Source organism: Carassius carassius, chromosome 21 (assembly GCF_963082965.1).
Source record: "Carassius carassius chromosome 21, fCarCar2.1, whole genome shotgun sequence".
NCBI classification, from domain to species: domain Eukaryota; kingdom Metazoa; phylum Chordata; class Actinopteri; order Cypriniformes; family Cyprinidae; genus Carassius; species Carassius carassius.
The window spans coordinates 11,634,895-11,706,983 of record NC_081775.1 but is presented as its reverse complement, the minus strand read 5'-3'; the positions used below and the strand labels follow the sequence as shown (position 1 = coordinate 11,706,983).

Genomic DNA, 72,089 nt, shown 5'->3' with positions numbered 1-72,089 from the left:
GTACTTTGGATCAAATAAATGCAGGCTTGGTGAGCAGGAGATACTTTTTCGAAAAGCATTTACAATCTTACTGTTCAAAAACTTTTGACTGGTTGTGTATATATTTTTGTAATGGATACTTTTTCCACAAGGGTCCATACTGCAACATATTATATTTAAGAAGTCTAAATAACCATTTTCTTATCATTCTTATTCATCCAGACTGACAAGACTGGCTGTGGGTCTCAGGTGATACTTGTGAAAGAATTTGACATTAGTTCCAGTGGGCATTTTACGGTGAATTGTAATGTGGAAGAGACCGGAACAGGTGAGAGTATAAAACAAACAGCTGTTGTCCATTTTTATTCTCTAAAATAGAGTAATGAAAGATGGTCTTTTGTTCCCCCAGGGATAACTGTGCAGGATTCTGCCTCAGCTGAGTTTACCAGGAGTTATGTCAGTGTTAAATTTGAGGACACACCAGATACATACAGGCCTGGCATGCTCTTTAACGGAAAGGTAACAGCTAGCTTGAAGTCATAAGCTTTGTGATTATTAAGTGAATGCTCCAAAAGTAACTCTACAGACCACGTGTGCTTTTATAACCATCTTCATGAAAAGTTAAAAACTGTACCATAACTGCTATTTTTATCTGACTTTGTAAAAAGCAACATTAATAAACAACCTATTAGCAGTGAAAGCATTTAGCTGTCAGTATAGCCATATTGTGTACAGGAAGTGTTTGTGAGCTTTTTTTTTTATTGTTTGTTTGTTTTAATAACAGTGTGTGGTCACTGATTCATATTCCAAGCCAATGAAAAATGAGTCAGTTGTTGTATATGCATATTACGGTGATAAACGTGTCAGTGTGGCCCTGAAGACAGACATCATTGGTACTGCCCACTTCTCCTTCAACACTCATGATTGGTCAAAAAAATCTGTGCAATTAGAGGTAAGTAGGTTTTTGTTTTTCTAACATGATGTTTATATATGTAATTCGGGTATAGATATTCAACCTTTTTCTTTATTAGGTCCAGCATATTGGAGAACAGACTTATTTTCGGGATAATGCACATTTCCCAACAGCATATTTCTACGTAAAACCCTTTTACTCCAAAAGCAAAAGTTTCCTGATGTTGACGAAGGCTCAGGGGAAGCTCAGCTGTAACAGTGATGCTACAGTGACGGCCAGTTACATCATTCAGGGCAATGCATTGAAAACAGGCCAGAAAACCTTGGACTTCTTCTACATTGTATGTTTAACACTCACTCTTTGTCATTTATTTGTTTGTTTTTTCATACTGTATTTTTCATACTGTAACTTTTTTTTTTTTTTTTTTAGATTATTTTGGTTAATAGTCCAGACTTTTAATATTGACCATTTATTGCTTCCATAATATGAAACTGATAGCAGAATCGGACAGAACTGTAATATTTGTGGTTTTCTTGAAGGTTTCCTAAATCTTGTAGCCATTATCACAAAGGAGAAAAGATGATGAAAAATTTTTAATAAAACCCACAATGCTAGGGAAGCTGTTTATGCATTACATAAATAATCACACAGTAATCATCTATCTGCTCTCCAGGTCTTGTCCAGAGGCAGCATGGCTCAAAAAGGTCGTCTTTCTGTGAGTGTGAATGCTAAGAAAGGTACACAGCTCTTTTACATTAGCAATCACTTTGTTGTGGATTTACTAAGTGGATTTTTATGGACTGTATTGTGCTCCAGCATGCGCCTTTTTGTTTCCAAACAAAAACACATTTTGTTTTCATTAAAGAAAACAAAGGAGAACTGACTTTCACATTGAAGAAGACGGCAGTTCTGACTCCATACGCTCAGGTGGTGGTTTACACAGTTCTTCCCAATGGAGAAGCTGTAGCAGACAGAATGGATTTCCCCATTGAAGAATGTTTGCCAAACAAGGTAAAAAATCCCACACAAAATCTTATTTTAGAACTCAGTGTGCCCTTTAAGCTTTTATGTGTGTGTGTGTATGTGTGTGTGTTTTATCATTAATGTGTGATGAGAGCATTACTGTGCTTTTACAGGTGTCCTTAAAGTTCTCGTCTCCCACTGAACTACCCGGAGAGAAGACATCTCTTAACCTGGAAGCTAGCCCTGGCTCCTTGTGCTCTGTGCGGGCTATTGATCAGAGTGTGCTGCTGATGAAACCAGAGGCCGAGCTGGATGCAGCCACTGTATGTTAAACCATAATGTACATTACAACTATAACTAGTAGATAATCTTTATTAATAAGAGATGGGTCAGGGATGTAGCACTATATAAGCATCAATTTTGAATAATTAGCAAAAAAAATAACAAGTTGCATGCGCTTCTTTCATAATAAGCACGTTTTTAATTTCGCAATGAAAATTCATTCTGAGTAATAAAATAAGTTAAAATGTATATATATATATATATATATATATATATATACAGTAGAGACCAAAAGTTTGGAAACATTACTATTTTTAATGTTTTTGAAAGAAGTACAAAATACAGAAAAAAAATTAATATTGTGATATATTATTACAATTTAAAATATATTTTTTTAAATTTATTATACTTTAAATGATCATTTATTTCTGTGATGCAAAGCTGAATTTTTAGGATCATTATCACATGATCCTTTAGAAATCATTCTAATATAATGATTCATTATCAAAGTTGGAAACAGTTCTGCTGCTTAATATTTTTTCAGAACATGTGATACTTTTGTAGGATACTTTGATGAATAAAAAGTAAAAAATAAAAAATAAAAAAAGATTTTTTTTTAAATATAAAATATTATATTTTTAAAATATAAATATTTTGTAATAAGAATATACACTACTGGTCAGTTAATTGGGGTCAGTATTTTTTTTTTTTTTTTAAATAAAATCAATACTTTTATTCAGCAAGGATGTGTTAAATTGATAAAAAGTGATAGTAAAGAAAATATATTATTAGAATATATATTATTAGAATTTTTTTTTCATTTTTAATAAATGCAGTTCTTTTGAACCTTTTATTCATCAAATATATTAGACAGCAGAACTGTTTCCAACACTCATAATAAATCAGAATATTAGAATGATTTCTAAATGATCATGTGATAGACTGGATGTTAAATGTGACACTGAAGGCTGGAGTAATGATGCTGAAAATTCAGCTTTGCATCACAGGAATAAATATTTTTTTTGAAGTATATTCAAATAGAAAACTATTATTTTAAGTTGTAATAATATTTCACAATATCACTGTTTTTCTGTATTTTTGATCAAATAAATGCAGGCTTGATGAACAGAAGAAACTTTTTTCAAAAACATTAAAAATAGTAATGTTTCCAAACTTTTGGTTTGTACTGTGTATATAAAAATCCAGATTAAAATAATATTTTTTTTACAAGAAACTTTCACGAAGTACAGTAGATTAACACATTCTTTTATATCATTTAATATTTTGACAATATTTAAAAAAATTATTTAAACAAAATTGATCCACAGTTTGTTAATTTAAAATACTTAAAATACTAAATATTTCTAATTTTTTTAGAAATACTATAAATAATAATAGAAATAAATAATAAAACATCTCATTATTTGGAAAAGACAATTGAACATAATTCACTGCTTATTCATATTTTTAAAATTAAACTCATATGGGGTCAGGGATATATATACATATATATATATATATATACATATATATACATATATATACATATATATATATATATATATATATTTTTTTTTTATTTTATTTTTTTTTTTACTTGGTGAGCACACCATATGACATTAAGAAATACTTTTATTTCAGTATTTTTATTCAATTATTGATTTCAATATTCAATATTTTTATATTAAAAAACAATATTGCTTTACTGCTTATTGGTATTTTGAAAAACAAAATTCATATGGTGTAACAAAAATATGTTATTAATTCTTACTTGGTGGATACACTGTATGACAATTTTATAATCATTAAATTGTAATCTTGCCAAAACAAGGCAAATGAGGAACAGGTGAGAGCAATTAGACCAACAAGGAATCCACAAGGGGGCTAACAAGAGGGTCTGGTAAAGAGAAAACGAGGAGGAGGGGCTAGAGAAGCATATGGCTGACAAAAACAACAAAGCCATGTGCTATCACAAGACAAGTATAAGTAATACAAGTATTAAAGACAAGTATAGACACATGATACAAAGATGAAACAAACGGGGTGTGAGGGCATAACCTTGACAAATAAAAAAAAATTATTAGGAAATTGCCATGTCACTGCAACTGCCGAATAACTGTTATTATTCTACAGGTCCTTGGATTGTTACCAGTTCAGATTTTGTCAGGTTACCCATACAATATTGAGGAGTGGGAGCCTAACCCCTGCCCATATCCCAGGTGGATAATCCCGTTAGGTGAAGGTGCAAGGCGCAAACGCTCTTACTTCTATTACTCTCAATACTTCAACAACTTCGACAACAATGACGTCTATAATATTTTCAAAGTAAGATACACACCGTGTCCCATTTCTCATGAGGTCCTCCAGTGTCTCACTGTACACTATTCATCTTACACACAGTAACAAAATGCTACTTTTGCTTTTTCCTAGGGAGTTGGAATCAAAATCGCTACCAATTCTGATGTGAAAGCACCTGTTGTTTGTCCTCATTATGAGCCAATGTTTATGAAGGGGTTGGGGAACAGTTTTGGGAGTGCGATGTATTTGAGTGAACGTAAGTATTTTGTAATTTTTTTTTTAGGATTTGGAAATGCCTTTTTTATCTGAATGTATGTACAAACTATCAATTCAAACAGCTACTATGGAAGAAAGTGGGCCTGTGAATTTGGTCAAGCCAGAAATGGGGCCAGAGATAGTGCTTGGTCCAAATGTGGAAAAACTTACTCCAAGGATACGCAAATTCTTTCCAGAAACCTGGATATGGGATCTTATACCTGTGGGGTATGTATCTGGCACCATGGCATTATTGTACTGTTTAGCCTACATTACAGTCCTTTTTAATTATGCAGGCAAAAATTTAACAACTGCTTCAGAGCTTTTTAATGTTTTACAAACTTTTTTTGAATACAAAATTCATAGTTTTTTCATTGACCAGTAAATCAGGATATGTGGACCTTACAAAGACTGTCCCGGACACTATCACTAAATGGGCAGCAGGGGCTTTCTGCACATCCCGTGTCGGGTTTGGAGTGGCCCCCAAGACTGATCTCACTGCTTTCAAGCCTTTCTTTGTGAGCCTCACCCTCCCTTACTCTGTTATTCGTGGGGAGACATTCACTCTCAAAGCTACTGTGTTCAACTACCTCCCCAAATGTATCATGGTAAGCCCCCATATTGCATTTACATGTTTGTCCCAGGGCGGTTTTGCATGCATTTATTGCAAAGGCATTTCCTGTACAAATCTGTACAAATCTCTGTCTTTTAATAAAGGTGAAGGTCACGTTGGCAGACTCGCCACAGTTCACCGCTCAGCCATGCAGAGGCTGCTCTTACACACAGTGTGTTTGTTCTGAAGAGAGCAAAACCTTCCAGTGGACTATCGCACCCTCTGAACTGGGTAAGCCGGATGCTTTGACTTCTGTATGAGCAAAGAGTCATTGTGTCACAGATATGTTTACTATTGTAGGCCCCAGGTGTACTTTGTTTCAGTATATTAAATTAGAACTGTCACTGCCCTAGTGAAAAAAAGAAATGAAATACATTTATTTTGTGCTTAGTATACTACAAATACATTTACATATTTATCTGCGTAATAAAATACCCTGCAGTTGTACTTTTGCTTCACTAAACTGGTATAAACGTCTGCTAAATTGGAACAGCTAATTTCTAAATGCACTTTAATTGTGCGGAAGTCCACCTAAAGATATACTGAAGTATATTTGATTGTGCTAAAGTGGAACTATTGCAAGTTAAATATCTTGCATTTAACGACTGTGTGTGTGTGTGTGTGTGTGTGTGTGTGTGTGTGTTTTACAGAAAAGGTGAATATTACAGTGCGCGCTGGGGCGGTGCAGAGCCAAGTACTGTGTGACAATGAAGTGGTGACGTTGCCAGACAAAGGCAGAACTGATACTGTGATGCAGAGCGTTCTGGTGGAGGTACGTGACTGTATGTAACTGTATGTGAGCTTTCAGAAACCATGTGACTCACTCTTCAACATCAATAAGCCAACAAGTCAACAGGAAATTAAAAACCTACTGTAATTACTTTCTTAATACATATTTCTAGTCATAACTGTTGAAAAAAAAAACACTTAGATTATAGATATTATATAGCTAACATAGACATTTAATAGACATTTGGGTATTGTTTTGAGTCTTAAAATCTGTCTTTCTATCTTTAAATTTGCTTTTAGTTTTGCTTTGCTTTATAGATACAATTGACACTGTTATTACTCACATTTCTCAGGCAGAGGGAACCAAACAGTCAGTCACTCAGAATGAACTCGTCTGCTTAACAGGTTTGTGGCTTTACAGTGTGTTGTGTTGTCTATTAAAAGAGGAATACATAGAAAAATTCAATTATTCCAGCTTTAACAGAATCTAACATGTTATTTACCACATATCACAGACAATAATTTTGACATTCAGTGTGTAAAAGTAAGCAAGAATCCTGTTTACAGTAATGCATTTACACTGGAAGTCTATGATGTTAGATATTGCACTGGATATATTTAGAAATTTACTCAACATTTCAAAAAGGATTGAACAAAAAAGCTTTCAATTCCAGATTTTAAACCCAGAAAATATCCATTGTAAAGTATGTTATGATTTTTACCTGACTTTTTTGTTTTCTCTCTCTCTCTCTCTTTGTTCTATTAGAGCAGCCACAGGAGAGAGCCGTCTCTCTCTCTCTGCCCACAGTCTTTGTCAAGGATTCTGCCAAAAGCTTTGTCACTGTTCTAGGTAAGCCTAAAAATAAGCTGATAAAAGTTCTCCGAAATATCAGTATAAATATTTGAAACTCTGTAATCAACAGATTTGCTCTCATGGAGTAGTTTTCCGTTTTTAATCATCTGATGGTTATATTGCTTTTTTGACCACAGGTGATCTGATGGGTCGTGCTCTGAAGAACATCGGTGATCTGTTGGCTATGCCGTATGGCTGTGGAGAGCAGAACATGCTGCATTTTGCCCCCAATATCTACATCCTTCAGTACCTGGAGAGCAGCGGGCAGCTCACTCCTGAGATTACAAACCAAGCCATAACCTTCCTGGAGAGCGGTGAGGAAAACTGCTAGGAAATGATGATTATTGTGTATCTTACCGTACAGTAAATATTAGAAATGCAAACGTTTGAATATTTTATTCCTGGCAAAAATGACTTAGAAAATTACTGTTTGCAGTGTTTAGTTTTAATTTTATTTTAGTTAAACTCGTAAAAGAACAATACACCAACATACAGACGATTATTTTAAGGTTTTTTTTTTTCAGAAGAACTCACCACAGAGCTGATGGCTGATTGATAGATTCATAAATTTCAAAGTTATAAATTGTCATTAAATGAGAGAAATACTGAACCCTGATAAATAACTTAAATGATATTAACTTGCATTTTTATATCAAAAAACAAAAGGTTCAGGTGTCCCACTTTTCAGCAGCCCAGTATATCAGGTTTTATTTATTTATTTTATTTTTTTGAAGGCTACCAGAGAGAGCTGACATACAAGCATGATGATGGATCTTACAGCGCTTTTGGGAGGACTGATCCTTCTGGGAACACCTGGTGAGTGTGGCACTGAAAAAATGAAATCATTCTGTTGCTTAATTTATCCTAGTCCACATGGAATTACTGAAAAGTATTAAGGCAGATTTACTGAATTGTATGAAATTATGGTTATTTGACAGTAATTTCTATTGCTTGTGTGTCCAGGTTAACCGCATTTGTGATGAAGTCTTTCAGTGGGGCAAAGAAGTATATATTTATAGATCAGACCAACATCGACCAGGCGAAGGATTGGCTCGGTCGTCAACAGCAGAGCAACGGCTGCTTCGCCTCTGTGGGGAAACTCTTCAACAACATGTTGAAGGTGAGGTCCCTGTATGTGGTTTTATCTGGTCTCCCGACTTGTCAGGCTAAAAGACCAGCTAAAGACTAGCTTGGTCAAGCTGGAAGACCAGATGAAAGCACTTTAGGCTGGATTAGTAGTTGTTGTTGTTTTAGCAGGGATATTCTGGACAGTCAATCAAACACGTTTTGTTTGACAGATGTTGACAGTCCACATGGACTGAACATTGGTATCTGCAGGGCTATTTTTCTTTTGCGTTCGGTTTGCAGGAGGAGCTACATTTTGTGATTAGCCTAGCATGTATTACAAAATGGTGTTTGTGTGTGTTTGTAGATGTGTGAGAGAGAGCTGGTTCAGATTTTACTGGTTCAGACAGGCTACCGTACTTAATTCTTGAGGACTGTTGGGAGCTGAGGTCCCTTTTGCTTTAATATTATACTGTGTGTGTGTGTGTGTGTGTGTGTGACCCTGGACCAGTTTTATTATTATTACTGAGATAAATAAATGAGCTTTCCATTGACGTATGGTTTGTTAGGATAGGTCAGTATTTGGCCGAGATAAAACTATTAGAAAATCTGGAATCTGAGGGTGCAAAAAAATTTTTTTTTATATATATATATATATATATATATATATATATATAAAATATAAGTATGAAAGTATACATTAAATTGAATGAAATTGACAGTAAATACATAAAATGTCACAAATAGATTACAAATAATGAGCTGTTCTTTTGACATTTCTGTTACTTTAAAGAATCCTGGAGAAGAAAAAAGTTTCACAGTTTCCACCAAAATATTAAGCAGCAACTGTTTAAACCATTATTATTAATAATACATGTGTTTTGAGCAGCATCTCTAAAATCTTAGGAAAGAACGAAATAAGTAATGCTCAGAGCTTCATATAGATTAAATAAATGGCAAAAGGGGGTCCAAGGCATTAAACAGTGCAGGGCACCTAGACATCCTAGTCACTCCACTGGAAAAACTGAGATGAGAAGAGCACCTATATGAGAAGCTGTCATAGTGTTGAGTGGGATGAGATCAGGAGATGACTAATGGAGCGGAGTCATCTATGGATTGAAAACTGCTCCTTAGTCTGGTGCTTTTGGATTTCAGACTTTGTCATCTAACAGACATTTCCAATAAAGTGGGGAGATTGAAATTCTGAGGATTGTAATGATCTGTGATGATGCACTTGTGCATGTCTAAATGTGTTTCTGCCTTGCTGCTGCTTTCCCAGGGTGGTATCAATGACGAAGTCACTCTCTCTGCATACATCACTGTAGCGCTGCTGGAGTTAGGCATTCAGGAAACTGTAAGTAAAACCCTCTTTATGGGTCCTAAGAGATGGACTCTATAGTCACAGATAAATTAAAATCAGTCAAGTCAATAGAGATAATGTGGTGAATAAAGGAAGAAAAAATTAATCTTGTCTTTCTTGTGCTTTGTAAGGATCCCATGGTGGCAAAAAGCCTTGCATGTCTGAAGGAATCTTCCAGTAACATTAACAACACCTATGTGACCGCCTTGCTGTCCTACACATTCACTCTTGCTGGAGATGAACAGATGAGACAGAACCTCCTCTCCAATCTGGACAAGCAGGCCAAGAGAGAAGGTACCATTTAGATTAAATAAGACAAATAACCATATACTAAAATACTTCTCTTTAAGGATGTGCAAAATGTATATTTTCCATAAAAAAAAAAATTATTATATATATATATATATATATATATATATATATATATATATATATACACACACACACACACACTCACACACGTTTGTTTTTGTGAAAAGTGGGGACATCTCATAGGTGTAATGGTTTTTATACTGTAAACTGTATATTATATCACCCTACACCAACCCTACACCTTACCCTCACAGGAAACTTTGTACATTTTTACTTTCTCAAAAAAAACTAATTTTGTATGATTTATAAGCGTTTTGAAAAATGGGGACATGGGTTATGTCCTCATAAATCACCCTCTCCTTGTAATACCTGTGTCATACCCATGTCTTATACAGAGTTGTGTCCTGATATGTCACAAAAACAAGAGCACACATACACACCCACACACACACACACGCACACACACACACACACACACACACACACACACACACACACACACACACACACACACACACACACGTATATAGAAATTTACTTGCTATATACACTGAATACTGTTTATTCTATTAGAATTTACTCCCTGTTAGTTGCACATTCCACCCTGTTAGGTTTATAGACCTAGCAGGGTGGAATCTAACAGGGTGGAAATTTTTGAGCTAAATTAGCCAAAGCTCATTGAGTGATCAACATTTAGCTAGCTAACATTCTACAGATTAACAGAACTTTTATAACTATGTCAGATTTGTTTTTACATTTTTTGGATAGGACAAACATTCTCCATAATATAGCATAACAGGGTGGAACTTTAAGGGTGGGTCAAGCAGGATAACATTTCAAAAACTAAAAAAAAAGTTAGGTGTGATAGTTGAAGCTTACCTCAATTTTGACAGATGAATTCCAGTGGGAAAAAGAAATTGTCACTTCTATAAAATGGTCTCAATGAAATTGCAGTCGGTTTTGGAAGGCGAAAAAATATGTACTAACAGGGTGAAAAATGACTTCAAGGACACGGTAATTGAAGAACATAAAAAAATAATAACTATATTTTCACATTATTTATATGTATGATTAGAGGCAGTTTTGTGTACCCCACAAAAATTCTCTGGGCCCCAGTTTGAAACCCCCTGATCTAGATCATCTTGCTGCTTTTAATAAAAACCACAATCGCCATCCTTCAATGTTCCAGTTTTCTTGCCCTGGTTATTTCAGGTGTGGGACGATATTGGACTCTGGCTAATAATGCACAACCGATGGGATCTGTGGAGGTAGAGATGAGTGCCTACGTGTTGCTGGCACTGCTCTCTGGACCCTCACTGCCTGGATTTGGACTGAACTACTCTGCTGGCATCGTGCACTGGCTAAGCAAGCAGCAGAATGCGTATGGAGGCTTCTCCTCTACACAGGTAATGTTATTTATCTCATGCAGCTTTTTTTTTAAACCCTCCAAGTCTTTATAATGTGTTTTGTTATTATTGACTCTAAGTGATGTTGCTCCCTCTCTTTCTGTGAAAAGGATACTGTAGTAGCACTCCAGGCACTTGCTAAGTACAGTGCTGCCACCTACAATTCAGAGGGATTCGTTAGCGTAACCGTGACCTCCCCCTCAGGTCAGAGAAACCAGTTCACCGTGAACCAGGACAACAGGCTGCTTTACCAGGAGAAACAGCTGCAGGAAACTACTGGCACATACAAGCTCAGGGCAGAAGGCAAAGGATGTGTGTTTGTGCAGGTCTGTGCACTGCCTCTTTTGATGCACATATTGAGTCCAAGGAATAGTTCATCAACGTTTTCATCATATACTCACCCTCATGTCAGTTCAAACTTGTGTGATTCTCATTCTTCAGTGGATCAGAGGAGGAAATCACAAGGATTTGGAATTACATAAGAATGAGTGATGTGTATAAAAGTGATACAAATGACCTCGTTTTTGACATTATTGTGTGTTTTTTGTGTCTCAGTTTGCCTTGCACTACAATATCCCGCCTCCTCCAGACTCTTTGGCCTTCAAAATCAAAGCAAATACTGGGGCTTGCAGCAACACACAGAACCCAGCTTTTACATTAACCACTACTGTAAGGTGAGCCACACCTCTGTTTAAAAAAAAACTATTACAATTACCATCTTCATTCATGGAAACAGCCATTATATACCGTATACAATACTTTCAACACATTTTTTTTTTGCACAAATGTAATTTCATTTATATCATTATTTATCATTTATTTAAATACTAACTACTGTATGCATGCTGCCATTATTTAAAGGGACATTATCATGTCTTTGCAAACATGTATAACTTTGTTTCCCCTCTGAAAAAAAAAGGAAACAAAGAAAAGAAAATTGTGACCAAACATTAGCTTAAAGTCATTTAAATACCACAAACTAGCAAAAAGTATCATACATTTTAAATTGAATGTTAAAAAAAAACAAAACAAAAAAACATCATACTAAATATTAAATATACACTAAAAGATTTGGGGTCAGTAAGATTTTTTTATTTATTTATTTTATTTTTTTAAGAAAGTGTAAAGACATTATAAATGTTACAAATATTAATATTTCAAATAAACACTGTTCTTTCAGACTTTCTATTCACCAAGGAATCCTGAAAAAAAGCATTACACAACAAAAATATTACAAGAAATGTTCAAATCAGAACATCATGTGATAAGTAATGATGCTGAAAATTCAGCTTTATCATTACAGGAATAAATTACATTAAAACATTTTCATTTAAATTGTAATAATCATTACTGATTTTGCTGTATTTAACAAATTCTTGGTGAGAAAAAGAAGCTTCTTAAAAAACAACAACCCCCCCAAACTTTGACCCTATATACCCATTATATACATTAATTTATGTATAGAGAAGACAACCATATAGCTAAAACATATTCATATATGTGTGTGTGTGTCTGTCAATTCAAAAATGCATTTAATACAATTATAAAAGTGAATTTTTCCTTTGAAAACATTTTTTTACCAATAATTATTACTCCTTTTTCCTTCTTTCTCTTCCATTTCTTTTTTTCTCTTTTGAGGGAATACCCACCACCAACACATTAAAAAATAAATAAATATAAATAAATGATACAAATAATTACTTAAACACTTTTCCATATGAAAAATATGTAAATACATAAATAAATTAAATACAGAACGCAGTCACATATTCATATCAACACTTATGACATTTAATTTCTAGTAAGTAATTCAAATAATACTTTTAAACCTCAATTGATAATAATATTAAACAAAATAGTCAATTAATAAATTAAGAAAGGGGGAGGGAGGATTATGTAAAAGGGTAAGTAATATATTTAGTTTTATAGTTCATACTTTGATTTCAGGGGTGCCCATATCGTTTCAAAATGTATACTTTTACTTTTGATTTCATACTTTATCATTTCCATATAGTGTACCTTACAAACTAAATCTAACCAATCACTTATAGCTGGGGATTATTGCCTGGTTTTTGCTTTAAAAGCTGTAATTCTCAGTATTGTAAATGAGTATAACTATCCTTTAATAAGTAGCATTTGTCTTATACCCAAAACTATATTTTGCATCTTTATTATATTAGATTTCTTAAAAATGTATTCTATTACATGTATTACGTCTTTTTTTAATGTACTAATTGCATCAAATGACCCAGTTTCCATATCTATGTAACATATCCATTTGACTCTACAAGGAAAGAATGAAGAAAGACTTAGCCTACTTTATGGCCTAATAGACTCTTTGCTGTCTGTCAGACTACTTAGAGAGCAATATGTAATTGCGGACCCTGATTGTGATTGTTGGAACGGTTGTATGACAGGTATAGCGGCACACGAGAGGAGACCAACATGGTGATCATTAACGTCAGGGTCCTGTCTGGGTTTAAGCCGGATGAGACCTCTCTGCAGACTGTGAGTGACATTTGAAGGGCTCTGGTCCTCTTTTGATCAAGTTGTGCAGCCAGCATTTGATTCGTTCTCATTCACTCCTCTGTCTCCACAGCTGAGGGAAGACCCCACCATCAAACGTGTGGATCTGAAAGAGGATCGTGTCTTTTTCTATTTGGATAGTGTAAGTGTTTTAATCAAATACCTTGAGGAGTTCAAAACCTTTTTGGGATTGCAGATATTTTGACAATATAAGGGATAAGCTGACCCTGATTACTTAAAGGAATAGTTCAGTCCAATCAAGATATTGATGAGTTTGTTTCAGAACAGAGTTGGAGAAATGTAGCACTGCATCACTTGCTCTGCAGTGAATGGGTGCCGCCAGAATGAGAGTCCAAACAGCTGATGAAAACGCTCCAGTCCACCATTTAACATCTTGAGCTGTGAAAAACTGCAATGTTTGTAATAAATCCATCATTAATCTGGAGTTGTGTTAATGACTTGTGGATTATTGGGATGTTTTCTTCAGCTTTTTGGACTCGAGATCCATTTGTGAGCAAGTGATGTCATGCAAATTTTTTTCTAAAACTGTTCCTATGAAGAAACCAGTCCATCCCCAATAGAAAACAAATCTCTATGTAATAATAATGTAATGACTTTCTCTTCCATTCCAGTTGAAAAAGAATGAGGAGAAGTCCATCAGCCTGAAGCTTGTGCAGGAAGTCCTGGTGCAGAACTTGAAACCAGCTGTAGTGACAGTCTATGACTACTACAAGACCAGTATGTGTTTGTTCATCACTGTGCACTCTGAAAAGTCTCAAAGAAAATACAATATTCGGTTTTTATTATATATAAATCCAGCTAAATATAATAATACAAAAAAAACTGAACTGGGAAAACCTATTTCCATTTTAATGTTTAAGACTTTCATGTTTTATAAGTCTTAGGGATATCATGATATGTATGTATTTAATTTTAACCATAATGCATTTTTAAAGCTCAATAATGTAGTGCACAAAAAAACTAGGTTGTGTTTCTGTTCCTCCAGATGAACTGTCTATGACTGACTACGCATCCCCATGTGTGTAAAAACCACTGTAAGTAGTCTTTTTTTAAGTTTTAAACAAACTCTTATTAGATCCAAAACTCTATTAGTAATATTTTTCTTGAGCACCGAATCATCATATTAGGATGACGTTTAAAGGACAGCTATGAGTATGTGATGCTGATTGACTTATTGTTTTTCAGGGGATGATCAGAAGTTCTAAAGGCTGAAGAACTGTAAACTGGAATATATGGAAAGATGGATTTAATAAAGACTGTTTCTGTTCTTCTAAAATCGTATTGTTTTCTTAAATACATTTTCTGTAATATGCAGTTCAGTTGCTATTAAACAGTTTGACAGTTTCTTCATTTGAAATATTTGTGTCCGGTGATTATTTGTTATCTAGATTTATTATTACTGTACATATGCAAATATCGGGATCTTATAAGAATAAGATATGCCTTATATTAGTGCATATTAGTCAAATATTAATATTAATATTAAATATTAAATATTGCATTTCAATGCTCTCAGTATTTGTTGTAGAACTGAAACGTTGGTGTGGAACAGTTCAATTCTTCTACTGGTTTAGTCACTGAAGTTTTAATATGGTTTTATCACCAACACATGAAAGCTACCTTCAATTGTTTTGCTATACCTACATGTTGCCTAGAGTTTCATGTGTGTTATAAATTCATGAGGAATATCTTTAGATATTAATAATGGATTATAGAGAGTTTTTAATAAGGAGAATCTGCTCTAAATGATGCGGTCCATTGGTCTACAATCTAAGTGTCACAATATGTTGTAAAATAAGAGCACAAAGAAGATAAATGAAGGCAAACCGTCTTCTAATAAATCCACAGAAGGCAGGCACATGTAACCCACAATAGACCACTACAATACCGGAGAAGGGAACACAGGACAGACTAGAACTTAAATAGGGAGGCACATGAAGATTAATGAGACACAGGTGAATCAAATGATGAAATCAAAGGGGAGACAGAAACTAGGTCACACACTGAACACATGAGGGATGAAAACACAACAAAACAGTCCAAAGGTGTGACATTAAGCAAGTTGCAAGCAATAAAATCACATAAATGCTGCATCCATATTTTATTTTCATATGGGCCCGGGAGTGACTTCTTGTACAAAAACTTGGTCACTATCATTAAGATCACAAATAAAATATGTAATATCATTGTGTAAAAAAGGACTTAAAGTTGTTGGTACTTTAACAAGTGTTAAGTCCAGTTGGAAGTTAATACTTATTTGTAGCATACATAACTAAGAGAGTTATCCTGTTAGAACTGGAAATTCAATTCAATTCAAGTTTATTTGTATAGCGCTTTTTACAATACAAATCATTACAAAGCAACTTTACAGAAAATTATGTTTCTACAATATTTAGTAGTAGCTAGTAATTTGTGCACGTTTGACAGGATTTTAGAAAAAAAAAAAATAATAATAATAATACAAGACGTAGTCAGCTAGACGATGAACTATCAATATTATGAATTAATAGTTATTATATGATGCAGTCACACATGTAGCAATAATTGTTAGTTCTGTTTGTTGATTCAAGGTTAGCATCATCTGGGGTCCTCTGAGGGTCAGCATCATCTCTTCTCAGGTGTTCTCAATCCAGACGAGACATCATTAGCATAGCTGCTGATCCAACAAAGTAAAATTAGTTTAACCCAAGCTAATGAATAAAAATGCACATTTGATCAGATGCAACTACACTCACAATTTAAAAGATACATTATTCGTATGCTTGGCGAAAGAGATGTGTTTTTAATCTAGATTTAAACAGAGAGAGTGTGTCTGAACCCCGAACATTATCAGGAAGGCTATTCCAGAGTTTGGGAGCCAAATGTGAGAAAGCTCTACCTCCTTTAGTGGACTTTGCTATCCTAGGAACTACCAAAAGTCCAGCGTTTTGTGACCTTAGGGTGCGTGATGGGTTGTAGCGTGGTAGAAGGCTAGTTAGGTATGCAGGAGCTAAACCATTTAGCGCCTTATAGGTAAGTAATGATAATTTGTAACTGATACAGAACTTAATAGGTAGCCAGTGCAGAGACTGTAAAATTGGGGTAATATGATCATATTTTCTTGACCTCGTAAGGACTCTAGCTGCTGCATTTTGGACTACCTGTAGCTTGTTTATTGGCGAAGCAGGACAACCACCTAGAAGTGCATTGCAATAGTCCAGTCTAGAGGTCATGAATGCATGAACTAGCTTTTCTGCATCAGAAACAGGTAACATGTTTCGTAGCTTGGCAATGTTTCTAAGATGGAAGAATGCAGTTTTTGTAACATTGGAAATATGATTTTCAAAAGACAAATTGCTGTCTAATATAACACCCAGATTTCTGACAGTAGAGGAAGTAACAGTACATCCATCTAGTTGCAGATTGTAATCTACAAGATTCTGTGTAGTGTTTTTGGTCCAATAATTAATATCTCTGTCTTATCCGAATTTAATTGGAGAAAATTATTTGTCATCCAATCTTTTACATTTTTTAACACACTCTGTTAGCTTAGATAATTGGGAAGTTTCATTTGGTATTAGCGATTCATTAGCGATAAATATTATGCAATAGCGTTTTATTGCACCCAATACTGCAAAATTATTATTGCATCAATTTTAGCTTTTTCACACATAAGATTCAATCACTAAAGACTAATTTCCTGTGCAAGGTCAGAGTGCGTGTACAATATTCGACAAAAACACTAATCATTTGTTTCCTGTTCAGGCCCTTTTCCTGTCCAGACCCAGCATGAGGAAACAACCCAGTAACCTGAACCCATAACATGCACTTACATTTATTATTCTAACTAATGCCTTTAAGAGTCACTCAGAAAAAGGCCTGATGACATCACCCAATGCCCCAGGTGATGCTGATATAAGCCACAAAAGGCGGAGGCCTTCAAGTAAATAAAACCCTTCATCTGGTCCACTGTGTTTTCAAATGACACACATGGGCAACTATTTTCTTATAGCTTTTATTTATTTGCATGTGTGTGATCCATTGCTCAGTTGAATTTTGTGGGTGGGCATTCTTATTTTTATACACGCTAGCTGTCATTTGTTACTCTAGTGAATATTTCTTTAGGAAGGTGTATTTGTGAAAGTTTTTACACATAGCTTAAAGTGTTAACTATTGAATAATTCCACCAATATTGCCCAGGAAAAAAAGATACAGTTCTATGAGTAGTCTGAGGCTTTTCATTAAAATTCGAACAGTAAACAATTTATGAAACATGAAAAAGGTCAGTATGATTAATACTGTTTTTGAAATATGTCTTTTACACTCATATAGGCTGCATTTATTTGATAAAAAATAAATAAATAGTGATACTTTAAAATATAATTTGAATGTAATTTTGTGATGCGAAGCTGAATTTTCAGCATCATTACTTCAGTCTTAAGGGTCACAAGATGCTGCTCAAGAAACATTTCTTATTATTATCAATGTTGAAAACAGTTGTGCTGCTTCTTATTTTTTGGAATATATATATATATATATTTTTTTTTTCTTCTCCATAAATTTGAAAATTCTAATGAACAGCCTGTATTTGAAACAGAACATTACAGAACTATTATTTAGAATATTATAAATATCTTTACTGCCACTTTTGATCATTTAATATATCCTTGCTGAATAAAAGTCCTAATAAAAGCCAATTACTTTTTTAAAAAATGTATAACATTTAAAGCATCTGATAGCTTGACCCGTTTTTGAATATATGCTAGTATGATTTAATTGCATATACTGAGATTTTTTAACAGTTTACAACTTCCTTGCAATAACTCCCTGTGTGATAACCAATTTCCCCAACGTTTTATCAAATATACAATCTGATCCGCTGGTCAAAAATGCTTAGAAAATCAAATACACATTTATTTAATAAATTAACCTCCCTCCATAAACTCGGTCAAAAATAGGGTGTAATATTACATTTCTCTCTCTGACATGCTGAGATATGCTGTGAGTGATATAACAGGATTTGGTGCATTATGGATTCAAGAGAAGATTCAGTCAGGCATCTGAAAAATCCTGTTTAATGTGAGAATGATGAATTGGCCACAGATGTTTGAGTGGGATACGCTGGGATGAGCGATATACTTGAGAACAGGTGATGCCATATGTTGTGAAATCAGATCTCCCCGCATCTCTGATGCTTGTGGCTCATATTGTAACTGATTGTTATGCCTCGCTCTGCAACTGACTTTGAAGCTGATGAGATTCAGATGCCAATAATGCAAACAAGGGGTGAGAAGGAAACTGTGCTATCACCCGGAACTGAGTCTGGGAAGGCTGATGTTTGTGAGCGTTAGAGTCTGGAGAGAGTTGATAAGGAAAGAATAGCCAAAAATGAATGCCGTTTACTCACACTCTCTTTTCAGTTCTACTGTATATGACTTTCTTCTTTCTGGAAAGTACAAAAGGAGAAATTTTGAAAACTGTACCGGTTGCTCTTTGGCGTGAGATTTTAATGTGCACACACTAGAAATGTGCATATTAAAATTAAAAACATAAAAATACATGAATTAAAGAATATATTTGTTTTAAAGTAGATTTTATCTTTAAATATATGTACATAGTATTTTGCATTATTTTTTAAAGTAGATACATTAAATAAAAAGACTGTTTTCAATTAAATGAGAAAAACTGATTTTCTTTAAATGCATTCAAATAAAAATATAATAATAAAAACTACACTATATAATGTGTTATATTGAGAGGTAGAGGTTTATATTCATTATTATTTAAGCTTCAAAAGAACACACCATAAGTATCATGCATATCAAGTTTTTTTGCACTTTTGCACTGAAAATATTCAACTGATATGCAGACTGATAACTTCATGAAATCAGACATTGCTCTTTCCCTCAGAAACTCATGAATGCAACAAAAATAACTTCTTTTATTTATTTATTTATTTATTTATTTTGTCCAAGACTTACATATTTGATCTGTTTCTTCCACAAAGCTATATTGTGTGATTTTGAAAGACTTGGAATACATCACACAAGTCATATGAATGATTTTTATGACAGTTTATTGAAGGTGGATGGATTATTCCTTTAACAATCATATAAAAGGCCAAAATGATATAAAAACAATACAATTGATACAGCTTGTCCAACTCCTTTGCAAACATATAAAGCTCTGAAATTGTCTATTTGGCTCACACCTCTCCTCCAGCAGCCGAGGCGGACGCAGAATCTGGGTTAGGGTTAGTTACCGTTGACCCTCTAGAGTCAGGGCTAGTTCCTGTTGACCATCCAGAGTCGAGTCATGTTCCAGTTGTTCCTCTTGAATCAAATCAGATTCCTGTTGACCTTCCCGAGTCGATTCAGGTGCCCGTCGACTTTCCAGAGTTGAGTCAGTTCCCGGTTGACCCTCCTGAGTCGAGTCAGGTGTTCATGGACCCTCCAGAGTCAGGGTTAGTCACCGTCGACCATCCAGAGTCAGGGTTAGTTACCGTTGACCCTCCAGAGTCAGGGCTAGTTCCAGTTGATCCTCCAGAGTCAGGGCTAGTTCCAGTTGACCCTCCAGAGTTGAGTCAGGTTCCAGTTGACCCTCCAGAGTCGAGTCAGGTTCCAGTGAACTCTCCAGAGTCGAGTCAGGTTCCAGTGAACTCTCCAGAGTCGAGTCAGGTTCCAGTGAACTCTCCAGAGTCGAGTCAGGTTCCAGTGAACTCTCCAGAGTCGAGTCAGGTTCCAGTGAACTCTCCAGAGTCGAGTCAGGTTCCAGTGAACTCTTCAGAGTCGAGTCAGGTGTTCGTGGACCCTTCAGAGTCAGGGCTAGTCACCGATGATCTTCCGGAGTCAGGGCTAGTCACCGATGACCTTCCGGAGTCAGGGCTAGTCACCGAAGACCTTCCGGAATCAGGGCTAGTCACCGATGACCTTCCGGAGTCAGGGCTAGTCACCGATGACCTTCCGGAGTCAGGGCTAGTCACCGAGGACCTTCCGGAGTCATGGCTAGTCACCGAGGACCTTCCGGAGTCAGGGCTAGTCACCGAGGACCTTCCAGAGTCAGGGCTAGTCACCGAGGACCTTCCAGAGTCAGGGCTAGTCACCGAGGACCTTCCAGAGTCAGGGCTAATCACGAGGACCTTCCAGAGTCAGGGTTAGTTACCGTTGACCCTCTAGAGTCAGGGCTAGTTCCTGTTGACCATCCAGAGTCGAGTCATGTTCCAGTTGTTCCTCTTGAATCAAATCAGATTCCTGTTGACCTTCCCGAGTCGATTCAGGTGCCCGTCGACTTTCCAGAGTTGAGTCAGTTCCCGGTTGACCCTCCTGAGTCGAGTCAGGTGTTCATGGACCCTCCAGAGTCAGGGTTAGTCACCGTCGACCATCCAGAGTCAGGGCTAGTTCCAGTTGACCCTCCAGAGTCGAGTCAGGTTCCAGTTGACCCTCCAGAGTCGAGTCAGGTTCCAGTGAACTCTCCAGAGTCGAGTCAGGTTCCAGTGAACTCTCCAGAGTCGAGTCAGGTTCCAGTGAACTCTCCAGAGTCGAGTCAGGTTCCAGGTTCCGGAGTCAGGGCTAGTCACCAAGGACCTTCCGGAGTCAGGGCTAGTCACCGAGGACCTTCCGGAGTCAGGGCTAGTCACAGAGGACCTTCCAGAGTCAGGGCTAGTCACCGAGGACCTTCCAGAGTCAGGGCTAGTCACCGAGGACCTTCCAGATTCAGGGCTAGTCACCGAGGACCTTCCAGAGTCAGGGCTAGTCACCGAGGACCTTCCAGAGTCAGGGCTAGTCACCGGTGATCTTCAAGGACTGAGTCAAGTCACCGGTGATCTTCAAGGACTGAGTCAAGTCACCGGTGATCTTCAAGGACTGAGTCAAGTCACCGGTGATCTTCAAGGACTGAGTCAAGTCACCGGTGATCTTCATGAAAAAGTGCCAGTCACCAATGATCTTCGCGAGCAGAGTCAGGCCAACACCGATCTTCTGGAGTCCAGTAAAGACACCAGGGGATTACCAGAGCTTCGTCGTCCCGTTGGTCTGGCCGCACGGTGGTCTGCTCTGCCCTGGGGGGCTCTCGCCCTGACTACACGGTTGTGGTGGTCTTCCGCTCCGCCCTGGAGGACTCTGGCGTCGACCACAAGGATGTGGTGGTCTTCTGCTCCGCCCTGGGGGGCTTCATGTTGTTGTTTTTGCTTTTTGTTTTTGTGTTCACTCCTGTCCCTGTTCCTTTCTGTTAGTCTGGCCCTCCGTCCCTCCCCATGAGCCTCCACCTGTCCGCCTCCCTCCTGGTCTCTGTTTTGTGTCTGTCGTGGAGCATCTGGGAGCCGCTCCGTAGAGGGGGGGTACTGTCACAGTGTCTGGGTTGTGTTCCCGGGGTTTCCACTAGGTGTCCTCCTTTCCCACGGTGTCTGTCACCTTATCACTTCCTGGTCCCTTATTTGGTCACCTTCCTCCTTGTTTAAGTTAATTGATTGTTCCCCACCTGTCTCCAGTTCCCTCATCATCCTTCTGTGTATTTATACCCGGTCTGTCTGAGTCTGTGTCACGGAGTCCTTGTCTAGTGTTTGATACTATCCGTAGTCTTGCCCTTGCCGTGTGTTCTGTTCTGTTTTCTTGTTTGTTTGGATATTCTGGTTTTGACCCTGCCTGGACTGTTTACCCCTTTGGATTTGCCCTCAAATAAACATCATAGCTGCAATTGGATCTCTCCTTGTTTTCCTGTATCACCAAACGTGACAGAAGTTTTACGCTCGCATGAGGTGGTTTTTTTAGGCAATTCGAAAAACAAATTAAACCAAGGTTTTATAAATTTTTTTTGCACTTACAGGTCACTTGGTGTACACAAAAGTAATATGACTTTGTAGATGCATAACATTGGTTACTAGAAATGCTTTCATTTCACAATCGACATTTATAAAATATTGCAAAATGTTTTGCGCAACCCTGTCATGGAGTATCTCTTTAAAGACTTAAATTTCCAGTTAAGTCAACGTTCGAAATGTTTTCAGTATAGGCCTATTCTTGACTCTATTTATAAGAACTTGAAAAATTGTGACATCTGCTAAAAATAAAGTTATGACATTATATAAGAAACTGACAAAGACTACAAAGATTATAAAGACCATGGATGTACAATTGGGAAATATGAAATCAATTTTCAAATTTTGTTTTATTATTATAATTTTTTTTCAATGGCATGAACCAAATATTCACTAATAATATAATTTGCTAAAATATTCTGATTAATTCAGGTCCGGTGGTCCGGGACGGTTTGCAGCCGAGTGTGAATCGGCTGGGATGAGAATCAGCACCTCCAAGTCCGAGGCCATGGTTCTCAGTCGGAAAAGGGTGGATTGCCCACTTCAGGTTGGTGGAGAGTTCCTGCCTCAAGTGGAGGAGTTCAGGTATCTTGGGGTCTTGTTCACGAGTGAGGGAAGGATGGAACGTGAGATTGACAGACGGATCGGTGCAGCTTCTGCAGTAATGCGGTCGCTGTACCGGTCTGTCGTGGTGAAGAAGGAGCTGAGCTGTAAGGCAAAGCTCTCGATTTACCGGTCAATCTACGTTCCTACTCTCACCTATGGTCATGAGCTGTGGGTCATGACCGAAAGGACAAGATCCCGGATACAGGCGGCCGAAATGAGCTTTCTCCGTCAGGTGGCTGGGCGCTCCCTTAGAGATAGGGTGAGAAGCTCGGTCACTTGGGAGGAGCTCAGAGTAGAGCCGTTGCTCCTCCACATGGCTCGGGCATCTATTTCGGATGCCTCCTGGACGCCTTCCCAGGGAGGTGTTCCAGGGACGTCTCACCGGGAGGAGGCCCCGGGAAAGACCTAGGACACGCTGGAGGGACTATGTCTCCCAGCTGGCCTGGGAACGCCTCGGGGTCCCCCCGGAAGAGCTGGAAGAAGTGGCTAGGGAGAGGGAAGTCTGGGCGTCTCTGCTTAGACTGTTGCCCCCGCGACCCGGCCCCGGATAAGCGGAAGATGATGGATGGATGGATGGATCGATATTCTGAATAACTATCCAACTAATTTCAGTAAAGCAGTTTCAACAAAATTTGGTGATTTTATCATTAAATTACAGCTGTAAATTTATTAGACTGCATGAATTTAAAATTATTGTTGGCCTGGTATGACCCATTCAAATATCTTTACTCCAATAACAAGTATGTTTTAAAGTTTTTAGTTGAGTGTTCAATTTAGAGCAGAAATAAGAAACACTCTTATATTGCTAAAGAGCTCCTTTCTGAGCCTGATAGATATTGGATGTTAAATCTATTCAAGGAGGTCAGTAAATATAGCTAATGTGTTTTAGACCTCTGAGTCTAAAACACATTACTGAGTGTTGAAAAATGAAATGGACATTCATAAGCCATCTATATCTTAACCCCCAGGCTTTAATAAGCGCTGCTTGAATTTCTACAGCACCAAACCATTTTTTTTGAGATGATATTGAAGTCAATAAAGTGAGTATTCATTGCATTCCTTACCCTGAGACTTCCCTTGGAGAATCCGTTCTGCTAATACACAGGATAGCACGTTTATATAGCAGCAAGCTTGGCTCCACATATGAAAATCAACAGAAGAATGGAGAAAAGAAAGAGCTTTTGGATGTAAAGCAATAACGGGACCCCCACCTGTCGAAGGATAAAGTGTAAATCCATAATATGCAGAGACATTCACTTTGTAATGTTAATGTTATAGTTGGCTAATGTTGGGAATGTTCTCATTATACAAAGAGCACAATGAGACAAACGTTTGAGAGAAAAATTTACAATATTTCTCTTTCATTTAGGTTGTATTTACATATATCAGTCATTATTCAAAGCAAGATCTGCTTTCCCCGCTGAAACAAGCAAGATATCAAGAAGGGTTAACGCATCCATGTAACAACTGGCCATTTCACCCTTTATTCAACTCTGAATGTCACGAAAACGAAGCTAAGTTTCTTATTTCATTCTCACTGACTAATGCAAAGTTGGAAAATATGCTATTGTCAAATTTTGCACATTGTTTAAGGCTAGTTGTTCAGTAACATGTTTGCTAAACTGCAAAAAAAATGCTTTCCTTACTTTTTTTTGTCTTGTTTCCAGCCCAGATATCTAAAAAAATATAAAGTGTAATAAAGTGTACAATGATTAAAACACATTTGGCTCATTGTAAAACCCATCAGACAGATTGATTTTATTATGCTTGCTAGTTGAAAAGCCAAAATTTTAAATCATATTCCAGTTCAACTATTTAAACTTGTTTAGCAAGTGTACTCTCAATGGACATTACATCACCTGTACTGCAAGGTAATGTACGTTTGTAGAACTGACACAAGTCAGCGGCACCAAAGGATCATGTTTTTTGACAGAGAACAGGGCACATTTGGCAAGTAAATAAGACTAGATTTGAGTCCCATATTGAGACTTATGATAACATTCAAATCAAAACTTTGACTATCAGGGCACTTATTCATAATTTTAATAGATGGACAAAGCATTATTGTTATTTGAAACAAAGGTACATGGTGACTGGTTATAAATCTAAAACATGCTTTTCTTTAGCTAGCAGCCATCATCATGCCCTGACAGTTTAACAATGGGCGGGAGGCTGGGGAGGGGAACGGGAATGAGAACGAGAATGTTAATCCATCTGTGATGTGTTTCACAATCTTTAGATGGTGTTTTTGCAACTCACAACAGCTTTTGAATGACACAATAAGCAGAATGTGGATTACAGATGCATGGATCAATCACGCTACACATGTGAACACATTTGTCTGGAACAAAATCAGAAAAGAAATCATGGAAACGCTGAGAAGTCTTACTTGAAACGGTGCCCTGGTTTAACACTGAAACACATAATTACATAGAGCTCATGCAAGGTTTTGTTGTTGTATCCATTGACTACATAATAGGCTTGCTAATAGGCTCATCTTGCTCATTCACCTTTGCCCCTAAACAAACCACAAAGCAAAGTTGCAAGTTCCCTAGGAAACTCCAAAGGTGGTCAAACCTTCAACAAAGAAACATTTACACTTTCAAACTGGAGTTTAAAACACTTAGTAAAAGCAGAAGAATCAACCTGGACCTGGAATTTACAGGCAGGTAAGAGAGCAACCTTCTTAAACAACAGATTAATGTCCATGAGGAAATCTTCCTACACATTTCTCAGTTTCTCAAAGGAACCGGAGGGGTTTTTTATGAACAATCCCTTTTTAGGGTTGGGCCACATGAGAGAGAATGTATGTATCTCTCTGGTTGGTGGATCACTTAAGGATTTACAGATGTTGTGTATTTGTGTATTTGTATATTTTGTGTTTAATGAGTGCCCTTCTCTATGTATTTCCTCCCATTCTGAACATCACAGACTACATACATTGTCAAATCTAGCTTCTAGTTGCTTGTGTAAACAATATATGTCAGGAGATAGTTTCAAATACACCATTTTGAATAAGAAGCATGCTTAAGTGTACTGAATGTCTACTTGTGCATTTGAAATCTAAGTACTAATTAACTAAGAACTAACTAATTGCATTCAACATGGATTTAAACTATAATAACAAAAATAACATTTTTTAATTGCAAATAACATGCAATAAAATGTCCAAAAACATTACATTCAATCTACACTTAAGTACATTCTTTTAACCAGTTTTCAGTTACACTTTATTTTGAGGTTTCCTTGTTACAGTGTTATTATACATTTAAGTACTGAGTAATATGAATTAAAATGTACTGACTGGTTAGGGTTACTTGCATGTAATTATGCATAATTCATTGTTATTATAATAGTAAGCATATGTCACGTGTGTAACAAGGACACCTTAAAATAAAGTGTTACCCAATTTTCTTTACATTTTTAAATGCATGCCTTCAAGCCTTCTTAAGTGTCCTTATTTTTCATAAGATAATGTTAGTGCAAGGCAAACATTCAGGCTGTATATATTGATGAGCATATGGATGCATGCAAAACATAAAAAAGCAGCTCACAATCTGGGAAAGCAGTTGTGTAATATACAGTATAACTGCTGTTTATCATGTTAAGCATATAAGGAATAGAACTATAGTTAAGTGCTTAAAGCTTGTCTGAAGGTCTTGCTGCAACATGGGGCACAGAGAGAAAATTAAAACAACACAACTTCGCACGATGAGCTAATTATAGACTAATGATGATGCCCTTATTGGTGTACTGTTGACCTCACATTCCATATGCCATCCAGAAGCCTTTTCATCATGGGATTATAGCCTAACTAACTGTCCAAAATCATAAAACATCAAAACGTTGAGCTAGCGTTGGACGCAGAGAACACATGGGTTACGTACAGCAGATGCAGCTGGGATCTACATTCCTTTAGAGGGTCATGCTGGCACACACTAATAAATTATCCCATCTTAGAAGGGCCATTCCTCATTCTAGTACATTTTCATAACCCTGTTTTATGTCTTAATACGTAAGATAAAGTAGTAAACCCAAAAAAAAAATTTATATGGAGACCATTTTAGTTAGTATTATATACAACAATTATGTTTTATCAAATGTCATTTTTGTCATGTCCCTGGATGCTGCACTATTCTTTAACATGAAAAATATATATTTTTTTAATTGAATGACTTTTAAATGAATGACTTCAGCTTTTTTATTTCTGTAATCGAATTGTTTGAAATGTATGATTTTTTTTATATGGCATTTATTTCAAAGTTTGTTTTTTAGCATCCTTATAACTTTTCATCCATCCATAAACTTTACATTCAATTGTAAAACATTATCATTCTCTTGTAAACGCTCTGCGTTAACACAAGAAACTTGTGCTCACTCACAAATATATTGACATATAGTTTTTCCTTCGATCTTAATTTGCATTTTCTTGCCAAAGCATTCACTTGCAAAAATAAATATTTGGGAAGTGAACATGCAAAGTTGCAAACAAACACAAAAACATTGAAATAGAATTTTTCCGACTGGCTTTTATTGTTTTGCATTCAAATGCAAAAGTGTGAAAACAAATTTTTGCAGTGGAATCCAAAAGTTTTGCAAACAAACACACAAAAAAATAAATAAAATTTTTCATACTATTTTACATTGTTTCCATTACCATTTTTGCATTTGCATACAAAAGTTTCAAAAGAGAACAACATTTTTTTCGGTGTAATGGAAAGTTTTTTTCCCCCTTTCCCCCCTTCCTGTTTCAAATATTATAAAAATTGGTATGATAATGATAACATTTCAAAGGCAGTTAAAAAAAATATAAATAGGTACATTCATCTCTTTATTTTCATCTTGTAAGTTTGCATCATTCAAGTCATCATTATTAAAGTGGAGTTTGACCAGAACATATTTTTGGAAATCTGAATTTATAATTTACTGTTTTCTCTGTCAAGTACATTTTCTAGGTGTAACTTGTAAGCAGTCACATTAGATTCAGTAAGTTGCCCCATGTTGACCCATGAACAAAAATGGGAAGAGCCATGCGATGCATCTCTGTCCCGTGAGAAGTTTCAGAGAGCACACAGGACCCATCAGAACAGCAGGCTCAATGGCATGGAACACCACAGTGAAACAAACACTACAGCTCCAAGTCACAAACCAGAGAGGGGTCCCGCCTCTTAAAACATTTCCAGTACATCAACATGGATCATCTTCTCCAAACACTGGTGCCTATAGCAACAGCATGCTTCAGGGGAGGTCCCTTAGAGACTCAAGAAACCTCTCTGAAAAAAAACACCAGGAAATCATTCACAGCCAAAAAAGCTCTGTTCAAAGGTAATTTGTCGATGCTTCTCTAAAATGTGAGCAAAATGTTAAGCAAACGATAAAATATATATTTACACACTACATTGCACAGGTTTTGTACACACCAATTAAACAGATACTGTGTATTATATTATTTTATATCTTATAAAAATCTTACCAAAAGTATCTCTTCAGAATGTGTTCAAAACATTATATATTATTTGTCACGAACGTACACACAACAGAGAGATCCAATTTGCAGTGTTTTATTTGGAGAATCCAATAATCGTAATCCAGACAGGCAAGAGGTCAATATCCACAAAAGCATGACAAACACTAGGGAACACGAATAACAGGTTGACATAAAACAAGGACTCCATGGAACTGATAGAAACAAACAGGGTATATATGGACAGGTGAAAACCATGAAAGTGGGAACAGCTGAGTGCAATTAACAGGTGTGCAATTAACAGTGATGAATCTGACAAAGGCTTTTGGGAAATGTAGTACCTGCAGTGGGATGACTATATGGGGAAGTGAGACCACTAGTGGACACCCAGGGATACACAGACCAGGCACTGTGACATTACCCCCCCCCCCCCCCCCTCTAAGGAGCAGCTACCAGATGCTCCTCAGAACACAAAAACAAACCAAAGAACAAAGAGACCAGGAGGGAGGTGGACTGGTGGAGGATCAGGGGGAGGGATGGAGGGCCAGATCCATAGAGGGGAACAAGGACAGGAAGTGGAAAAAACAACAACAACAAAACAAAGAGACCAGGAGGGAGGTGGATTGGTGGAGGATCAGGGGGAGGGACGGAGGGCCATGTCCACAGAGGGGAACAGAAACCGGAAGTTAAAAAAAACAACAACAAAACAAAACAAAGAGACCAGGGTGGATCGGAAAGTTCAGCGACCCAGGGCAGTGCCGACAGAGCAGGAATTCAGGGTAGAGCAGGTGGAACTGTAGCCCACCGGGATGGCTCAGGCGGAACTGGAGCCCACTGGATCGGCACCGGCGGAACCGGAGCCCACCACAGCCGAGCAGAGGGCCACCACAGCCATGCGGATGAGACAGAAGCCCACCAGGGTGGTGCAGAGGACCACCACAGCCGAGCAAATGAGACAGAAGCCCACCAGGGCGGAGCAGAGGACCACCACAGCCGTGCGGCCGAGACAGAAGCCCACCAGGGTGGCACAGAGGACCACCACAGCCGTGCGGATGAGACAGAAGCCCACCAGGGCGGAGCAGAGCACCACCACAGCTGAGCAGATGAGACAGAAGTCCACCAGGGCGGAGCAGAGGACCACCACAGCCGTGCGGACGAGACAGAAGCCCACCAGGGCGGAGCAGAGGACCATCACAGCCATGTGGACGAGACAGAAGCCCACCAGGGTGGCGCAGAGGACAACCACAGCCGTGCGGACAAGACAGAAGCCCACCAGGGCGGAGCAGAGCACCACCACAGCTGAGCAGATGAGACAGAAGCCCACCAGGGCGGCACAGAGGACCACCACAGCCGTGCCGACGAGACAGAAGCCCACCAGGGCTGAGCAGAGGACCACCACAGTGGGGTCGATGGCACAGGAGAGTAAGTCTGGTCAGGTAAGACTGAAACAGAGAACATGAACAGGTTAAGGGTGGCCTCCGTGGCAATGATGAGATGGTATATGGTCTCCATGGCCATGACAGGGCAGGCGGAGAGTTCATGGATGGCCTCCATGGCCATGACAGGATAGGACGAGCACTCTGGAAGTTCGGCTGAGATGTGACAAGGATCTGGAAGTTCAGATAAGACGTATCAAAACTCTGGTAGATCCGTGGTGATTTGACTGGGTTCAGGAAGATCAACGGTGAATTGACTGGATTCAGGAAGATCAACTGTGGCTTGACTTCGTTCAGGAAGATCAACTGTGCCTTGACTTGACTCATGAAGGTTAATGGTGACTTCACTTTGTTCATGAAGATCATTGGTGACTTGACTTTGCTCATGAAGATCATTGGTGACTTGACTTTGCTCATGAAGATCAAGAGTGACTTGACTTGACTCATGAGGTCTAACTGTGGTTTTTCTTGAGTCATAGGTGTTAATGGTGACTTGACCTGACTCAGGACGGTCAATGGTGATCTGACTAGACTCTGGGAAATCAACGAGGACCTGACTCAACTCTGGAGAGTCCACAGGGACCTGACTCGACTCTGGAGCATCCACGGGGACCTGATCAGCGGGGACTTGACTCGACTCTGGAGGGTCCACGGGGACCTGACTCGACTCTGAAGGGTCCACGGTGAGTCTACTGGGGCTGCCATCTTGTGCAGTAGCGTTGTGCTGGCGGCCATCTGGTGTAGTGGCGCTGGGCTGGCGGCCATCTTGTGCAGTGGCGCTGGGCTGGCGGCCATCTTGTGCAGTGGCTCTGGGCTGGTGGCCATCTTGTGCAGTGGCGCTGGGCTGGTGGCCATCTTGTGCAGTGGCTCTGGACTCGCGGCCATCCTTTCTGGAGACACCGGCATACAGTCGGCCTTCGTGTCTGGAGAGACGGGTGTGGTCAGTGTGTCCCATTGAGCACAATGGTGTAGGTAACTGGTGAACCCCCAAAATCCAGGATCTCCAGCCCCTTCATCTCCCACTGAGGCACAGGGTCATCCAGGTAGGCGTTAAACAGGTCCTTAAGTGCCTCATCATTATACCCCAGCCCTACTGCCATAGTCCAAAATTTCTGAGCCAAATCACCCACCTCACTCCCCCTTTGACGGAGGGTGGTTGGGTTCAGAAGTCTTCCCCTCCGCTCCTCCATGGTGGCTGGGGAACGGATTCGAAATCCCACATCGCTGGATCTGGGCACGATGGAGTCCTTCTGTCACGAACGAACACACAACAGAGAGATTCAATTTGCAGTGTTTTATTTGGAGAATCCAATAATCGTAATCCAGACAGGCAAGAGGTCAATATCCACAAAAGCAGTCCAAAACAAGAAACATGACAAACACTAGGGAACGCGAATAGCAGGTTGACATTACATTTACATTTAATCATTTAGCAGACGCTTTTATCCAAAGCGTCTGCTAAATGGACCAAGGACTCCATGAAACTGATAGAAACAAACAGGGTATATATGGACAGGTGAAAACCATGAAAGTGGGAACAGCTGAGTGCAATTAACAGGTGTGCAATTAACAGTGATGAATCGGACAAAGGCTTGTGGGAAATGTAGTACCTGCAGTGGGGTGACTATATGGGTAATATAGAGAACGAGTTATTATCTGGCTCGGCTCGGTGTTCATCTTCAGCTCTCTCTTCACATCAGTTCAGTCAGTGTACTGTTTGAGTAAATTAATTACTCTGGGATATTGGTTTGTTTTAACTCAGAGGTAGTGTCAGCCACATTAAAAAAGTTAACAGCTTAAGTCATTTGTGGATTAGTGCGTATTGGAGACGCGAACCGTTTAAAACGATTCAGTTCGATTTGACCTCAACATTTTACTGAAAATGAGAATGTCAGTCTCAACCCATTACTACATCTCTACCTGCCTTCATCAAATCAGCCGCAGGAGCAGAGAGAAGATACAGCACCAGGACAGGAAAATAGGTAAAACTAATTCTTTAACTGGTAGATCATCATCCTTAGAAAAACATAATTTTTTAAAACAGAGCTAGACCTACAACTTCAAAAAGAGAGTCTGATCAAGCACATAAGGAAATGGACAAGTGACATCACTTACAGAACGCTCCAATAGGGGATGTTCACATATTGCGTATTTTGTGCACTCAAGTACTTGGTCTTGGGTGTCCCCAGAATGCCTGTGAAGTTTCAGCCCAAAATACCCCACAAATCATTTATTATGACTTCTGGAAAATGTCATATTCGGAGCGTCTAAAAACAAAAGAGCTGTTTTGGTGTGTACCACTTTAAATGCAAATAAGCTGCTTATTCCCGCTCCATCTCCAGAAGAGAGTTTATACAGTCTATGAGTTTATCATACACTGTTACCTACAGCAATAAACATCCAGTAGAAGCAACTGTGAGAGCAAGAGAACCAGTGTTCAGCCATGCATATGGGAAACCAAATGCACTGAAAGTGGGACTAAACTGTGTGATATAACTGAGCTTACGCCACACCTAACGCAGATCAATTAAAATACTTGCACACTAACACAGTTAAAAGGTTAGCTAAGCACTATAATGACATGACATTCAAAACAAGTGAAATGATTTGTGCAGACGAATGTATTTAGGTAGATTTTGAGGCGCATACCTTTAAAAATAAAAGTGTCCTCAGGGACTCAGATGTTGGGAGCAAATGAAGATTCATTACAAGACATTGATGCCGTAATCAATTGTTTGTTGGTCACTGAGGTTATTTTCTGCTATGCAAAAAGCATTTTGTGGAGGGAACCAGAGTGATGCTAATTTCTGGGTTAGCTTACAAAAATACCCCGCACAAAAACTAACCATGGTTGTACTACCCAAAAAAAACACACACACACAAAATTAGCCATGGTTTTGCTACACTAATCATAGTTTAACCATGGTATCTGTAGTAAAACTGTGGTTGTTATACAACTGGTAATCAATATGCCAAAAAAGTATGGTTATTACACTTTTACTGTCATAAAACCATCCCTGAAGGCTGCGCAGCACTCTATCGACAGCAAATGTTTCTCATTGACAGCATGTCTCTTAAAGATGCAGCAGTATTAGATGCCTTGGGAGTGAGAACATGCTGAGGCTAAAGCCTTGTACTTTAAAAACTACATGAAACTAAATAGATGGTCAGCATATTAAAATTCCAACAATAATGGAATCGTTCATTCATCTCTTTGAGCGGTTAATGAGGATTCATGAGTGATATGATGAGTCGTCTGTGCCACTGAGGCCGTGTTAAGTGCCATTGTGAGCTGTGTGGTTAGTGTCTGGCATTCAGCTGGTGACAGTGTGATGTTCTCACTTCCATGGAAACTCACAATAGAGGAGGCCAGACTAGAGTAACTCGTGCTAAAAATGGCATTAACCTGAAGCTCACAGATGAAGTAAATTTAACTCAACTGCTCCCAACAGACATTACAATGCTGATAGGAATATTGTCTCAGTCCCTTCGGTAAGGGGGTCCCATTTGGCCAGGATACACTCAAAGCATTTTCATAGTGTATAAGTTTTCCAGTCTACTCAAATTTCAATTGACAGTTGTACATATTTTCATGTTTTCAGTTTCCCATGACTACCCTGTGCACTGCATGTTTTCAGTTTTTCCTGTATCTCAGTATCATAGCAGCTGTAATATAGCTGTAGGTCAGGCTGACAATATAATTTCACATTTGGTATTTGCAGGTTTCATTCATGTTCCGGGCTAGCAAAACTAATTTCTCTGAACATAGGTCTCCAGGGTGCAGCAATCAAGAAGAGATTTCTGGCTTACTTAGCCTTAGGATGTAATCATTCTTTATGACGTTTGGACATCTGAAACCTCATAGTTTTAAAAGTAATATGCTGTAAAACTTATTTTGCCCTGCAGACAAACAGTCTTTTAATCTTTGAACAAATATAGTCCACATGCATTGCGTGTTACTTGGCAGTAATTTTCTTTTAGGTTAAACAAGATGTGGTGTGAACACCTTTTTCCTTCATGTGTTGATAATTCGTTTTCCTTAAAAGCAGCTCAGAGGCACATGAGAGGCAAGACGTCACAGAGGAACTCCGAGAGCATGACATCACCATGGAGAGCCAAAACAAGACATCGTTTCAGGAACTTCATTTGGCTATAGCATCAGAACCACAATTGAGCCCTGCCGATCGAAAACAAGGGCCAGAAAAGCCTGTGATGACAACAGATCTACAGAGCCCATGAATGACATGCGACATACCATACAAATAAAAGGAAATCCCTGCTTATTGAAAACAAGAGCTGGAATGCCAGTCAGCCCCCACCCCAAAATAATGAGCTCTGTGAGGGGGTCCCAGCCACGTAAAATCTAAACAACCAAGACGTTTTTGTGGGGACCAGAGGGGCCTCTAGAGACTAAGACAGTGTGTGAGCCACATAGACTTGTGAACAGGTGGAGAAGCCTGGATTAGGTCTGAGAACAATTTGACGGCACAATTGTGTGTGTGGCCTTTTATTCCTTTCCAATACAGAAAATCTGCTTTGCAAATGATGTTTGATTGAATCAAAACAGAGCAGACTGGCATGCTAGACCAATTTGGGTCTAACAACTTAAACGTCTCATGGCTTAGAGCAGAATGGCTTTAGCACAGGCTGTGATGTTGAGTTAAGTCCAGCAAGGAAGAGTGATAGACTTTTTAGGTTTTCTTTCTGACACCCATATGGTCTTCATCTGTAAGAGTCGCTTAAGCTGTATTGACACACATTATTATGATTCCTCAAAATTAATTTGCAGGATTTGGTGTTTTCTCTCTCTCTCTCTGACTTGATATAAAACTAATACATCATCTAAAATATGTACATCCATCCAAAAATCATGTCTGGTGACTGTCTTTCAGCACTGGGGAATGACGTTGCATAAGACATTTGAAGGCTGAAAAGAAAAATGCCTCTACAGCTATTGATTTTGAAACAAAAATGGTACATTTAAGTGATGTATGGTGCACACTAAAAGGTCAGTAGATAGTGTGATATTAGTTTCATGAGTTGTTTTGTGAACATATCCTTATAATCTATCAATATGCTCAGCAATATGGGGACAGAAGACTTGTCAATCAATAAATGGGAAATCAAAGTAACTGGCATTACTTTTTTGAAAAAGTAACTCAGATATTTTCTTGTAAATTAAAAAGTAATGCATTAATGCTCCTTCAGAAATCATTTTTGTATGCTGATTTGCTGCTTAAGAAACACTTTATCATAAAACATCTTATTCTTATAAATTTTAAAAACAGTTGTGTTGCTTAAGATATTTTGGTGGAAACTGATACTTTTTTCAGGATTTTTGGATGAACAGAATGTTCAAAAGAACAGCATTTCTTCTCTAAATCACGGTCATTCTTTCATTGCATCCACACGCTATACTGTTATATGCTGAATGAATTATTCAGATTCTGAACATGTTCAAACAATGTAACTTGAGGCTCTATCGATGCCGTAGATGATCTGATTAAATGAACACTATAAAGCAGCAGGGTTGTGTGGAAATAGCCAGAGGTCTCTGTCTCTCAGCATTCCCTTCCAGTTCAGACTGAGTAAATATTTGCATTGCCCTCAGAAAATAAGAGAGAGGATGTTAGCTGGGTATTGATAAAGCCTGTGCATACACATTACTTAGCTGGAAGGCACGAGAAACAATAAAAAAACAGAAGCAAAACATACATGTAGAATTAAAAAAACATTCACTAATGTCATGAAAATGAATGGATGGTATGGGAACAGACCGGGTCAGACGCTCCCAGTGATCTGCATGATATTTCATGAAAGTAAAATGTCAGCTAAGCATCTTTTTTAGATTCTATTTGATTGATAAATTACTTTATTTGCTTGTTTTAAGTTTGTTTTAATGAATCCATTTATTTATTATGAGGCAATGAATGGCGTCATCAAGCTGCATGTCTTACAATGTCAAACAGCATAAAAAGAAGAAAAGGATTTGAATATTTTGCAAACAAATTTGTTAAAGATGGTGTACTGCTTTGATTTATGATCCATCTGTAACGTAATACACATAAATGTACCAGGAAGAAATGTAAAACATTAATATGAAAACATCTGCTGTCCTCTAGTGGTCATATAAGAAAAGCCAGGCATGCAAGAAAAGCTCCCTTGAAATGCTGCAATTCAAAGCATTGTTTAGTCTAGCTTTTTACCGTTTCTCCAACTGTCTAGTAAGCTTTAAGATATTCCAATGTTAAATATTACATTTTTTTTTTTTTTTAAATGGTAGGCCTATTTGTCACAATTCTCCATAATTGGCCGTTTATAACAGTTTATAATTCCAAACAGCCTGGAAAACAACAGATAAGCTCGTCAAATAGAATATGTTAATAAAAAATAAAAATAAAAAATAAAAAAAAATTAACATATTCAATTCAATTCAAGTTTATTTGTATAGCGCTTTTTACTATACAAATCAGTGCAAAGCAACTTTACAGAAAATGAAGTTTCTACAATATTAATACAAGACGTAGCCTAGTTAACCAGACGATGAACACTATTAACAGCAATTATTATGTGATTGCATAATAAGTAGCAATATTTCTTTGTTTGTCAAACACAGTTTGCAACTGGAAGATAGCATAGGCTATATATTTCAATGTCAATTAAATAAAAGAGCATATTGCACAGTTATTAAGATTATTAGAATTATGTATATGTAAAACGAAAACAAAAAGATTTTAGAGCATTTATTATGAAGATTAGAATTATTGATAAAAAAATAATATATTAAAATGTAATAATATATTTCAGTGACTACTGGATAGAACAAAAACATTGTACATTAATATTATTAGAGAAAATGTAGATATATAAAATGAAAACAAAAAATAAATTATGCATTTTGATTATGATAAAATAAATAAATAAATGTAAAAAGTGTATAAAAATGCATATAGTTACTTATATTATCAGATAAGTTTTATTTACATATAATGAAAAAAGGATTTCAGAGCATGTAGTATTATGATTACTATAATTATAATATTATTTTAAATAAATATATAAAATAATGAATTAAAAAATATGAATTGTATATTACGAATAGCCTACATATTTATATTGGTATTCTTTGTTTTAGTCCATAATTTTCATACTTTTCTTTCTAAATAAATATGAAAATACAGTAAAATAAAAAAAGAATTAAAATAAGTAGTAAATCAAATTAATTCAGATTTTCATTCAGTTTTACAAATGTAACACTTCTTGTTGTTGTTAATTCTTTTTATCCATACCTTAATATATAAGATGCAGGTTCCATCGTTGCATCACAGGAAACGCAAACACCGTGTGACAGCGTAACAGCGTGGTGTGTGATTCCGTTTCCGCTCCAGTCGGGAACCGTGTGGTCTCTGCAGGAATGTGTGGAGATGCTGTCGCTGGGGCAGAGGGAACAGCCGCAGCGTCCAGCTGACAGATGAACGCAGGAACGGCGCTCCGTGCCCTCGGCTCTCGGCACTGACACACTCGCATCCGCGCGGTCGCGCATCGGTCCCTTTCCTGCACATTCCCGGGCTCGCGTGATTGACTGACGCTGCCCCTCCTCATGGCGAAAAACACCCAGTCCTCACGATTCCGGGGAGTCGACATCGTCGAATACGACGAGAATAAATTCGTGGACGAGCAGGACGAGGCGTCCGAGCAGCAGGGACCGGACGCGCGCGAGGTTGACGATCTCATCAGACAATATCCTTCAGATCAGATCCTCTCTCTTAAACATGCCACGAGTAAGTACATCTCTCTTAAACATGCCAGGAGTAAGTTCATCTGTCTTAAGGTCCCTCCAAAAACCTTGTCCTAGTTCAGATGTACCTTATACATTATTTACGCACAGGTTGTGTCTCAAACCCATCAGCGCCTCTGTGATGTCCAGACACACTACATCATAGTCAGAGAGACAGTTCACAGGAATAGAGTGAATCTGAATCTGTCAGATACTTCCACAGTGGGTGTGATGTGGGGCAGCTTTAGCTTCATTCCAAATTATTCATGTTTTGTTTTTGTATTTAAAGGAGCCGATTATTTAGTGGAGTTATTGGTGGTGCTGATTCCTTTATGTTTTAATAATTTAATATTATGTCTTAATATTTTATAGGTTAGGTTTTATTTTATTTTTTTCTATTTTATTTCTGTTTTGTTGTTCTGTACAGTAGATTTTAGTTGTCACTCTCATAATTTTCTCTCTCTTTTTTTCTGGCTTCAGTTTAGTTTCAGTTTTTAGCTGTTATAGATGAATTATAAGTTATTTTATGTTTTAAGTTTTCATTTATTATCCTTAAAGGGCTGTTACGTGAACACACAGACTCAGAATAAGTAATTATTTTAATTCCCTTTTTTAAAACAATCCCCCCCCCCCCCCCCCCCCATTTATGTAATCAGGCCATCAGCGGTTGTGACTGGAATGATCCATTTTTGGTGCTCAGATGCACATTTTTAGACTAAGATCTTTAAAGAGGACTGACTCTGACATCTCCACTAATATGATAAAGACATGAATCACATGTTTGTGTCTTCAACATATTGTTTAGATGCTTACTTGCATTTTCTTTTGGTCACTATTGGTTTCTTTAAAGGAGGATGAGTTTGTGCATAAAGGTAGTGAATAGTAAGACTCAGATCTCTAAAATCTTTAAGTTGAATAGTTGAGTGTGTAATAATGATTGTTTTCAAACTGTTTTTTTTAGCTCTCCCTCCTCATCTTCCATTGGTCGGACAGGAAACATAGTCGCACTTCAAATGAAGTGTTGCTGTTTTGGGCTGTTCAGGATGATTGGCAGTGTTTTTATATGCGACAGAGAAACAGTTTACACTTTTCAAAGAAACCAACCTATAAATGGTTTATTTTTTTTTGTCTCTCTGCATATAACACTGAAAAATGTACATACATAAACAGCCAGTGACACAAATACCAGATATGTACACCAGCTTCTCTGTAAACTTCTCTAATACTTTGTAAAATGTGAACCATACATCTAAAGAATGCTCTTCAGGGTTTTTAGGAGCGACTGGCTGGTTGCTCAGCTTTCCTTAACTAACTGTGATGCACAGGGGACATGATGACATCATTTCACATCGCCTTGAGGAATCCACCAATCAACTCCAAGAATCCGGCAGTGAAAGTAAGAGCTAACTCTGTTGCTCAGACATCTTGATGTATTGCTCTCAGATGTTCAACAACACTGTTATTAGGGGCCCTATTTGTACATAACAGGTTGTCACAGAAATCTCATCATCGTGTGTCTGGAATGTGGTGTTGATTTGCCTTGAGGGTGTGAAATTCAGCACTCTGAATGGTTTAAGAGAATATTACGGGTTCACTGCAAAATGTTGGTTACCACAAAAATAACTTCTGCTTGAAAATAGAAAAAAAAGGGCTATGTTGTCAGTGGAAATGAATAGGGCCAATTTCTAATATAAATATAAGTATTATTATATAAATATATAATTACATTAACATAATTTATATATTTTGGTGCATCTGTAGTTATTATGCCTTTTTTCTTTGTCTTTTCGATAAATGTTGGTCTTTTATGCCTATTACACTTGTTTGTTGTGCTCGCTCCACCTCCTCTCTCAGGAGTGGGCACAGACGGTGGTGTTACGAGTGCTGACTGCATTCAAGAGCAGCGATATCGAGCCGGCCGTGAAGTCTCTGGACAGAAACAGAGTGGACCTGCTGATGAAGTACATCTACAGAGGCTTCGAGAAGCCCTCGGACAACAGCAGCGCCATCCTGCTCCAGTGGCACGAAAAGGTGGCTCTCGGAATAAAGAGACTTGATGTCTTTGGCGTCTGTTATTCATCTCACACGTCCATTATTGTCTTCTCACTCAGGCTTTTGCTGTGGGGGGTCTGGGGTCCATCGTACGAGTGCTGACTGCGAGAAAATCTGTCTGAAGAGCCGCAAGAAACTGAAAGATAACCATTCACGGGATTTGTTTCTCTTTCTTAGACGAGGACCGCTTCCTCTCTCACAGCTCAACCTTATCCGAAGAAAAACCACTCATGTTCAACCGATTATTCCACTCAAAAACAGAGATGTTGTATGACATTTAATGTAAGTTATTGATTCATCTATATGTTGTTACTGAAGACATGATTCTGGGCTAATGAAGGTGAACGGTTGTGAGGAGTCTCGTGACCAGACTTTGCTGCAGTTTCAGGGAATGAAATACTGTGACGAATATTAAAGTTGTATATGCTTGTTTTACTTGTTTGGCACTCTCGAATGTGAAGTTCTCATTTCTTTAGTTCTGGTTCTAGTTTTTTCTTATTGTACAGAAAGAGGATGATGTTTAATATATAGTATTTAGGTGTTGGATTTATGGTTCAAATCGTAATGTCGGGTCGGGAGGGTTATTGTTAAGTGCCTGGTGCAATAAAGAACATTTAGAGTGTATTTCTTTTCTTTGACTATAGCTTTTTTTTTTTTTTTTTTTTTTTTTTTTAATCTAAACTTTTTATTTCAGCTAATTGATTATCATTTCTCATTTTAATTTCCTCTAACTCAATGTACTAAAACAACAAAAAATAAAACAAATTAAAAAGACAAAAACAACATAACTACAACTTGAAATGAAAACAGAAAATCTAAAAATAAAAACTAGTAATATCAGTGACTTTATATGTAAATCTTTAGACACTAGGCTTTATTAAAATTAAAATAAAATCTGAAAGTGTTTTTTGAGCTTGCCTGCATGGCAAACTGTTGTTGGGGGACTCCTAAAATTTAATTATTAATATTTAATTATTATTTATAGTCTTCCTGGTTTACCTGATAAAGTCTCTTTGAAATGTGGTCCCTGGGCTCAAGTCAAACATCAATGGGATCATTTTAACCTATTTTGCGGTGTCCAGTTATCTTGAACAGTAATATTATACATTCCTCAGAAAGCATGGTTTGAGGAATCATTCAGGTAGCCTATATATGGTGTGGATTGAGTTATATCAAAGTTAAAACTCACTAATTACCACCACATTAAGTGTTTCTCCGGGTCTTGAAATGTCTTAATTCAACCTTTCACAAATGAAGGCCTTAATTAATTGAGTATATGCTTGAAACAAGAACAATATCTGTCAATGGGTGTACAAACTATTTTTCTGAGCTCATTGGCAGGTATTTGTTCTTGTTAAAATCATAACTCACTTAATTTGATAAAAAGTTATTTCCATATTCTAGTGTTTGGGATCAGAGCTATTCAAGCATTATTTTTTTTTTTATGGGAAAATAAATTAAAAAGCAGTGTGGTTTTGTTGGAAGCTGTATTTTCAAAGTTTGCAGATTTGTTAATACAATTCATTAAGCGCTCCCAAGACATTTAAGTTTAGAAAATGCCATTGACATATTTTAATGGTTTCTTTCCTTGATCTTACAAAGGTCAGAAATTCTTTTATCTCCTCACTTTCAGATGCGCACTGTTAGAAGCACTGAAGTCAGCGCTGAAAACAACACAGAATTACAAACGCTTCTTCAGACAAAGATTCTGAAGAAAATTTGAGTTTTGATTAAGTTTTGATATCCCTTACATACCATGAAGAGAAATCAAAGTAAGGATGAAATGGTATTTTGCTGAAAGCAGAGGCAATGGCTACTGTGACGGCTACAGTATCATCATAACATCAAACAAAACATGAATACGGTTGTAGAAAAGTGCATTTTGGATCTTTCAATAGAAATCTCCTTCCCAAGCGGTTCATACACAGGGCATTAACCTTCATTTACAGCACAGCAAATTCTCTGAATCCACTGATTCAAGCTTCAGAAATGAAATTCAATCTGTCTTTAAACATAAAACAGAAATCTTTGGGTTTCTTTTTCTAAAAACAGGAAACATGTTAAGCATCCTGCAAAGATGTTCAAGTCTCTAGTCAGCGGTTTCTACCAGAAAAGTCTGTCATTCAGTGTTAACCTTAGTGCTGCTGATGTGGCCTTAGTGTTAAAACACACAAAATTACATCGTTCTGACAGCAAAACACTGGCTTTGATCGAAAACCACTTTGTTTTCACATGTACAAAGGAAAGATGCTTCTATTGACGTTCTCAGAGAAATACAAATGCAGTTAGCCTTGAATGTTAAGGCTTCAAGCGTCCTCAAATGCTTCAGTATACACTCAAAACCAATGTACAATCAAAGCATTCGGTATAAGACATGCATGCTCGTTTTCTCAGTCTGTCCATATATGCCTGGTATTACAGTTTCAAGCCCACAGTGAAGAATCTCACACACATATACATACACACTCATATGAACACAGATTTGAGACTAATGCATCTGTATGATGACAAAAAAGCAACAGAAGTTATGTATCCACTGATTTATAAATCCTCTTATCACTTATATACAGGTATTCATATATAAATACTTGTAGGTAACTGTACTTTACACACAAACAAGGCAGATTAAAGTAAGATGCTTTCACATATTCAAAATCACGACAGTATAACGTGACGTCCCTTTCCTGATTTTCACAGAAGTCCAGTCCTGGAGGAAAAGGAGAGTTGTTTGTGGTCTTTATTAAGTACCAGTGAAATGGACTGATGGATATGATTTGCCCAACCTTGATTTCAAAGAGCTCAGATTGGAGTTAAAAAAGAAAAGGGTAAAATGAAAGTAAGAAGCGTTTTCCATCCTGTTCCAGTCAGCAGACTACAGAGTACATGAGTGAGATAGATGACCATTAATTAAAAGATCACAAGAAGATGATGTTCATAAAGCATTTGTGTCCAGTCCCTGCGATATATTAGTGGAAAAACAGTTGTTTGTGTCCTGTTGTTTAAAGGGCACGAGCTACATAGGAACTGTTGAGGCAGAGATTGAAACTGCGGAGTCGACCATTGCTCCCTTCAGACGCCAGTAGTTTTCTACTGAGATTATTCACTGTTCCCTCTTTCACTTTGTCTTTCAGCTCCAACTTGAGGTTCCTGAGATGGAAGGACGTATGATACCTTTGGGTGTGGGCTTGGAACCGAACCACGACATCTGAAACACACACAACAAATGAGACTCAAACAGTGCTTCCATCATTCAAACATCATTCTGTCATTGCACATGATGTGAATGCACTACTATAGACATGTTCAGGAACTTCATAAATGGTTCATACTTTTTTCTAAATTGTATTTGATTCTTTTTTATATGATAAAACAGTTGTTAACAAAATATAATTTATAATAAACATTAAAATATATCATAAAATGAAACTCTTTATTTGATATATATATAAAAAAACAAAAAACATTTTTTATTTATAGTACCATATATGCAGGTATCTTGCACAAATGTATTTCACAATATTTAAATTCTTAATGAGACTTTTCTATGTAAAGGTATGTAATTACGGAAAACATTCTTCTGAGTAATTAAATATCAATATGCTCAAAAAAATTACATTATTAATAATAAATGTATTTTTTGCTGTTATTAACAAACAAAATAACTATTTTTTTTATTACAATTAACTAATTATTATTATAAATGTTTATTATGATAATTAAGATTACACTTTATTATGACTTTATTCATGTTTATTTACAATTATTAACATGTTTGCCATTAATTATCCCCTTTTTTATGCCAATAGCAGATTATTTAGTTGATTATTTTCATGTTTTGGCCTGCAACTAATATGACAAACTTATTTTTTTTATATAATATGATGCTCAGTACCAACACAACAGCAATCTACAATTTTAGACACTTGAAATTAATTGAAATGTCAAATCATAAGTCTACAGTAGAACAGATGAATAGCAATTTCTCTTTCGGGATGTCACACAGAAAGACACAGAAGTGAAAAATAATAATGACCTTTCAAAATACGAACAATATGTATATCCCTAGTGACATTCAACCCCATTTCAAATAAGGTTAAACTTCTGTAACAAAACCCATCAACTTTTTTCTACAAAAGCCCCACATAGACCCCAGGGCCCCTCTGAAATGGGGCGGCAGGGAGTGAATCAGTGAGCGTAATGTAGCACAGTGATGTGCAGTGATTTCCAGCGCAGTTGCTTGGGTGAGCTATAAATACCTGGCAGCTGCTATTCCTGACCATTTTACTGAGTGCTAATGGTTTGATTCAGAGCGGTGAGCCAGATATCCTGTCCCACATTGTTAGCTGCCTTAGCAGAGAGGTCAGCAAGCTCCCGGGTGCGGAGGAGAGCGCTGCTGGGTTTGATGACGCTTGAGAGGAACACACGCTGACCTTTCCACATGTCGTCCTCCAGATTTATACATATAGGTTTGTTTTTCTCACACACCTTGTACTCCAGTGTCTGCTTGAGCATGTCCTCCTCTTCTTTTGTGAAATGCAGAAGTACTGAAATGGCTCTGATGAGCTGGAAAGCCTGGAGAGAGAGAGAGAGAGAGAGAGAGAGAGAGAGAATTCATACCAGCCTCACTTATGCTGCTATAGTGAAGAGTTAGCAGAGGACTCTCTAGTGCTTGAAAATCAGAGATGCACACACCAATTGGATTGTGCTGAAAGGAGAATTAGGGTCAATGATGTACCAGAAAATCTTTTATAGGACACCGTTGCTTCAATAATCTGCATTATATACCAAATGCAACTGCAACAAAAGATGACTGATGTAATAATATTTTTTTGCAAATGTATTCTTCAATCAACAGAAGTTCAAAGCAACAATGTTTATATTGAATGTAGAAAAGTGTATTTCGTCAATTAAAATAGTTTCAAACAAAGTCACAGCTAAGCCGATGTGCCTCTCCATTCAAACACAGCGGTGTTTTATTTATGAACGATCATGCGTTTTAAACAAATCCAGTGTGTCAATGATTCAGTGATAAAATCAGTGACATGCTGCCACCTACTGCCAGTTTTAGTTTCATTTTTAAAGTATCTTCTCAGTTATTTAAATTAATGTTTTTATATTCAAAATTGGATATTTAAAACATTAATCTCAACATGTATTTAACTGCACTCGTGCCACCTCTGAGCCTCTTTAAACGTCTGAAAATACACCTACAAGCCACTTCTATGTTCTTCTGTGCCACCATTGGTAACTTATTCTTCTTATTCTGCATGTTCTTATTCTATTGTTCTAATTAGAAATGTAAAAAAAGCTTATAAATATATATATTTTTTAATTTGACGTAAAATATATATTCATAATAAAGTTAGAAAAATGCCATTACAAGGTAAAAACAAAATTCCTCTGCTCCTAATTTATATATATATATATATATATATATAGAGCCCTGGGAAATAACTGCTGGTTTGTAAGAAAAGGATCCATCATCAAGGCCTTTTAACTTTAAACCATCGCCTAAATCAGCAAAATATCAGTCGATATATCATAATTACTTAAGGATTATGATGATTTATCAGCTGTTTGGACTCTCATTCTGACGTCACCCATTCACTGCAGCTAAAAAAAAAAATCTATATCTTGGATAGCCCAATAATGAGTCAATTATAATTTCTGGGTGAACAATTTTTTTATTTCTTTGAGAAGGAAAGGAAAAAGAAAAAAAGAAACGTAAAAAACAGTAAAAGTGTCACAAGAAACACTACATCACATCAGTCCGCTGTAGCAAACATTTTAGATAGCGATCGAGCCCTCACCTCTGCCTCTCTGGATGACATGAACTTCAGCACCACGTGTTTGAGGTACTCAAAGTTGATCTCTCTTGTGTCGGTGAGGTCTGAACTGTTGGTGACTGTGGTGTTGGAGGTGATGGGAGGCAGGCCTGGAGTTTGAGGGAGTCCTGGGGCTGGGGCTGGAGCTGTGGCGGGCATTGGTGTCTCTGAGATCGTCTTATCGTTTGATTTTTCCTGCCGGCTTTCCTGGAGTCTCTCCTTCGTCTCAGAGTCAGGATCTGGCTTCAGTTTCTGTTACATAAGCACATTGGAAGGAAATTATTACTGACAGCTGACGTGGACTGTGTTGCATACACTGACATAATTCTCTGACATAAACACACTCACCAGCTCTTTCTGTAATGTCCTCTTCAGTTCTGTTAGTCTCTGCTGTAGCTGCTTTATTGTCTGACAAAAATTATATAAATAATAATACTAATAAATATAATATAATATAAAAATTCCACATTTTAATATTCAAAGCAATCTATTCTGATACTAAATGTTCTACTTCATAAACATTCACTTCCAAAATGTCAGGTGCAAATAATGTTGGGTGACTTGAAATTATTTTGTAAATATTATTATTATGATTTATTTATTTTAATTTTTGCATCCAGTGCAGGATTGCTTATGTTAGCTATTTTCATTTTTTTGCAGAAAATACGGTTACATTTGTAATGAAAGTTTTTGTTAAAAGTTTTGTATAATTTTATTTGTAAAATGTATTTGAAATGTACATTAATATGTACAAATGAATAGTGCAAGATGAAACTAGACACATTTACAAACCCGATTCCAAAAAAGTTGGGACAATGTACAAATTGTGAGTTAAAAAGGAATGGAATAATTTACAGATCTCATAAACTTGTATTTTATACACAATAGAATATAGATAACATATCAAATGTTGAAAGTGAGACATTTTAAAAATGTCATGCCAAATATTGGCTCATTTTGGATTTCACGAGAGCTACACATTCCAAAAAAAGGTAGCAATAATAGGCCAGAAAAGTTAAATGTACATATAAGGAACAGCTGGAGGACCAATTTACAACTTATTAGGTCAATTGGTAGCATGATTGAGTATAAAAAGAGCCTCTCAGAGTGGCAGTGTCTCTCAGAAGTCAAGATGGGAAGAGGATCACCAATTCCCCCAATGCTGCAGCGAAAAATAGTGGAGCAATATCTGAAAGGAGTTTCTCAGAGAAAAATTGCAAAGAGTTTGAAGTTATCATCATCTACAGTGCATAATATCATCCAAAGATTCAAAGAATCTGGAACAATCTCTGTGTGTAAGGGTCAAGGCTGGAAAACCATACTGGATGCCCGTGATCTTCGGGCCCTTAGACGGCACTGCATCACATACTGGAATACTACTGTAATGGAAATCACAACATGGGCTCAGGAAAACTTCCAGAAAACATTGTCGGTGAACACAATCCACCGTGCCATTCGCTGTTGCCGGCTAAAACTCTATAGGTCAAAAAGAAGCCATATCTAAACATGATCCAGAAGCTCAGGCGTTTTCTCTGGGCCAAGGTTCAGTACCCGGATCCTTCTACGCAGCCATGATGTTGTAATTGATGCAGTATGTGATCTGGCATTGTCATGTTGGAAAATGCAAGATCTTCCCTGAAAGAGACGACATCTGGATGGGAGCATATGTTGTTCTAGAACTTGGATATAATTATACGAGTAAAATAAGCAAAAACTGGAGTTATAAGATTATATATAAAAGTATGTTCTTCATTTAATTATGTTCTTACATTTAATTTCAAGTTTATAGCTCATAATTTACATTTTTAACTCTTTCCCCGCCAGCGTTTTTGTAAAAAGTTGATTTTTACTACAATTTCATGGCCCCCAGAATATTTTGTTGTATGAATATCTGAACATGCAACACATCAAAATAAAGATCAGACCCTCTACTTAAAAAAAAAAAAATCTGTTTTATTCTAGCTTCAAGCATTGTGTTTTTTTTTTGTTTGTTTTTTAATCAACACTTGAACGTAGGTAGGTTTCCTAAAAAAATCATTTGAGCAAAATGCTGAGAAAAATTGAATTTTTATTGAATACTACATCTGGATCAGAGGTGGAAAGAGTACAAAAATATTCTACTCAAGTAAAAGTACCATTACATTAATGAAATTTTACTTAAGTACAAGTAAAAGTACCAGTCTAAAAATCTACTCAAGTAAAAGTAAAAAGTAGCTCATTTAAAATTTACCCAGAGTAAAAATTACTTAGTTACATTTTAACAGTGGGAGGGAGTCAAAAATGGGACAGGCCAAGGGTGTCAAACTCAGTTCCTGGAGGGCCACAGTCCTGCACAGTTTAGATATAACCCTAATTAAACACACCTGATCCAGCTAATCTAATCATTTAGGTTTATTTGAAAACTACATGATATGTGTGCTGGTGCAGGGTTAGAACTAAACTCTGCAGGGCTACCGCCCTCCAGGAACTGAGTTTGACACCCCTGGGATAGGTCTATTAATCTCAAACTACAACCCGAATTCTTTAAATTTTAATAAAATGAAAACTAAAGGAATTTCAAATCACATGAGCCAATATTTTATTCACAATAGAACATAGATAACGTAGCAAATGTTTAAACTGAGAAATTTTACACTTTTATCCACTTATCCGCTCATTTAAAATTTAATGCCTGCTACAGGTCTCAAAAAAGTTGGCACGGGGGCAACAAATGGCTAAAAAAGCAAGCAGTTTTGAAAAGATTCAGCTGGGAGAACATCTAGTGATTAATTAAGTTAATTGATATCAGGTCTGTAACATGATTAGCTATAAAAGCTTTGTCTTAGAGAAGCAGAGTCTCTCAGAAGTAAAGATGGGCAGAGGCTCTCCAATCTGTGAAAGACTGCGTAAAAAAATTGTGGAAAACTTTAAAAACAATGTTCCTCAACATCAAATTGCAAAGGCTTTGCAAATCTCATCATCTACAGTGCATAACATCATCAAAAGATTCAGAGAAACTGGAGAAATCTCTGTGCGTAAGGGACAAGGCCGGAGACCTTTATTGGATGCCCGTGGTCTTCGGGCTCTCAGACGACACTGCATCACTCATCGGCATGATTGTGTCAATGACATTACTAAATGGGCCCAGGAATACTTTCAGAAACCACTGTCGGTAAACACAATCCGCCGTGCCATCAGCAGATGCCAACTAAAGCTCTATCATGCAAAAAGGAAGCCATATGTGAACATGGTCCAGAAGCGCCGTCGTGTCCTGTGGGCCAAGGCTCATTTAAAATGGACTATTTCAAAGTGGAATAGTGTTTTATGGTCAGACGAGTCCAAATTTGACATTCTTGTTGGAAATCACGGACGCCGTGTCCTCCGGGCCAAAGAGGAGGGAGACCTTCCAGCATGTTATCAGCGTTCAGTTCAAAAGCCAGCATCTCTGATGGTATGGGGGTGCATAAGTGCATACGGTATGGGCAGCTTGCATGTTTTGGAAGGCTCTGTGAATGCTGAAAGGTATATAAAGGTTTTAGAGCAACATATGCTTCCCTCCAAACAACGTCTATTTCAGGGAAGGCCTTGTTTATTTCAGCAGGACAATGCAAAACCACATACTGCAGCTATAACAACAGCATGGCTTCGTCGTAGAAGAGTCCGGGTGCTTACCTGGCCTGCCTGCAGTCCAGATCTTTCACCTATAGAGAACGTTTGGCGCATCATTAAACGAAAAATACGTCAAAGACGACCACGAACTCTTCAGCAGCTGGAAATCTATATAAGGCAAGAATGGGACCAAATTCCAACAGCAAAACTCCAGCAACTCATAGCCTCAATGCCCAGACGTCTTCAAACTGTTTTGAAAAGAAAAGGAGATGCTATACCATGGTAAACATGCCCCGTCCCAACTATTTTGAGACCTGTAGCAGAAATCAAAATTGAAATGAGCTCATTTTATGCATAAAATTGTAAACTTTCTCCGTTTAAACATTTGCTATGTTATCTATGTTCTATTGTGAATAAAATATTGGCTCATGTGATGTGAAAGTCTTTTAGTTTTCATTTTATTAAAATTTAAAAAACGTCCCAACTTTTCCGGAATTCGGGTTGTAGTTGTTTTTAATTAAAGGAATCAGTTATTTAGAATAATAATACATTTGGGCTGTTGCCAGGGAAATCAGTATCAACAAACTCATCTTTTAATGCAGAGGAAATGCAGAAGATTCATTGGAAGTGGCATTTAGATGTATCACACTGTGTAGTGCTGGACAAGAATGCATTTAACCTGCAGTTACAAATGCATGAATAATGTTTTGATATACAAGACATAAAATGTTGAATACTCATTTGAAATGATAAGAAATTAATTATTTAAAAAAATCAAAAGATAGCCTACTTTAAATGTGAAATTAAAATGGCCAGTATGTGTCAGCAAGTCACTGTTAATAAGTGAGTCATTGCGATTGAACCGAATCATTTAAACGTTTGATTCATCCAGAAACGAAACACTGTCACGTTGCTCAGAGACGCAAAACTGTGCTTTGGTGGCTGTGTTTGGAATTATTTTCTGTTGTAGAAATAGAGCTAAAAAAGGCAATATGGTGTCTAAAACGCAAGTCTCTTAATTAACTTGTTTACTGAACTGTTATATATATGAATGTATATATTCATGATGATTTTTGGAGGAAAAGATGGCATTCTTTGTGTGATTTTGATTTAATATGAAATTATATAAATATGTGAATTTTCTGCCCCTATATCTTCAATTTTGTGATCATTCTAAATGCATTTTAGGAGACTGAATCACACAGTGAAAGAACGCACTATAAATGCGCGCGCACATCATTAAAACAAAAATAGCACACTCCTCACCACGGTCTTTTTGGCTAATTTGTGCAAAACCTCTTGCTAAAATGTCAAAGCTTCATTTTAACCACCAATGCAACGATGCAATTATTTAGCTTACCTCTACATTCTTGCGAAGGGTTGATGTCTTGTTGAGATTTTATAAGCTGCTAGTTTGGTCTTCCTTGGCAAGTACAGCTTACACTGCATAATAGAGCATACATATGACCAGGGGTTCACTTCATTTCCTTCGGGTTCAACTTCAGAAAATATGACGGGGTTTCGTTTTCAGCGGTGTCTGCACCACTAACGCCTGTTTTGTCCGTCTGCATCTTTCTTGTGATTTTAGCGCCAGTTTGCCCTCCTCCCCATTATTTACTGCCGTAGTTTCCAGGGAGCGATTTATTTTTTTTATTTTTATTTTTTTTACTCAGTAATTAATGTGTTTTAAAATGTAGCGAAGTACAATACTTCAATCAAAATATACTTAAGTAAAAGTAAAATTACAAATTTAAAAAATTACTTTAAAAAGTATTAGTACACAAAAAAGCTACTCAATTACAGTAACGCGAGTAAATGTAATTCGTTACTTTCCACCTCTGATCTGGATCATATTCAGTAATATTATCAAAGCAAAGTTGCATCAGTATTCCCAAATCTTGCACAAGCCTTTACCACTATCTGGATTGACATTTCACTCTGTAACATTAGGCAGTTTTCATTTATATGCAATTACTGTTGATGATCACATTATTTTTCATATGCTAGTTTCTGCGTCTTCCTTGCCTGTGTTTTTGATCGGCACATTCTAGACTCATTCAGGAGATGCATAATAGCGCCCCCGAGTGTATAACAGTGAAAACACAGAAACCCAGAACATTTTGTGTTTGGCAGGGAAGCACTGTCACATGAATAACAGAAAATTTCATGTTTGGCTGGGAAAGAGTTCAGCTTATGTTCTTTCATTTCAGTGGTTTCTTTGCTCTCACCTTGTTCTTTTCGGCCAGCTGTTGCTCCAGGTCTTTATTGACCTTTTGTAACTGGTCAAGATCACTTACAGTAACCGTCCCGTTCTGCTCACCATCGCACTCATCATGTGACTGTGCTGTTAAACTCAACACCTCTCCCTCGAGATCAGACACCTTTATCACAATAAAATATAGAAATACAAAAACATCAAATAGGTAAGACAGTGTATCTGACAGCAACAGGCTGCTGAGATGAAGCGCACACTGACCCGTGACTGGTAAGTAGAGAGTTGTTGTGTTTTTGTGTGGATTTCCTGCTGAAGTGACGTCAGCTGAGAGTTGTGTTCTCGCTCTCGCTCCTCAGCCTCCAAACGACGAGACTCGCACTCAGCCTGCAGAGAAGACAGACTGCTACGGGCCGCCTGCAGCTCTGACACACAACAAGAAACAGAAGCTTTTTAATGCGACCATTATGAAACATAGAAAGGTTTTTAGCGTAAGTGGATTTAATCTACAGTGACTAACACATCTGTCTGTTGTGTTGTCTTCAGTCAAAAAAATCACGACTGTAGTCCATTTATCAAGAAGTGAAGTTCCTAAGTTCATTTTAAATACATTGCTCAAGACTCACAGCTCATAAAATTAAATCATTTGAACAAATCTTTCACTGAATCAAATGAATGAGTCAATGAGTCAAAACAGTTACGAAATCGAATCCTGCTCACTGAAAAACATTACTTTTGGACGTGTCCAAATAAAAATGAAATGAATCGTTTCACGATCTTTGTATCATTATCAGAAATATTATTTAAAAAAAATATGATTTGGCTGGTAATTTAAAACAATTTTTCACAATGAAAGACAATTATTCAATGATAAAAAAGCCCATTAAAGTATATATATATATATATATAAAAAAAGAAAAGTATGAAAAAAATAAAACAAAATAAACGTATAACCAAAACAATATTTTTATTTATTTTTTAAATAAAGGTTACTAGGGGTTTGATATGGAGATACAATTATGTATTATTATAATTTTTTTTACATATTGAATCAGTTTTTAATTTTATATTTTCAATTTTCATTATAATTTAAAAGTTTTAGCAATTGTGTTACATGTTTTTGTCATTTTAAATGGTTTTTATTTTTATAAATTCAGTTTTATAGTTTTAGTTATTGTAGTACATCGAGTTAAATTGAATAAAAAATAAGTCATGATGCCTTAGCAACATAGATGAAATAGTATAAAGGCCTGTTCACACCAAGGCCGATAACTAGAAATATAACAATAAAGATATAGTTCTAAAAACCGTTCTGAATATTAAAGAATAGCAGAGAGTCCACACCACAACTACAACAATAAAAGCACAGAGAAACAACATCTTTGGAATAACTTTCAGAACGATTTTTCCAGTTGCTGAATGATAAAAACATGGACACCCAATCAGAATCCATCATGCTATAACATGTTTGTGAATTTAAAGCGACAGGCAAGCTTGTGCTAAGTATAATGTCCGCTGGTGTGGATGCTAATATCATTATCTTTATAGTTATCATTCTTGGTGTGAACGGGGCTTAACCCTGTAAACTTTAACTATAACAGCCCTGGTTTGAAGCAGTTCTTAAGGGGTGGACAGAGGCTATCAAAACACAACTGGTCCCTCACCTTCCTTCAGCATGTTTAGTTCCTCCTCCTTTGCTCCTAAATTCTGAGAAAGACGACTTACTTCATTTTCCACCTTTTCAAGAGACTCTGTCATTTTGCTGACCTATCAAAGTCAAGCAAAACATCAATTTCCTAACACAGGTAAATGGCTTTATGAGTGAAAAGTGCATGTGAAAAATGGATGCATGTTTGATAAGCCAATAAACCAGTGAATGAACCTGTTGTTGGAGTTCTTCTCTCTGTTTTCTGGTTTCCTCCAGAGCTTTGGCAATTTCCACGCTTACCATCTGTCTGCTGATCAGCTCCGCCTGTAACATCGACACGTGTCACATAAATGCCATAATGGTCGAGACATAACTCAAGCTCGGATATTGTGTGACTGTTTTATAATATTACTTTTACTTTCTCTTGATTTTAATTTACTCTACAGCTTTCATATGTTCGGGGTCAGTTAGAATTTGTTTTAAAGAAATGAACACTTTTATGAATATTTTATATTATATAATTATTTAGCAAGGACATAGAAATTGATCAAAAGTGAGAGTAAAAACTTATTTTAAAAGATTTCAAATAAATGCTGTATTAAGCAGCACAACTCAGCATATTAAAATGATTTCTGAAGGATCATGTAACTATACATTTTTTGAAAGATTCTACTTTAAATTAAATTAAATTTATAAAAATAGAAAACACTTATTTTAAACTGTAATAATATTTCATAATACAGTGTTTTTTATTAAATAAATGCTGCATTGGTGTGCATAAATCTTATCGATCTTATCCAATCTTTTGAATGTCACAGTGAATCTGTAGCGGCAGATGATTCTCACTCTGGACTGCTCTAGTTCTGCTGTCAGTCTCTCAACAGTGCCGTCAACCTCAGCTTTGCTCTTCAACAGTGAGGCTTTTTCCACCTCCAGTAACTTCTGGAGAAAAAGAGACAAGCATCAGATAACGTTCCTATGTTAACTGAATAAAAATGAAAAAGTGATTTTTTCACACACCAGGTTGTCCTGATGCTTGCTCGCCTCTGTTTCTCTCTCTCTCTGTAGTGCAACAAGTTCCTTCTCCAGCCTGGCTGTTTTCTCCAAGCCTCTCTGTCTCTGTGTCGAGACCTGCTGCTGTAGTCTCTCTCTCTCCTCGGCCCACTCTGCTTGCTGTGGGAACAAAGGTTAGAGGTCAACACTCTAAAAGGATTTAACCAGGTGCTGAGTTTCCTAAAAAACCAACTGTTTAATAACTCTAAACCCCTTAAGTTCAAAGTCTAATACTAGCTTCCCAGTAGGTATGCCTGATATTTGACAGAAGGGGGCGACATTTCAGCAGAAACTGTCTGTGACAAACTGAGACCCAAACTGAGCCAAATATTGGGACGTTTGGTGAGACTTTGTCCATTGACCAACATCACGCACCAGCTTTTCTGCATGCGTTTCACTGTCTTCAAGTTGCTGTTGCAGACTCTTCATCGTCTCAGTGCAGTCAGCCAGCCTCTGCTCCAGATCTGATATCTGACACAACACACACATCATTGAGATCCTTCAGCCACAGTCACGTGACCTGTGGGTTAGCTGTGGCTTAACTCACCTGTACGTCTGTCCTCTCTCTGTAAGCTTTGGATGAATCGTCTTTGTGCTTGACCAGAGTCTGCAGATCTGTGATGCTGGCGTTCTGCCGAGAGATCTGGAAACAAAAAAGAAACTGAAATGTTGTCACTGAATTAAAGTTATTACAGTACAAAAGGTGTAAAGAACAAGATGTGAATACTCTCTTATTTTCCTATAAAAATATATACATTTTTTAACATTTCATTTATTTTCATGACTTTTCCTGGAAATCACAATATTAAAAACATTAAGTAGAGCATCATGAGTTTAGATGCTGGGGTTTACCTGGGCCTCCAGTGAACTGACTGGAGTGGAGTGATTTGTTCTCTCCTCCAGTAACTCTCCTCTGGCCTCCTCTAACCTCTGCTTTAATGAAGACTTCTACACACACACACAGCATTCAGATATTAGATGACTGAAACTGCAGTAAGATGATAAGTGTGTACTGTATATAGTGTCCTCTGACCTCCTTGAACAGTTCCTGTAGGTGCTCATCCTGAGAGAGGTTTGCGTCTAGTCTCCTCTCTAAGGAAGCAGCCTTCTCCTGCAGATCAGCCAATAGACGCTCTCTCTCCTCCTCTGTCACTGCAACCTGACCAATCACAGTCCAGTATGAAGAGTTATAACAATGTAATATTGAAATGTTGTTGCATTTAGAGTGTTCGGGCACAATAAGATATATATATTTCTCATATACACATCACATCGAATCAACAGCTGCCCTGACTAATCACTTCATGAACATCTGAAAATCCCTAGTATGCAATATTTACCAATAACTACCATAAGTAAAGATTAAAATAATCTTACGATTTAAAATTCATTAATAAGAACAGCTAGATGCAGTGCAGTGACAGTATCTCAAAATGCATTGTCAAATTTATTTTATCTTTATATGCCGTCTTAAAAATCACTTGAATATAAAATTTAAAACAAATGTCATTTGTATATATAGTTCGATTTTGTCAGTCCTAATAATTAGGAAGCGTTTATTTTGATGTAATCATATAGCCTACAGGTTTCGATTAGATGCCACTCACGTGTGTGCCTGCATAATTTAGCACATTGGCAGACAGTAATTTTCACTTGCAAATGAGAGAAGGCTTTCATATCAATGGATTCTTTGTTGAGTCAATCAGACCTTGTTCTTGTGCTGCTCGTGCTCTAGCTTCAGCTTATTGTGTTCAGACTGGAGCTGCTCCATTGATTTCTCTAGTGCCTGTGCATTGTCTTGTGCCTGGAAAACAAAGAAGAAACAATACAGAACAATGTGGAAATTATTTTTATCATACCGTTCAACCAAAACAGAAAACATATTCCATATTGTTCAAACAGATCTTGACTCTTTTCCTCAGGATCGTATGGTTGCTTCAGGGGCAATTTATGAAAGGAAGGGTTTAAATGTTTAAATATAACAGATTATGCTAAGGTTTTATGAATTTAAGCTTTTTTTTTTCTTAGAAATGAGTCAAGAATTTAACAATAGCAAATTTTTCCATAGTCAACTGCAATTGCAATCCACAACAGACCTAACATGTAATTGCACACATATTGCGACAAAACAATGAAAAATAATAACATGGAAATATTATAAATAGTATATTACTTGGGTGTAATAAAACAAGCCAAGAACTCTCCGTGACTCTAAAACCGTGAAACAAACCGAACCGTGAAAAAGTTGAACCGTGCCATCCCTAATATATATATATATATATATATATATATATATTAGGGATGGCACGGTTCAACTTTTTCACGGTTCGGTTTGTTTCACGGTTTTAGAGTCACGGTTTTCGGTACAGTTCGGTATGTGCTATGTTTATGGAAAAACTATACTTTCTAATAAAAACAAAGAAGAATATTTGTATCCAACTACAAGCAGAAGTACACATAAATACAATAGAGTAAAGATACAAACAATAAACAGTAATTTCTTTTTTTTTTTTTTTGGCAGGTCTAGCATAAGTTTTTAGGTACAGAAATTGAATAAAGTAATCAAATGTAAAACAGCATTGCATATTACTAATATACAAACTATATAAAAGATAATTCTTTATTAAAGTTATAAAAGCTTTTTAATCAAGAGCAGTGAGTGTTCTTTGTTGTTGCTGTTCGATTAATATAAAGACTGTCACTTTAAGAGAATGCACTGATACAGTGGCCTGCGTTCAGCCGTCTATGTCTGCTGTAGGATACTTACCAAGACGGGCATTTTGACATAATCTTTGTCTGAATTTGTCCATTTAAACAATACTTCAGAGAGATATTATATTTGCATGCATTCTTTGGCATGGGTTTGCGCACTTCTGATGAGCGCATGCACAAATCTTCTCACTGTGAGCGCGAGCTCGTGTCCTCTGCCTCTTAAATGTTTAAACTGAGTTTAGTTTAAATACATGAATGGTTTTTCCAGGTTTTTTTTCTTCTCAACGCTATTGTTGTAATGTGCATCCATCAACAGAAACATATTAACTGCTATTTATAGCAAACCATATTACAGATGCTTTGGATTTAAGTTGAACCGCGGTCCCAGCGCGTACCGAACCGTGTGTGGTGAACCGAACGGTACGGCTTTTTTTCAGCGAACCGTGCCACCCATAATATATATATATATATATATATATATATATATATATATATATATATATATAGCAATAGGCAAAAAAAAAAAAAAAACATTGTATGGGTCAAAATTATTGATTTTTCTTTTATGCCAAAAATCATTTGGATATTAAGTAAAGATTATGTTCCATGAAGATATTTTGTAAATTTCCTGCCATAAATATATCAAAACTTAACTTTTGATTAGTAATATGCATTGCTAAGAACTTCAGTTGGATAACTTTAAAGGCGATTTAAAGTTATAATCAGTATTTTTAGATTATCAGATTCCAGATTTTCTGATAGTAGTATCTCGGCCAGATATTGTCTGATCCTGACAAACCATACAGTACATCAATGGAAAGCTTATTTATTCTATTTATTTTTGAAAAATTGACACTTGTGGCTGGCTTTGTGGTCCAGGGTCATATATACTGTATATATATATATATATATATATATATATATATATATATATATATATATATATATATATATATATATATATATATATATATATATATATATATATATATATAAAAAGTGAAAGGAATTGATAAAGTGCAAGGTGGGCTGAAAACACTTTGAAGGGAGGTGTGGCTCTGTTCTTCTGAGCTGAAGGTTGCCAAGTGCTCACCTTCTGGAAGTCCTCTGACACCTGCTGGATCAGCTGCTGTAACTCCTGCTCTCTCCTCTCCAGAGCCACAACCCTCCTCTCAGCCTCCGTTCTCTCACTCAACAACTCATCCCTAAGAAAGACAGGTGGACAAACTGGAGATTTGATTCTCATCCTTTAGATATCATCATGTTTTCTGAAAGAATCTTCTTCAGAAATAACAATTCCTTCAAAGCCTGTGTGTTTAAATGTTTAATGGATGTCTCGACAGTATTTGAAACATTTCCATCCCATTCCATATATTTTGCAGTAGGAGTGGATCAGGCTGTGAACTACTCCTTTATGGAAGTCAGGTTCTTCTGTATTTCTTCACACACCTCTGGGCCTGTAGCTGCGAGTTGACCCTGCACATCTCCTCGTGTTCCTCTCCCAGCTCATACAGCTTGTCTTGGGTTTGGCTCAGTGTCAGTCTCGCTGTGTTCAGCTCTTCTCCTCTCAGTTTGAGCTCTTTCTCCCGCTGACTTAGCTGTTCCTCTCGCCTCAGCAGCTGCAGGACAAATTTATGATCAGGCCTCTTAAACAGTTTGGGAATAAGATGGAACTTCTTGTCTATTCTGCAGTGTATATGAATCTGTGTTTTCTGGGTGTTAGATTTGATATCCCTTTAATTTAGATATGCATCAATGTAAAAAATAGTGTTGAGTGCAGGAATGTGAAGGAAGGTGATGTGTGCAAGTCTGTATTAACGCTACTCTTGCTATAAAGAACTAATAAAAGAGTACACTGTGCCGACCATGTGTTTGACTTTGGCCAGTTCCTGCTGCTGAAAGCCCTCCAGCTCATCCAGGTCATCTCTCTTCTGGAACAGACTTAAACTCTGCTCCGTCATCTCATCTAGCCGAGCTGCCAGTGACAACTTCTCCTGATCGAGAGAAAGAAGACAAAACATTTATAATATAGGCTATAAAACACTGATGTTTGAAATAATAATTTATGGGATGCTTTTAAACTGAGAGTGACAAGTCAGGCTCGACAGTCCTTCCTAAAACCTTTATCCGATATGTTGCAAATGATCTTTACCTGCTCCAGAGTAGTTAGCTTTTCCATCCACTCCTGGTCCTTCTTCTCTAATGCTAAGGCCATGCCTTCTGCCATCTTGGCTCTGTTGGCCTGGAAAGCTTCGTTCTGGTCCTGAAGTTTGCGCATGGATGCTGATTGAACACAGAAATAAGACTTCTGCTTTAATCTTTATTAAATACATATTCCAGATCATTTTCAGCATAATATCTATAGGCTGCATCTATGCTGCAGGCTTAGTTTTCACGGATGATCATTTAAATATTTTCAGAATAAGTATATATATATATATATATATATATATATATATATATATATATATATATACACAGTACAGACCAAAAGTTTGGAAACATTACTATTTTTCATGTTTTTGAAAGAAGTTTCTTCTGCTCATCAAGCCTGCATTTATTTGATCAAAAATACAGAAAAAAATTAATATTGTGATATATTATTAAAATTTAAAATAATTGTTTTTAAATTTATTATACTTTAAATGATCATTTATTTCTGTGATGCAAAGCTGAATTTTTAGGATCATTATCACATGATCCTTTAGAAATCATTCTAATATGATGATTCATTATCAAAGTTGGAAACAGTTCTGCTGCTTAATATTTTTTCAGAACATGTGATACTTTTTTAGGATACTTTGATGAATAAAAAGTAAAAAATAAAAAGAAGCTATGTTTTTAAAATATAAATATTTTGTAAAAACAATATACACTACAGGTCAGTAATTTGGGGTCAGTAATTTTTTTTATTTCTTTTTTTAAATAAAATCAATACTTTTATTCAGCAAGGATGTGTTAAATTGATAAAAAGTGATAGTAAAGAAAATATATTATTACAATATATATTATTAGAATTTTTTTTTTATTTTGAATAAATGCAGTTCTTTTTAACCTTTTATTCATCAAATATATTAGACAGCAGAACTGTTTCCAACACTCATAATAAATCAGAATATTAGAATGATTTCTAAATGATCATGTGATAGACTGGATGTTACATGTGACACTGAAGGCTGGAGTAATGATGCTGAAAATTCAGCTTTGCATCACAGGAATAAATTATTTTTTAAAAGTATATTCAAATAGAAAACTATTATTTTATGTTAATAATATTTCACAATATTACTGCTTTTTTTCTGTATTTTTGATCAAATAAATGCAGGCTTGATGAACAGAAGAAACTTCTTTGCAAACGTGTGAAACACGTTTGCAAACTAGCAGCAAACATGTTTACATTAAATATACTTGTATTGGTGGTTTAATAGGAAAGAGATCTGAAGGGTTTAAAAGCAGAAATGTGGAGCTTATATTTTTATTAAAGTACATTAAATATTAATTCAGTAAACATATGTTTATTTCTATAACCCTTAAAGGAATAGTTCACCCAAAAATGAAAACGTACTGAAAATGTACTCACCTTTAGGCCGTGCAAGATGTAAATGAGTTCATCAGAATAGATTTGGAGAGCATTACATCACTTGCAGTGTGAATGGGTGCCGTCAGAATGAGAGTCCAAACAGCTTATAAAAACATCACAATAATCTGTGAAGCAAAAAACTGCAAGCTTGTAAGAAACAAATCCATCCTTAAGACATTTTAACTTTAAACCATTGCTTCAGACTAAAACACCAGTCCATAAAAACATTTTCTTCTGTGGATTACTTGTTGATCATTGTGATGTTTTTACCAGCTGTTTGGATTCTCATTCTAATGGCCCCCATTCACTGAAGAGGATTGATGAGCAAGTGATGGAATGCTAAATTTTGCCAAATCTGTTCCAAAGAAGAAACTACCTTTTCTACATCTAGGATGGCCCAAGTAAATTTTCAGCAGATTGTCATTTTTGGGTGAACTATTCCTTTAGAACAGATAAATGTAACATGAAATGACTGGTTAGGCGTTACCACAGATGGTAATGTTAGACCCAACATACAGTATGTAAAGTACCTTACACAACAACACATAAAATATTCATTTTGTTACCTTTGTTAGTTTCATTTATCTAACTTTATTGGAAAAAGCAGTTATATCCAAGAGTCCTTGTTAGTAGAGCTGTAAAACAGACTGTTAGTATATACAAGTATTTTTAGTTGATTCTAATCAGTGTATTTTTCCTTTTACTTTGGGTATGTCTAGAAATGTGATTAGGTTGCTACAGGCACAAAAAACAATGTCACCCTCGCAAAAATAGTTTAAAGCAGCGTGTTTGCTCTACAGACTTCACCTCTAAAACTCAGAAGCCATGGCCTCAGACACATATTTCCCAGGTTTGGAAAACTCCCAAAAAGCGAATTAACTATATACATTTTTTGCTTTCTGATCAAGAACCAACCTTATTTGTCTATAAAAATGTATGCTTGAATTGTGTGAGGTTTGTGTAGAAGCACTGGATAAACGAATGGAAAACAGAGCAGAGGAGAGAAAGCCAAAAGAAGGAAGAGGCGAAAACGGGAGGAAAAGAACGGTACGTACAATCCTGATACTTCTCTAATGCAATCTCAAGCTTCTCCTTGGTCTTCTGCATTAGCCGAAGCTGCTCAGCGTAGTCTAGGGTTGGGCAATGGGATACCGACACACACAAAAACACCCCGGAGGGAGGCAGAGCACGGGAGGGTGGGAGGAGGGACAAAACAAAGGGATAAATATGATTGAGAAGATAAACAAATGGAGGGAAAAACAGAATGATTTTCTGAGATGAGAAAACCAGACTGATTGTGAGGCTGAACAATGACTGACCTTTGAGCTCTACACTAATAGATCAGGTCAATTATGCAATCATCTTATCTAGTACTGCTCATTTAGGGCTAAAGGACTTTAATGTAATCACATACCACGGCAGGCTGATAGTGAGAGCCAGGAATCTATTATTTATGCAGATTTGTCCAGGCCGTTACAGTGGAGACATTTGCATTCATTCCTGGCTTGTTTTGTGTCAAATCTATCAAATGTCATGTGCTTTATACTGTACATATCCACTGTGGCAAAAGGTATAAAGGGTTTAGAGGTGTCCAATTACACACTGAAATAGACTCGGCATGTAAAAGTGGCAGGTGAGAAGGATGTACACTTAACAGCCTGTCTCTAGTTTTTGCTTTTCTCATTGATTTCCACTGACGTTCTGTAAAGCCTTCACACTGGCCTTTAGTATCTTTTTCCTCCTTTCAGTCTTTTTCTCTTGTTGTGTTTACATGAGCTTCACTGTATTGTTTCGGTGATACCTGAGAGTTTGGCCTCCAGCTTTCGTATCTGGTCGTTTCTGCGCTGAATCTGAGAAGAAACATCATCTCTGGAGCTGCTGCCATCAGAAGCCTAAGAGTGAATGACAGAAACGGAGACATTTAATTTAAAATATACCATGGGAAAGAATCTGGCTAATATATTGATTCGTATTATTTAGCATTTAATACTGATTACATATTATTTATAGTATTTTTTAGTATTAGTTATTCCAGTGTTATAGCCAATCACTAACAAGATTTATTAGAAAATTAAAATTAAAATAAGTATTAACAAGTAAAATATAAATAAAACTAATTAAGAGTTTCAAAATAAAAAAATCAGTTCTAAGTACAGTAAAAAAAATATTAATTTGAAAAATGTCTAAAGATTTTATTGTACAATGAGTTAATGAGCATTAAATGACAGCAAATACACTCTAAATAAAAAAAAAAAAACTGTGGAAAAAATTAAATATACAATACTGACCAATGGCAATAAATTAGAAGAACACAAAACACTAATATCAGAGAAATATAATTGCACATCCTTTATAAGAACTACAGAATGCAAAAGGGTGATGTTTATGTATGGGGTAAAAACAAAAACAAAGGAATACCACAAATGCTGAATTGTACGTATTTATTAACATTAATTTACATTGTTGTTGTTGGGGTCCAAACCCACTGGTTTCTCTCAGCAAAACATCTACTATATAAGGCTGGCTTTGATTTAGACCTGTTACTGATACTGCTCTCATCCTCTAACAAGCCTACAGCATTAATTATTTAGGGCAAAAGACCTGAACCAACCTGAACCTAACCCTGAGAATGTTTGCCATTAATTGCTATAGGACAAGAGTGTCAGGTTACACTGGTTTGTTGAAGCATGTGACATTATTTGACACTCACTGGTTTACCAAAGAAGCATAGCACAACACTCTAGTAATAAACCTCATCATACTACCAGTTTGTTCAGGTGCAGCACTGTGCAAACACAGTCAGTACACAGTCATATAACTTTCTCTAGAATGGATACTGTAAATATGCCAGTCATATGAAACAGGAATAATTACTATGCTGATTTATTAGCGCCAATCTGCTTTTGGAACAGGAAATAAAGTCATCTTATCAAAATGTGTCAGCTGGCACTAGAGCTGAAACAACGAATCGATTTAATCGATAAAAATCGATTATTAAAATAGTTGTCAACTAATTTAGTCATCGATTCGTTGCTAAATAACTTTTATTTGCCGTAAGCGGCTCATTTCGTGCATATTTCAAATCTGCGGTGACCAAAGTGTGGCAGTAATGAGCCACCGGAGGTTTTACTCAGCCAGTACAGCAGGAGAAGTAGCGAATAGCCAATAGCTGGCCTCGTTTTATGTCACGTGCTTCCCGAACAGCGTCTCTGCAGCATTTAGCGGGATGTGGGAGACTGGGAGTACTTTACTTTGAGCCTTCAAAAAAGAAGAGTAACCTGTAAACTCTGCACTACTGAACTGTTTAAGGGGACGTTCACATATCGCGTCTTTTGCGCGCTCAAGTTCGTTATTTCCAACACCGCACCGCATCGAGTTAAAAACATCTCAACTTTTCAGAATGCAGCAACCGCACCGCAGGTCATGTGACAAGAACTAACCAATCAGCTTCATCCTTTCCCGTAACAACGTTAAAAGCTCAGTCAAGATGAAAGGAACAGCTGATCATAGTTGTATATGGATTTCCATTTTGAAATAAATTTAGTAGCAGAGCTACTGCAAGCGATTTTTTGAGCTGCAAATCCATTTATCCTTTGCTGAAATTTCCGCGTCTTCAAGGAGAGAGCACGTCATGGTTGCTTAGCAAAGGCAGACGCCTCAGGGGCGCTTCTGCACTATGGCGCTCGCTTTGTGTCATTTCTTTCCTAACCAAGCTTAAAGACGTGATAACGTGCGTGTGGAGAACGTCTGCCCGTCTGCGCGTCTGTACGTCTGCCCGTCTGAACGTCTGCACGTCTGCCCGTTTGAACGCAAAACGTGCCTTGGCTAATTTAAAAATAGCGCACGTACTTTTATGCAGCTACTTGTTGGATTAATAAATGACTGACTAACTAACTGTATTTTTATATGTACATTTCTGAAATGCATTTTCTGTAAAGCTGTTTTGAAACTATATGTTTTGTGAAAAGCGCTGTAGCCAACAACTAAATTTGAATTGAATTGAATTGAATTGAATGGACTTGTCTTATTTGAGACACTGTTCGAACAGTGTGGGCTAGAAGATTTGATCATTTAAGCTATTATTAAATTAGATGAAGTAATTTCCAGCAGAGAAAATCACATTAATAGCTATTTAACATAGACCTAGCTTTTAACATCCTCGAAGAATATTAAGAAAATACTATTTAGGTTTGAATACATAAAAAAAGAAAAATCTAATCTCAACAGAAAAAGTCTTTGAATGTATTTTGGAATATATTATGCACGATCATGCATGGGAATATGAAATAGGCTATAGGCTACAATAATAATAATAAAAAAGCTCCATAGTAGAGTGGATGCATTACTTAATTATATTCTTAAATTCGATGTTATAAAAAAATCGTACTATGAACTTCTAGCAAGCTCATTTAAACCGAGTTGTAAATGCCGAAATGAACGGAGGCTAAATAAATATTAAACTACTAAATATCAATATAATTGCCAGTAGATGGCGCCAAGGCCCTCTTCTATTGAGATTACTGGTTGATGTTCAACCTATTCTTTCAAAAACACAAATATATTTTAACATCCACACAACTAGCCTACTCTGTTTAGACAATTGCAGTTGTTCTGCTGTGGTGCTGTTTGGAACTGTATTTTCATTGACTAGCCTATTGTGTGAAATGCCAGTCATTAATATATTGTTTATTTACAGGCTTTCTGGTTTTCTAAAAACTGCTCATAACAGAAACATTCAAACAAATATTTACAAATTTGTGTTTTACTTGGTATTTTTTTATATCCTTGGTATGTTGGCAATTCATTTTCATTATATATATATATATATATTTCTGTTACTCAGAAGTGAAACATTATGTGAATTTAAAGTGGCTGCGTTATAAATAGAAATATGGGTATAGTCTAAATGTATGTGCTGTTGTTGGTTGTCCCATGACATGCTACATTTTAACGTTTTAATGACAGTGTCTTGGCTATAAATTTTACATTTCACTAATTAAGGGGAATGTAAAGCATTAAATCAACTAGGTCTCTGAAATAGCTCATGAAGCTTCATTTGACAAGCATATTGACAGAGCACAACTCAATGTCACACATTTAGATAATGGAAGAACAACACAGAAACAAACAGGGTCAACAGTCGAAGAAGAGGAGTAATGATGTGTGGTGGAAGAAGGGTACGGAGGCAAAACAGTGGAAGAGGTCAAGATTGTGGACATGTTTCTAATGAAATAAGGACACTATTGCAGACAATGTTATCAGTCATGACCTTACAATGACGGGGTGTCAAAAGGTAAAGGCGAATGTTAGGAGAACAACAGTGTCTTCAATCATTCAAAAGTTTGTAGACAGAACAGGTGTGTAATCAGACATTGTTTTCTGTACTGTAATACTGTATACGTACTCCACTTGCATTACATAATACAGCAAATATACTTTATAGAGACAATGTAACACACACACACAAACACACACACACATATACAGAGTGTGTGTGTATGTATGTGTATATATATATGTGTATATATATATATAATATATGAATGAAGAGTTCAGATACAAAAGCCATCTGAATTTATTTTCTAGAACGATCATTTTTATCAAGCTCATATGTTTAAGTTCAGTGATTTCACTTAAATGATAATTAATAGGTAATTTTCATTGCCATTTAAGTGAATTTCCTGAACTTAAACATACGAGCTTGATAAAAATTATCATTCTAGAAGAACATTTCAGATGGCTTTTGTATCTGAACTACACACACACACACACACACACACACACTTGAGGCATGCAGACCGGCTGCTGCAGGGCTTTAACAAATCTTAAACAAACAAATAATAATATGACACACTTTTTCTGAATTTTACTAGCCCATTTTATTTGTCTCTCATAAGATCGTATATACATGACAATAGACTTGTATATCATTGGGATACCAAATGTATGTAGCCTACTTAACATTCAGCATTATAAAAATAAATAAATCCAATGTAGTTCTAAGTAAACTGCCAAAATAAGATTATCTAGAATGTCTATAACAGTAAAAGTATGAGGAAAATAAGGAAAATTAGGCGGGCAGACGTTAAGACGTGCAGACGTACAGACGGGCAGACGTACAGACGTGCAGACGGGCAGACGTTAAGACGGGCAGACGTACAGACGTTAAGACGTACAGACGTAATCCACACGTTAACTTCTAACGTGACGCCGCCGTCACGTCTGTAAAAATCAACAGCTACACGTTATTGACGTGTCTACGTGACGTGATATTTGCGTGTACGTCTCCATATAAAACAAATGGAGACGTACATGCATGTATACACGTGTGTTATCTGTCGTGCTTGTCAGTCTCGTCGCCGAATGACACAAAGCGAGCGCCATACTGCACGAGCGCTTTGGAAAGGAGGAGAAAGCGGCGCGCCTAGCGTTGTCCACGCGTTTTTAGGCACGATATGTGAACGGCCCCTAAGACTTTTATTTGTGCAGATTCTCCAGTACAATGTTGTTTGCAAATGTTTAGTCGTAAAAGCTGATAACATTGCTTTTTAACAGTTAACATTTAAAGCTTTACAAACATGTTCTGTGATCAGTTTGTCGTTTAACAGTTCAAAATTCAGTCGTGCAGCCTAATTATGACTGAATGAGAGAGGTAAATGTTTAAAGATATTTGAAATGCACTTTTTTTCTAAGTATTCACTGCTCTTTTTCACACAGCAGGTTTTTTGTGTGTGACTGTCCAATTTTTTTTTCTGGACAACCTTCTGATGGATTTTACTTTAAATTGTGAGTTCCATTCAGGTTTCATGCCACTGGCACTTTATTCGAAGGATTGTTTACAATTTCACAGCAAAAGCTATAAAGCTGTTTCCCAGTAAATAATAAAATACAATGCACTGCAATTTTATTCTGTTTTATCCTTATTCTTCGTGAAAATATGTTCTGAAAGATTCCTTAATAAGCTTCGTTCGGGATGTTAAACTACTTTAGGAGCTCTAAGGACTGCCATGGTGAAAACATTATTTGAAATCTCCTTGTGAAATTTGCTAGAGTATGGGTCAGTGTTCTGATTGCAGAAGAGTTCCACAAAGGATTACTAACACAATAAAACAACTCCAGGTATATTTTTGATTAGGATATGACAGTGCAAAATGGTTAAAATCTCTTAAAAATCTATGCTGAAGGATAAAGACCATTTATTAATAATTTACTTGGGGAAAAAATGGAAAAAACTAAAATATAAGTACATAAACCGATTAATCGTAAAAATAATCGACAGATTAATCGATTATCAAAATAATTGTTAGTTGCAGCCCTAGCTGGCACTTCACTGATACCTAGATGTTAAAGTACACTTGGAAGGTGTAAATTATTTTGTTATAAAAGGATAATTTGAATGATTACAATATTCTGTTAATATTCCCATAACATTTTAGTAACATTTTTCATTATAATATATATATATATATATATATATATATATATATATATATATATATATATATATATAAAGATTAACCACCATTCATTGCATGCCTGAGAGTAAAATATAACACAAAATTATTACTTTTTGACCATTATCCAAACTCTAAATAAGCCAAGAATAAACAGTACAGAAGATGCTGAATATTTAGATTTGCCATCACAAATTAAAATAGAAAACATTTATTTCAATTAAATGTATTTTAAACAAATGAATGCATCGATCTTACCAAAAACCTTACGAACCTCAAACTTTTGAATGATAGTGAAATGCACTAATAATGGTGTAGCAAATAAAAGCACTCAATACATTAACGTTTGAAAAAGAAGACTATACATTAATATGAAGAAAGCAGTAACATCGTGCTACGATCGAGATTTCCTGGTAATATCACCAGCTAGAAATGTTAAAACAGACCCAACAACTGTATAAGTCTCAAAATTGCATGGAGATATGATATCGCAAGAAGCTGGAGACTGAGAATTGCACAAAAGCAGAGAGAGATCTACTCACAAAGTCATCACCAGAATCTGCGCCCACAGAAGTGATGGACTCTTTGCTCATGGAGCGAGGGATTCGGCCTGATCGAGGGCCGGTGCCGGCCTCCTCCGCCAGCTTCTTCTTCAGCTTCGCGAACATCTCTGTAGTGTAGATGTAGCGTATATATGTGTGTGTTAAGCAATGATTTGAACGTCTCCTCAACTGTCAACAAGACACCTTAGGGTCCTCGGAAAGCAGAATGTCTTATATTCACAGCGTAAGCAGATCTCATTCTGGTGTTACTCTCTGCTGCCATGACTCTGTGGAGAAAATCACAACATTAGGACTACATTAACATCTAGTGGTCAAACTAATCCAATCAAACAAGGCTTTTAACCATCAGATACTTTTCTGAATGAAATGAGTTTGCTGTGCTGACAGCCTGCATCTGCACCCGTTTATATAACGTTAGTTAGTGGAGGTGACGTAAATAATAGTACTACACTTACATTATTGATACTCAAGTTCAGGATAATTTAAAGCAGGGGATTTGTTTTTAAGCAAGACATTGACAATACAGTAAAATTTTAGGTTTTAGAATAGACTGAATGTGCCAAGAGACTCATGTTGTTTACATGATTGTTTGTCATGAATGCTTACATGTCTTGATATGCGACATTGTAGTAAGCTAACAAGTGTCCGATTTGATTATTACACGTAAGTTTGATGGCAGAACCATTCATCCATCGCATGCTAACAGTGTATGACAACATCCACTAAAATCTCTCGATAGAAAGCCCAGAGCCGAGCAATAACAGAAAAACTGTAAACACATCTAGCTAATGTTAGCTCTCGTCCACCTCCTTTACGAAACCAACTAAATAAACCTACCGTAAAAAAAAACTCCATAGACTCTGACAGAGCTGAGGTTCATTGTAATGGAAATCACGTTTAACGCTAATATTTCTCCAGGCGTTACATCTGTGTGTGTTGTTTTTTGTCGCGGCTAGCAGCCCATAAGCAGCTGGCTATGTAACTTCACACGTAATCTCCAGTCACCAGATTCCTGATGACGTTCCAGGAACAGTTTGGCGATTGTACTCGTCGCTGATTGGGCGACAACAAGAGGGAGGCGTGGCTACAGGTTCGCGTGATTTCATGTCAATCTTGAAAGCTGTCATACTAACAAAGGGTCGCAGTATTTAGTCCTGTACCGCATTGATAAATTAGCAGTGTTGGGGAGTAACTAGTTACATGTAACGGCGTTACGGAATTTAATTACAAAATTAATGTAACTGTAATTAGTTACAGTTACTAAGAAAAAATGAGTAATTAAATTACAGTTACTTATGAAATTTTTAACGATTACAAAGGGGATTACATTTGAATATTTACACACATCCACATACAGATTTAACGTATTTCTTTCCCAAATTGCACTGACTATTCTGAGACATACCCCCCTAATAATTTCCGGGACGCGGAAATACAGTCTGGTTCGTAGAATCCAGTCATAAAAACGAAATGCCTAACGCGGACGGAATATGCCACATTTTGGATGACTAAATCAAAAGTAGGTCAGTACACTTGAATCAAAACATGACTTGGACTAGTGTCTGTGAATATTAAGCCCCAAAAATGCAATATATGACTTGCACATTCTGCGTGTCTGTGGACACCGGGAGAAACGGGACAATTCCTGGTGGCCTGGCAGCCGATTTTGCCCCACTATTTAATATCATTATTGTATAATTGCCTGCCGAATGTACTAAAGCGATCATTTGCGAATCCACCATTTGATAATTAAATCTCTAATAAATCATGAATTGTTAGTCATGACTCGCGCGCTCTCCGCGCCTCCGCCAAACGGTTCGGATCAGACTCCGAGTAATCAATGCGAGAGAGAGAGAGAGAGAGAGAGAGTGAGAGAGTGAGAGAGTGAGAGAGAGAATAGAGAGAGAGAGCGAGAATAGAGTGGAGTGTGGAAGCGCACAGCTGGAGCAGAGAAGCAGAACTAGTGTTCAGGGTTTCAGGTCAGTTTCATCTGTAAAGATGCTTTTTTGTCTTTGTTTTTTTATTTTTTTAATCAAGCAGCAGCACGTTGCTCATCAGTCATCACTCAAAATAGGCTACTATATAAAGGACATCATTATTATCTGTTGTAATGTTACAGTAGTAATTTAGCTGAAAAACAGATCAGATTTTTTTTTTATAGGTTTAGGGGGAGCTACGGACAGACAACAACACAACCCTTACGAAAATTAATGTTTTAATATATTTCTATAAATCCAGAGAAAATAGTTACTATTGTTTAACTGTGGTAACCAAAAATTTAAAATGATTTTACAAATTGAGTTATTTAAAAATAAATACAAATCCATTTGCAAAAAACAAAACAAAACAAGGTTATTGTATATAGGCTAAAAAAAAAGCACGGTCAATTTTTGTAAGGAAAACATGACTCGTGTACAGTATTAGGATTTTTCTATAAAGATATTGTTGTATTGTAAAGTATAGTTTTGTTCAATCTTGAGTATTAAAGTCATGAGAGAGATGGATAACAGGGCAAAATAAAGAGACTGAAGAGAAAAATGGAAGTGAAGATGCAGTTCAGGAGAGAACTTTAAATTATTTTGCATGTCCCCAAATTAAAGATTTAAACCTTTTTTTATGTCAGGTCCATACCAAAAATAGCTTTGTCCATGAATTTGTTTGTATGAGTTTGAATTTCCAGTCTGATTTTTTTTCCCAGTCCGCCCCTCCTGTAAATTAATGGCAAAGACATGGTTTCATTTACTACACATAGGCCTACTGAAGCTCGCAGTGTTTTCAACCTCTGCCATCTCAATATAGGAGTACACGAGCACATAAACATAATTTCTAGAACTGCTCTGTGTCACTTCATGTGCATTTTACTTATTTTGAGAAAACTATCATCATATCATATACAAAGACACAGCAGTTTAAAAAACACCAATGTTTCAGGAGTTTAGTACACAGAATACGACACATGCTTATTAGATAACTGTATTTCAGTTGATGTATATGCTTTTATTTATTATTCTTTAATTTTCAAATTTAGAAAAGTAATCAAAAAGTACTCAAAAGTAATTAGTTACATTACTTTAATAAAGTAATTGAAAAAGTTACACTACTATTACATTTTAAACAGGGTAACTTGTAATCTGTAACCTATTACATTTCCAAAGTAACCTTCCCAACACTGTAAATTAGACGCATAATAAATCCAAAACGTATGTTGACATATCAATGGTTTTAATAATGGTATTAAAATAATAATTATTGATTGGATATTACTTTCACAGGTATTCTAATGTTGGAAGGATTTTCCCCCCTCAAAAATTACTCTATGTAATTACATACCTAGATAGGCTAGCCTACTATTTGTATGTAAAATAATTAATGCAATCTCACCTTTAATATAGAAAAGTTAACCAGTTAACGCACCTAGGCCTATATGAATTTACAGGTTGAAATGTCTCTTCTTCTATAAAAGCAGGCTGAATTATTATTATTTTTTGGACAGTTTAAGTGATAGTTCACCTTTAGATTTTCATTTGTTGGCAAGTCCTGCATGTTAAACATCAGTATTCTGAGAAACAGCACTGTCCTTCTGCAGTTTCTGTTAACATTGTGCATAATTTACAATGCCATTTGGGACTCTTTTAATTGGTTTATTATAATAACCACAACCTGAATGCATCTTTTAGCTCTAAATAATTTAAAAACAATTTCAAATAATTTTGATAAAGGACAAAAGTACAATCACAATCATAACTAGTTTGG

General features: G+C 36.7%; 3 protein-coding genes across 4 annotated transcripts in view; 2 read left to right on the top strand and 1 right to left on the bottom strand.

Moving 5' to 3' along the window:
* Window positions 1-14,851, top strand: part of LOC132097539 (alpha-2-macroglobulin-like protein 1) — a 20,035-nt gene extending 5,184 nt beyond the window's left edge. Inside the window, exons 9-36 of the mRNA XM_059503324.1 lie at window positions 202-307; window positions 389-498; window positions 764-931; window positions 1,011-1,232; window positions 1,566-1,629; window positions 1,758-1,903; window positions 2,029-2,178; window positions 4,271-4,462; window positions 4,568-4,691; window positions 4,774-4,918; window positions 5,073-5,298; window positions 5,408-5,534; window positions 5,954-6,075; window positions 6,386-6,437; window positions 6,799-6,882; window positions 7,023-7,199; window positions 7,620-7,701; window positions 7,849-8,005; window positions 9,230-9,304; window positions 9,442-9,604; window positions 10,835-11,028; window positions 11,139-11,354; window positions 11,584-11,702; window positions 13,446-13,536; window positions 13,628-13,696; window positions 14,187-14,292; window positions 14,561-14,609; window positions 14,761-14,851. Coding sequence (XP_059359307.1) covers window positions 202-307; window positions 389-498; window positions 764-931; window positions 1,011-1,232; window positions 1,566-1,629; window positions 1,758-1,903; window positions 2,029-2,178; window positions 4,271-4,462; window positions 4,568-4,691; window positions 4,774-4,918; window positions 5,073-5,298; window positions 5,408-5,534; window positions 5,954-6,075; window positions 6,386-6,437; window positions 6,799-6,882; window positions 7,023-7,199; window positions 7,620-7,701; window positions 7,849-8,005; window positions 9,230-9,304; window positions 9,442-9,604; window positions 10,835-11,028; window positions 11,139-11,354; window positions 11,584-11,702; window positions 13,446-13,536; window positions 13,628-13,696; window positions 14,187-14,292; window positions 14,561-14,601 — 3,528 coding nt within the window. The 3' untranslated portion in view covers window positions 14,602-14,609; window positions 14,761-14,851. The remainder of the gene's footprint in view (window positions 1-201; window positions 308-388; window positions 499-763; window positions 932-1,010; window positions 1,233-1,565; window positions 1,630-1,757; window positions 1,904-2,028; window positions 2,179-4,270; window positions 4,463-4,567; window positions 4,692-4,773; window positions 4,919-5,072; window positions 5,299-5,407; window positions 5,535-5,953; window positions 6,076-6,385; window positions 6,438-6,798; window positions 6,883-7,022; window positions 7,200-7,619; window positions 7,702-7,848; window positions 8,006-9,229; window positions 9,305-9,441; window positions 9,605-10,834; window positions 11,029-11,138; window positions 11,355-11,583; window positions 11,703-13,445; window positions 13,537-13,627; window positions 13,697-14,186; window positions 14,293-14,560; window positions 14,610-14,760) is intronic.
* A 22,365-nt stretch (window positions 14,852-37,216) lies between these two features.
* Window positions 37,217-40,136, top strand: LOC132097124 (actin-related protein 2/3 complex subunit 5-like protein). Its single transcript, XM_059502749.1, has 4 exons — window positions 37,217-37,612; window positions 38,973-39,045; window positions 39,504-39,680; window positions 39,761-40,136. The coding sequence occupies exons 1-4, from the start codon at window positions 37,473-37,475 to the stop codon at window positions 39,821-39,823; spliced, it is 453 nt and encodes a 150-aa protein (XP_059358732.1). The 5' UTR covers window positions 37,217-37,472; the 3' UTR covers window positions 39,824-40,136.
* Window positions 40,137-41,673: 1,537 nt separating this feature from the next.
* LOC132097535 (golgin subfamily A member 1-like) lies at window positions 41,674-68,490 on the bottom strand. 2 transcript variants are annotated; one of them, XM_059503317.1, is made up of 22 exons: window positions 68,316-68,490; window positions 62,121-62,211; window positions 61,375-61,449; window positions 58,892-59,022; window positions 58,605-58,733; window positions 58,189-58,358; window positions 57,833-57,944; window positions 55,736-55,831; window positions 55,061-55,186; window positions 54,880-54,975; window positions 54,575-54,670; window positions 54,403-54,498; window positions 53,995-54,147; window positions 53,821-53,916; window positions 53,209-53,298; window positions 52,991-53,093; window positions 51,591-51,751; window positions 51,343-51,495; window positions 45,875-45,934; window positions 45,512-45,778; window positions 44,187-44,273; window positions 41,674-42,906 (listed from the first exon to the last, which is right to left on the bottom strand). In XM_059503317.1, exons 1-22 carry the CDS (start codon window positions 68,439-68,441, stop codon window positions 42,829-42,831), a joined length of 2,592 nt encoding a protein of 863 aa, XP_059359300.1. In that variant the 5' UTR covers window positions 68,442-68,490; the 3' UTR covers window positions 41,674-42,828. The 2 variants fall into 2 exon arrangements, with proteins under 2 accessions (XP_059359300.1, XP_059359301.1); XM_059503318.1 differs by lacking the exon at window positions 61,375-61,449.
* Between the last annotated feature and the right edge of the window lie 3,599 nt (window positions 68,491-72,089).

Coding starts and splice junctions, on each gene's coding strand:
- LOC132097124 (XM_059502749.1), top strand. CDS start 37,473: ATGGCGAAAAACACCCAGTCCTCACGATTCCGGGGAGTCGACATCGTC. Junction 39,046..39,503: donor CCAAGAATCCGGCAGTGAAA/GTAAGAGCTAAC, acceptor CTCCTCTCTCAG/GAGTGGGCACAGACGGTGGT. Junction 39,681..39,760: donor TGCTCCAGTGGCACGAAAAG/GTGGCTCTCGGA, acceptor CTTCTCACTCAG/GCTTTTGCTGTGGGGGGTCT.
- LOC132097535 (XM_059503317.1), bottom strand. CDS start 68,441: ATGTTCGCGAAGCTGAAGAAGAAGCTGGCGGAGGAGGCCGGCACCGGC. Junction 61,450..62,120: donor GCTGGAGGCCAAACTCTCAG/GTATCACCGAAA, acceptor GCCCAACCCTAG/ACTACGCTGAGCAGCTTCGG. Junction 42,907..44,186: donor AGCAGACACTGGAGTACAAG/GTGTGTGAGAAA, acceptor TGTGTGTTTCAG/ATGTCGTGGTTCGGTTCCAA.